We start from the raw sequence: 62,505 nt of genomic DNA on the forward strand, positions 1-62,505 counted from the left end.
ACCTAAGAGTGCCGTAAATAATACTTGCGCACAAGGCGCGGCTTGGCCACTGGTAGTTGAGGACAACTTAATATTCACTGAGCACGGATTAAGCGGGTCGGAGTCAGTGAGATAAATAGAGGCTGCGGCCTAAGGGCATTGACCCTGGTTATCATGTGTGAATTGATTATTAGTATGAAATGATGTACTTGGTATGCTGAATACTTGAATAACGTGAATGTTTGGAATGTTGAGTATATGATTATAATGCATGAGTTATCTGGTTGTTTGCTTGATGATTATGCTCTGTTGTTGTGTTTTCTTGCTAGGCCTTGGCTCATGGGTGCTACGTGGTGCAGGTAAAGGCAAAGCAATGTGGACCAATCCTGAGATGGAGAGCTTTGGGGCTGAATGTACATAGTCAGCCGATCGGCCGCCACGGCCGAGGAGTGGTACAGGACGAGAAAAGCCTAATTTTCTGTTTTGCCTTAGAGTGGCTAGTAGCTGTACTTTAATCCTGAAACTTTGTAAACTGTCTTTTAACTTTACTACTTTTGGGATCCCATGTAAAAATGTTTGATTATAAGAAATGAAGCTTTTGAGACCAAAATATTTTAACCATAGTTCAATTGTAGTTTCGGTAACACGTTCCTAACTAATTGACTTGAATAGCAAGTCTTGCACCTTTATAAACACATAGTGTAACGGTATTGGCTATCCAAGGCGTTACAATATAATTAGCATAATATTAACCACAATTAAGAGTGAATTGACATATGGTCAACGTTGTGATATGATTAGATAATAATGATACTTACTTATCTTATCAATAATCAATATCGGTCTAGTCCAATGTAACAAAATACATCCGATCTTATCTACTTGGTCAATGTCTTGGATAAAACGTCACACCCCGAATGTGTAAGTAGATCATATCGTAGATTACCAAATCAGTGAAAATCCAAAGCACTGACTCTAGGACTCTGTAACGCCCCAACTCCAGGGACCGTTACGGTGTGCCTTGTAAACAGTGCTAAACTCGCTAACCGAGTCATTTGGCCAAAATCGTGAACTAAGTATGATTAGCGGTTTAGGGATTAAAACTTTGGTTAAGATGTAACGTTTCACTAGAACGTTTAATATATACATTGGGATCCCGAAAATATAATTTTAGAGTTTATTACAGAAAATATTTACAACAGGCCGTTCTAAGCGGCAAAACAGGGTTCAACCCTAGTTCCACTTTAAACCTCGGCCGTGGCGGACGAGCAGCTGCATATGTACACATCATCACCTAAGCTCTCCAACTCAAGGATGGTCCAGCTTCCTCTTTCCTTTACCTGCACCACGTAGCACCCGTGAGCCGAAGCCCAGCAAGAAAACGCAATAAAGCATGATATAATATCAACAACGATCATAATAACCATTCAGGACTATCAGTCCAAGCAAATAGGTGACAATAGCCAAAAGTCACAATAATGAGCATCGCTCCTTCTAGGGCTCAACTGATAAGTGATCCTTTCATAAGTTTGATTAGGACAAGTGCAAGGTGAATGGTCACCAACATAACCTTCCTCCCGACTCTAGAGTCGTGCTATGGACAGCGTCCCTTGGCCATGTGACAAACAGTCACCGGGGTCATATACCTTGGCCATAAACATCTGGTCATAGACCAGGCAAGCGCTTATAAGTTCTTCGACCTTAGGGTCGGTCTAGCATTTATGCCACAGAGCCATTCAATGCGTGATTCTCGACTTAAGCTTGTTTAGGACAGGTGCAAGGTGATTAGTCACCAACATAACCTTCCTCACGACTCTAGAGTCGAAACTATGGACAACGTCCCTTAGCCATGTGACAAACGGTCACCGGGGTCATATACCTTGGCTATAGTCATCTGGTCGTAGACCAGGCAAGCGCTTATAAGTTCTTCGACCTTAGGGTCGGTCTGGAATTAATGCCATAGAGCCATTCAATGCATAATTCTCGACTCTAGAGTCGGTCCCTGACTAGTCAGTGTCTTTCACTAGTAAGACATGCCACCAGTCACATATCACATGTTCCACATCCATAAACGAGGCATTTAGCATGCTTACCAAACGGGTAGTAGTGCTATTAGGGCCATGCATAAACACAGAGGCTCAAGCTCTGAACAGTATCATACTCAGTATATAAAGCATGTCCCAAACACATGTTTCTCATGCATCATATGCAATAAATCCAGCAATCTAACATGCATCAATAACAGCCATGCATGTCACGTTTAATAACCAACCAACATGCATCAATAATAGTCATGCATGTCATACATAATAATCAACCGACATTCATCAATAATAACCACGCATGACGTACTCATTAATCAACCAACATGCATCATAATAACCATGCATGTCTCATAAACACAGGGTGCAGTTTTCTTACCTCCGGTTCGAGTAGGGGTTAAAACAAGAACGACCCTTGAGAACGATCGATCCTTAATCCTTTAGCGGTCACCTAGTCATAACCAAAACAATCTCCAATTAATGAAAATTACCAAAGATAGGGTCTTAACCTAAACCCCACTCTCGGGACCTCAAAACATGCCCATACGGTGAGTAGATTCGATCCCGGGCCTTAAGGATTGAAACCCCAAGCCAAAAGCCCTTAAAAACACCCAAAATAGGGTTAAGAGGAAACTGTAGCGCTCCCCTTCTAGCGCCCCAGCGCTCAAGGCAGACACACAAACCGCCCAACCTCCCTGCAGGTAGCGCTATAGCGCCCTACACTGGGCGCTGTAGCGCTACCTTCAGCCAGCCAAAACCCAGTTTTTCCTTCCTTCGATTTTACCATTTCTAACCCAAACCAAAAGCTTCCAAACGCCAAATTAACTCCCAAATGAACCCAAATACCATCTCCACATGTCCTAAGGACCACAACCCCAAGAACCCTAGCCAAAACCCCAACCAATTCCCAAGTTTCCAACCCAAAAACCAGCTGAAACTTAACTTATAAAACAGAGTAAAACCAAGAGTTCTAGTGGCTAGAAACTCACCTTAACCTTGGCAACACACCCTCTTCAATGGTGGAGCACAACCCTAGCTTGGCTAAGCTTGGTTCCTTGGCTCGATTCCTCAAACTAAGCTCGAAAATCCAAAGAGAAAAGAGTAAGAAAATCTATCGGGAGAGAAGAAGGAGAGACTCTGTTTTTCCCCTGAATTTCCACAGCCTTCCAACACTTAAAAGCTCATATAAATCCTTAGGGTCAAAAGACCATAATGCCCCTAAGCCAAATAAACCCCTTTAAAAGCTTCCAAGGGTAAAATCGTCATTTCCCGCCTATCTCGTTAATTATAATTAAAGCTCTCCAATTCCCGCTATTCTCAACATTCCCAAATACCAATAAATCATATCCCATTACCCTTTAATTCCCGGTAATGCTCTAATCATTAAATTCACCCCGAGACTCACCCCGAGCCCCGAACTTAAACCCGTTATGACTAGACCGAACACTTACATCTCATGATCGTCTCATGTCGATAGCTCGAACCAATCCACCTTATAGTGTGGCTATATTAATTAATCACAATCATGCACCCAAAATATACAATTACGCCCACAGTGGCCAAATTACCAAGATACCCTCACAATAATAAATTCTTCCATATGCATGCATCCACCATCATATAATAATATAATTCACGTAAACATGCATATAATCATTAAATACTATAACAAATCAATTATGGCCCTCCCGGCCTCCTAATCAAGGTCCTAAACCTTATTAGGAAATTTGGGGCATTACAACTATCCCCTCCTTGCAGAAATTTCGTCCTCGAAATTTACTCAACAACTCGGAATCGGAGTTCTACTCACTGGATGTATAAGTCGGTCCCTGACCTCAGTATTTCAATAGCCTTACCTTAACCCGAGGTATATTCTGTTCAACAGAACCTCAATACTTATGTCACAATCTGAACTGGCTATTCCTTACCGGAATACTTAGGAAATTTGGAAATTTGGGGCATTACAGACTCGTTGTTTTGAACATATTATTATAATTATACTTCAATCACTACAACAAAAAATGTCATTTGTGTCAGTTTATAACTGCCATAATTGAGTTTTTGCGTCAGTTTTATATATGATGCGGAATCCCATGACGCAAACTAGACTGACGTTTGCGTCAGTGGGACACTGTCACAAATGCTAATTTGGTGTTTGCGTCAGTGGCCCACTAACGCAAACGATCCCGTTAACAGCGTCAGTGGCCCACTGATGCAAACGACCCCGTTCAACGACGCCAGTGTATGTTATGACGCAATTGCCCCCGCATTTGTGGCAGTGCCTAACTGCCACAAATGCTAATTATTGGTCAACTGCGTTGACTGACGCATTTGACTGATATAATTGCCCATTTTTATAATAGTGAATGTGACCTAGTCACTATAATTGTAACTATTTATGTGTTCGTAATTTTATAAATATTTGTATTAGTCAAATAATCATGTGATAAAACAAGCAAGCAACACAATTTTCAAACTAAATAATTTATACTTTTTTTTTATTGACAATATAAAATTGTGTTACATGATTTTATAAGGACATAAAACCCAACACCCAACCTAGCCTAGCAAAATCCAATTTGCTCTTGATACTAAGAGGTGAGAAGTAATAACTCCACTTTGCAATATCTCAACCCCACTCATCGTGAAAGTAATGGACCATCAAAGAATTTAGCGAGACACTGTGCTCCAAAATCAAGTTATTTGGGTGGGTTGACATAATTCACAAACCGCCCAATATAATAATTGAACTCTTTGAATTTTAATCGAATTATTCATATTGTATTTTTTGTCGATTTTTTCGGTTTAGTTTAAACATTTTATTCGGGTGAGACAGTTTGCAAAAACTTTTGAAGAGCCCTATATTTAACATGACTCCCTCTTCTTTTTTATACCTTAGATCCCAATGATAAAACATGCTTGGATAATGTTAAAAATATACTAAATTGTATCAATTAACACCAAAATCGTACAATTACTTTTAGACCGCACTTAATTTGAGTCCCCCAATTTTTTTTATTTTATTTTTTTTGGATAAAGTTACTTTTTTTTTTCCTTAAAAAAAATAAAGTTACTTTATTTTTGTTTTACATAATAAAAAGGTTACCTCTTTGATAAAAAGGCGGGATGGTATCCGATATGGGACATTTTCCGACTCATTTTCCCGGAAATTGTACAGACGAAAGGCCAGCAGATGGGTAGCCACTGCCACACCAAGGTAACCAAAATCTCTCTCAAAATTTCCCACATTTTTGTTTCTTTGCCCATTATTGCAGACCCTATTTCACTTTGTCTATCAGGGTACAATTCTTCGATGGCGTTGCTATAATCTACCATGTATTTCCCCTGAAAAAGTATGACTTTTTAGGGTATGATGTTGTATTAAAGTTGTGCGTGTGAAGAAGTATTAGCTACTATGTTTTTCCCCTGAAAAAGTATGACTTTTTACCTGTGTTTTAGGCTAGTAATACTAGCAACAGAAGTGTTTGTTCATGTTTTTTTAGGGTTACAAAGTTTTAGTTGCATGCATACCCAGGTGAACAAAATTTAAAAAAAGAAGAGGCCTTAGATCACTTTTGGTTGCCATGACTAATGAGTGATCAAGTAACCAAGATAATGATATATAAACAAAAGATTTGTTTTTTTCGAATCAAGTGGAGTCATTTTTGTGTTTGGTGCTCATCAGGGTTGAAATATACTATTCTTTTTCCCTTTTGATTTGTCTTTTAGAATTTGAATATAAAATATAATAGTTAAGACTTAAGAGTGTAATTGCTTACTTTATGCCCTGAAACAGTTTTATCTAGTAATAGATTTATAGTAATGATGAAACTGAGTCTGATTTATTGGAAATCTAACACCTGTTGAACACAATAAGAAGCAAGAGAATTCCATTGACTCATATTTATTTTCCTTTTTATGGCCTAATTTGCTTTATGAGTACATACCAGTTTCTACAGGCCTCACAGTTGCTCTTTTTACTGTAATTTTTCCTTACTTCAATATAATAGTAATTAACAATGTTTCTTATATAAGCAAATCAATCTAATTTCTTTCACTTTTATCAGGAAAAATTATGTGAAATATGTGGTGGTAATAATCCTCGCTCTGAATATTTACTTCTAACTTGTTCTGAATGCAACACAACTTGTGAACATGTGTAAGATTCTCTCTTTCTCTCTCCCAGCCTGAGAACACGCATGTACCTTTCAAGTTTCCATAGCTAGAAGGCCTGACTTCCTTTGTTTATTCTAATTTTAATTATTGAATTATCTTTACTATTTTACATATAAAGTTATGGGATGTTTTTATCTTTCTGTGAGATAGATTAGATGTTTGTTATTGTTATTGCTATTCTTTTGTTTTTGACTTGTTGTGTATATGTTGTTCAAGTATCACTCTTGTATTGGATGTGATCATAGGACATCATAATATTTATTGACATAAATGTTTATATTGACAATAATGTATGTGGAAAGGACTACTTTGATAGTAAATCATAAATGATTTTTCCGTCTTTCCCTTTTCAGTTATTGCATGCAAAGAAAAGTAGAGCATGAAGTCAATGAAGATTGGGTCTGTGATTCATGCCTAACTGGCAGTGACTCGATGTTGACAGAATCTGGGAAGAAAGATGCTCCTGATTCATTCCAAGAAGATGAAGTTGTCACAAGAGCAATGAGTAATGAGCAATTCTCAGGGATCAGAGGGACAAGATTACCCGCCTTCAAAGAGCCGAAAGGTCAGAAATCTTTGTTTAACTTAATGTTGCACACTAATTTATCTCAAATGCCTACTAACTCTAAAGAGAATAGGGAGAGCTATTTGCATAGCATCTGCAATGCTATCTAGAAATTTTGATGTGGAAATTGATAATCATTCTTTTCTAGTTACCAGCTTACTTGGATGCATATTATTAAGTAAATTAACATCATAATAGGTAACATTTGATTATTAGCCCCAATTTTTAATTTACTTATTATCCCACTTTTCATTTTATTGCAACACTTGAATCATGCTCTTTGATTTTTCAGAAACACATTTTGCAATAAAATGATTTTGTTGCAGCTCTTATCCCGAGGCAGCTTATGCTCTCATTTTTCTCTTTCTGTTGATAATTCTTCTTGAGGGGTATAGTGTACATTGCTTGTTATGCACCTGTGCTTCAAGGTGTATTTTATCTTACTATCGGTGTATGGACAAAGATTTAGAAAGCCATTCGTTCACTACATATCAAGCACTTACTTTTTTTTTTATCCTTCGAAATGGATTTTATAAATACAAATCTATATTGGGTTTTTGTTCTGATCCAAATGCCTACATATCTTGTTCAGCAACTTCTGGGAAGTTGCATGCTCATCAGAAGCAATTTTTGGATGTTATTTCAGTTCCCAAAAATCATTGTTATATTTCTGAAAATAAGATATTGAATTCAACAAAAGTATCATCTTTATGTTCAAGACTGTTGACATTTCTGAAATTGAGCAACTAGTTGGATTATCAAGAACTTGAGATTAGTTACTTCCTTAACTCTATTCTTCAAGTCTCGTCTACTTACATGTATTGGCTGCAGGCGTTGATAATTCTGTTTACTGTAAAAGTCTTGTTCTATTTTTGTAAACGTAAAATTAAATGATTAGTGCCAATTCAATTGCTTTTCGGACTCTGGGTTCGTGCTTTTTTTTAGTCTCTGTTTTGAGCAGCGCCAGTAAAGAATTTGAATTTGATTTGCAGCTTCATTTACATGATCTTAATAAAAACCAACAATAATAATAATAAAAAACTCTACTTGTAGCTTAATATTTACTTCTATGCATACTGCTACTATTTCTTGCACATTATTTATGGAGAGCTTAATTTTTTCCCTCTAAAGAATTGCAAAGTGAGGAAACTTATTGTCTATTACATTATTGCAAGTTAGATCTATTTTAGTCTTGAAAGTTATTATAATTATTTTTATTTTTTTGCAGCACTTGAACAGTTCTTATCCATGTCACACATAAAAAAGAAAGCCAAAAATGATTAGGACATCTAGACCTATTGGTTCTTAAGGTGTTTTGTGGTTTGAATCAGTAACATAGGTGGCTAAATATGCAGTCTATGTTATATGTAGGTGGTAAAACTAAGGATGTTTCTCTACATGATCATTCAAATGTTCAAGAAGGAGACCATCCAAATTTTCCACCAACTTGGAAGTGGGTATCTTATCCCTTCAATTTATTTATTTATTCTTTTCTTACTTGAATTTTTTTGAATTTCCAATAAAAAAAATGGTGATGCTGTGAACTCATTAAGCTCAGACATTTATTTATGGATCTAGCATTCTTTAGTCTTGTGGTTGTAGTTTTGATAGTTTTATGTACAAGGTTGTAATGAAGTAATTGCTCAAATGAAGTAGGGATTGAAATGATAGTATTTATGTGAGAACAGGAAATTTCTAGGTAAAGCCTTTTGTTTTTCCATCTATAACAGTAAGGTACTTGGACATTGAACCGACTACTCATTTTTAAAAGCAGTACAAGACTGGAACCGACGTCTTGTGTAAGTTAATTTTTATATATATAAATTTGTGGTCATTATAGTTTTTGAAGAGTGTGAGTCTTTGGGTGTTTACTTCAGACGGTTTTGGTGTTTGTTTTTGCTTTTTGTTGTTTTTGTAACCACGGTATTCCTCGAGGGTTCTAATTTTTATTGAGAGAAGGTCAATGTTTTGACCTGTCTCTTTTTCAAAAAAAAAATTAATGCTTATACGTATAAAAACTTTATACTATTACATATTTATATAGTTTTCTTATAAAAGATCAATTGAATAAATTTTTTATTCTTAAAAAAATAATTATTCTAAAATAATTTAATTCATATTTATTAGTAATGTAATAACTTGGGTGGTGAACTCCAAACTTTTGACAAAGAATTCATATTTAGAAATAATTATTATTCAAATGATATGTTTTGTATGTCTTTATTTGTTTAAATTTTTTTTATAAATGACCAAATACTCATGTTTTGTATCTCTTTATATAAATATATGTTAATGATTTCTAATAATTATTATTTTGACAGGACCATGGACCAACCTGATGACCACCATACTGATGATGAGATCATTGAGGATGAGCAGGATGATGATATTCTTTCTGATGACTCAAATACACAGAAGAAGAAGAAGAATAGGCCGAGTAGAGGGGTAGTTCGATTGTCAAAAATACTTGCTGATAAGATCAAAGGAATTAAGAGACATTTGAAGTTCAACGAGAAAGGAAAATCTATTGGAACTCCAAATAGGGAGCTGCAATGTTATTTAGGAATGCAGGCGAAAACAATGGTGCCAATCACAATTGACCATTGGCGTCATGTTCCTGCTGTTACACTAGACGACTTATGGAAAGATGTAAATGTAAGATTCCCTAACTGAAGCTTCACTTTTAAAATTTACATGTCATTTGTATTTCTAATTAATTTTGTCAAACTTTGCAGCAAGCTTTCTACTTGAACGAGGGAATGAGGAAAGAAGTTTTGAGTTCGGTAAGCATTAAATGGAGACAACTCAAAGCAAACTTGAACAGAAAGTTCATAGCTCCATACATGGAGAAGCCAGAATTATTGGAAGCGAACCCCAATGCTCTCGAAAAACCTCCATCCAGATATTCGGGGATTACAGAGAAGGATTGGAAACAATTTGTTTCCAACAGAACAACTAAAGAATTCCAAGTAAGAGTCTCATATAGTAATTTTTTATTCATATTCTTATTATGGATTAATTCATTCATTTCAATTAAAATAGGAGTATAGGAAAAAACAACAAGCAAGGCGTGCTGGAGTAAAGTATCCCCATAGATCGTCACGTCACAGTTACAATGAGATAGAAGTTGATCTTGTAAGTGAGAAGTGATTAATATGTTAATAATTTGAAATGTTTTGGTGATTTCAAACTAACTTGTTTCTAATACAGCAAAGTAAATTGGGCACAAATGAGTCAATAGATCGTTCTATTCTTTGGAAGGAGGCAAGGAAAGATTCTACGGGAAATTATCGAACTGAACATGACAAGATAACAGGAGATGCCATTGTAAGTTGCAAATTTACCTAAAAACATTATTTTGTATTGTTTTCCAAGTTTTTATTTTTAACTGTTATTGAAATTAACACGTAGGATAATCTGCTCGAAAAAAGAAAAGCTGGTACACTTGTGGAGAATGGGACAAACGATATATTGACCCAAGTGTTGGGGTCTCCTGAGCACCCAGGTCGAGTCCGAGGTCAAAGTCAAGGGGTGAGACAAAGAGACTATTTCTTGAAGCCAACTGGGGGTTTGAGAGAAGTTCAACAACAACAATTTAAGTTTGAACAACATCATCAAATGTTCCTGCAAAATATTGATAAGTTGCACGAGTCTTTCAATGAAAAACTCAAGAGTCATAAAGTAGAACGACAGAAAGAAAGAGATGTGTTTTTGGCTAAGTTTGCTGAACTTTCAAGCCAAATTGCATCATTGAAAGAAAATTCATCAAGCCAGTCTCCAACGAGTATGCCCACTACTTCGCCAATATACGAGACACCTCCACCTATGGAGCGAGTAAAGGAGTTTTGCGTTCCTACTATGAATATTGAAACAACTAAGGTAATATAATCTTCAATTAATTGAATATTATCTTAAATAAAATAAGTATGTTAACTTTTTTTTTACTTTTTTTTTATATTAAAGCCGTGTAATAGAGCAAAGATGAATAAAATGAATATTTCTTCACCTATTGCTCCAATGACACAAGAGAAAACTCATCCTTCCAAACAACTTCCTAGTCAAGTTGAAGGAGTCTCAAGTAAGTGCAGTGCCCCAATGATCTTCAAAATTCCTAATGAGCTTCCAAAGTACTTGAGGATTCTCTTGAGAAGTGTAAAGTATATGGACCCAGGTCTCATATTCCAAATCCTGATGGATGCTGACATATTTGGTCATCCACACATTTTATGCATCTCACAAGAAGATGTAGTCCACTTTGGCTTAATGGAGAAGATTGGAGTAACATGTATTTCGTTTTATATTAGGTATGAAACACTTAAAATAATAAAAGTTCATGATCTTATTTCTAGTCTATTTTCAAATAATTTTTTACATATGAATATGATAGATGTTTATATTTTGAATGCAGAGTTCTATATTTGGAATTAGTGAACAAGGAGAAAAATCACTTATTCGGATTCATTCAGCCAAGTTTTTCGTCAAATGTTGGCGCCATTGAAGTGGAGCAAGGTCGTCTGATATCGACTCGCATGGCTAATTCGACACCTGGTCAAGTTTGGTTACTACCTTACCATTTGGTGTAAGTTTTCAATTAATTATAGTTTAGTTAACTTTGAGGTTATTATATAGTTATATTAACAACTTACTTTGTATTTCATGTAGTTATCATTGGACGTTAATAATAATTGATAAAGATCACCAAACTTGTTACTTCCTTAATACTCTTGGAAATCCTCCACCAGATAATCTCAAGTTACTTATGTCCATGTAATATCCTAACCTATATTATTCTTTAATTATTTGATTATGATTTTAAATCAATGTTTTTTAATTTTTTCTTTAAATCTATATAGTGTTTTTGACAAAAATGGTGGTGCTAAGTGGAGAACAATCAAGTGCCCTCATCAATCATCAATGGTGGAATGTGGCTTCTATGTTCTAAGGTTGATGAAAGACTTTGTTACAAATGGAGCACCATTTAGATGGCTAAATTCTCATGTAAGTATTTATAAAGGTTCTTAGGGATATTAAGCATATTTCAATGTTTTTTTAATTACACTAATTAGTGCAATTTGTTTTGTTTCTTTTAAGTGTGGTGAGAATAAGTCGTACACTTTAGAAGAGATCAATGAAGTCCGTGAAGATTGGGCACAAAATCTAATCGAATGGATGCCTTAGTGTAGTTTATGTTTAATATGAAATGGGATTATGAATATTTTGTACTTTATTACATTCTAGTATAGTTTATGTTTAATACTACTATGAAATAGGAATGTAAATAGAATTTTTGTGAATCTCCTCTGTATATCTGTCTGAATTAGTATAACTAGAAAATTTTGGAAAACACGCTTTTAACGAGGAAAATGAGGAAAAAGACCACTCGTGGGATATTTGTTTCCGAGCAATGCTGACCTATGCATGTCAAAATAGCCATATTTTGAGGAAGGAGGGTGGCTCGGTTGTGGTAGAGTATTGTGTTGGCGACTTTTTGGGCAATTTGGTTGGAGAAGAATAGTAGGATTTTCGAAGACGGTTCTTGTACAATGGATAGTCTTTGGGATAAATTAAGTTCTGGGTTGCACTTGGGTGTATAGAACGAGAGGTTTTGAGAGTGTTTCTTTCTTAGATCTTTGTAGGGAGTGGAGTAGTTTGTGGTTGTAATGATTTTTTGAAGAGTGAGTTGAGGGTTGTTTTTTTGAGCTTGATTGGTTTTTGTTTTTGTTACCACGGTATTCCTCCGCCATTAGTGAGGGTTCTCAATGTTATTGAGAGGAGGTCAATTTTTTATCTTTGTCTCTTTTTCAACAAAAAAATAGCCATATTTTGATAGCATTGTTAGGCAATTGACGTCTCATGCAAACGCACGAGACATCGATCTTGCATCAACTGACATCCCTGCATCAACTGACATCCCATGTAGGGATGGACCCAAACACATTCCGAAAAAGGCTTGGGTCAATATTTTTTACTTTTTTTTACATTAAGTTTAAAGAAAAAATTGTTTTGGTCTCTCCTAATTTTTTTCCTTCATTTTTTGGTCCTTTTAGGGTTTGGTTTTGTGCATTGTCCCATGCTGAGATGTGGGTCTTGCACCGACCAACTTCTTATATTTTTGCATGGGACATCAGTTGGGAATTGGCGTCTAACCCTGGGAATTGGCGTCTAACCCACATTGATTAGCCCACCAGTCAACGAAGATTTGTAGAATTTAGAAAAGAACCAAAAAATCATTACAATCAAGGTTAAAAAATCATGCCATATGTTATATGTTTTTTTATCCAATTTTTCTTTTCTCGTTTTATAAGCGAACGATGTCAAGTTTTAATATAGTAGCATAATAAAAAGGATCTTTGAACTATGGTTGTTGCAAAAAAATTTGCAACCTGCCCAAACCAATCCGAAAAAATTGACAAAAAATAACCCGAAAAACCTGACCTTCATTTCAAATCGCCCAATTATTATATTGGGTGAGTTGAAATTTTTGGCAACTCGCCCATTGTAACTCGACCTGCTCAATCAATAATTTGTTAATTTTTTTAATTTATTTAATTATTAATTATACATATATAAAACTAAATTCAAATTAACATTTTTTATATAAAAAAAACCCTATATTTTGAAGTAACAATTATTTTAGTTACAAATACAAATTAAAAATAGAGAAAATAATTTTTAAAAAAATAGTGAAAAATGATTTTTTTAGAAAAAATTTAAAAAAAAAAAAGTTTCGGCGGATTGGGCGAGTTAACTCGCACAAACCGATGGTCGGGTTGAACTTCAATTTTTTTTAATTAGGTAGGTTACGAGTTGAAAAGTACTAACTCGATTATAAGTTTGTGTTTGTCAAAAATCCAACCAACCCACCCAAAGCGACCAATGAACACTCCTACTTTGAACCCTCAAAAATTGAATTTTTAATATTATAAGTATTATAATTCTAAGCCTTTAATTTTAGTTAGAAAAGTAAAAATGAAAAATGATCAAAACATTTAATTAAAATTAAAGAATTCAAACAATTATATAAGAACAATTTCAAGTTTTAATAACTTAGAGTCCTGGTTTTCCCAATCTTTCAATAATAAATCTTAGTTTTTAAATATTTGCAATTAATTTTCCTCAATTGTAAGTCAAAAATCCTACATTTAAATCTATCCACTCTCTCAAGTGCAAGTGAAATTGTAAAAAAATATAACAATACAATATCTCTTTTCAATATCAATTATTGAACAAAAAATTATTAAGATCTATGAATCTTTTTTAAAGGTTTCATTGAAATTATAGAATTTCTTGATCTTACACTCTTCATGCAATTCTATGTCCATTTCAGTGTTATTTTTTCTTATTTCTCAAATCATTTTAATTGTGATTAAGCATTATCAACAAAAAAAAAAATATAAACAAATTGATAGTAAATCTCATGAAAAAACAAAAACTTCAATTCAGTTCAATCAACACTCTAAAAGTCTAGAGAAGTTTAATTCACCATAACAAAAATAAGATATGCAAAATATATGATAATAAAAATAAAAGAAAGAGAAGAAAAACTAGTTTCAAGATGAACAATTATTGTGTGACCTCCTACTCTCATGTGAGTCAAAAGCCCTAAAATTAGTATTATTAAAAGCATTAATGATGTCCAACACAACCTTATATATTGTTGGTGTAGTTTAGTATCATGTTCATATATTTTATTTAAAATTAAAATATATAATACTCAATATTAAATTATTAAAATATATAAGAATAAATAATTTTTAAAATGCAGTGATGGGAAGGGTGGACAGTCTTCCGTTTGGAAACCACCAGACCATATGCAATTCAAAATGCACTTGGATGTCGTGGTGTGTACTCAACGGGGTCTGATTGGTTTTGGGGCGGTGATACGAAATGATAGAGATGTGCTCACTCAATTATTCACTTATCAAGTGTGATCCAACCAGCCTCCTTTCATGGCGAAGTTGCTAGCGTGTCTTGAAGCATTGAAATGGTGCTATCGAGAGAGTCTCACTATCCACTCATTCGAAAGCAATTGTCTTAACGATTCTGTAAATGAAATTATTGTTGGGGATTTCTAACATTTTATGTATCTTTATCAAGTTAGTTTTTGCAACTTTGTTCTTCACAAGGCGAACAAAGTGGGTCATACAGTATTTATGATCATTTATACTTAATAAATATAATATTTTCTTCCAAACATCTTCTTACTACTTTTTCCAAGATAACGATATATGTCTCTTCTATATAATAAGTGTGTAGAAAACGAATATTATTGGTTTTAATGGTTTTATTTTTTATTTTTTTTGTTAACTTTAACGGAATATTCTTATATGTAACATAATATTATTATATTTAATGGTAGATTGTAAACATGACTTAAATTTAAATAAAATTAAATAAATGAATAATTAAACAAATTAAAATATGATATTTTTGAGATATTTTACTGTAACGCCCTAGTTACCCCAGAACAGTTACGGTGAACGGTGGACTGGGAATTTGACTTGCTACCCGAGTCCTTTGGTCAAAAACGTGCTCTAAGTGTAATTAACGGGTTAAGGTATAAAACTAATAAAAAGGAAATTGATATTTTCATTACAAACTGCTCTGCAGAGTTAATCAAAACATTTACAAGTTGTTCTCAGTACAAAATGGTCATTACTGTTTTAAATTTACAATCCCGCCGACCTAAGCGGCAAGAATAGGGTAAACCCCCTAGTTCCTCTGAGAACTCCTTGGCCGTGGTGGTCAAGCGGTCACATATGTACACATCACCACCTAAGCTCTCCACTCAAGGCTAGGTGAGCTTTTCTTTTCCTTTACCTGCACCACATAGCACCCATGAGCCAAAGCCCAGCAAGAAAACATAACACTGTACATAAGCATTATCAAATGATTATCATTATAATCACACTAAGCATAAAGCTTTCAAACAAATGAGTGAACATCACATGAGGTCCTGATAAACCATACTGAGTGACTGACAAGTAAGCCACTAATTCAAATGGAAGAGTGGCTGCTAGGTAAGCCACTAGCCTTCAACAGGTTCTGGTAAACCATACTGAGTGACTGACAAGCATGTCACTGTTTCAAGTGGGAGAGTGGCTGCTAGGTAAGCCACTAGCCTCCAAGCGCTTATTTCATTCATCGACCCTCGGGGTCGGTCTGGCATTAATGCTCTTTGAGTCATTCAATGCTGATAGTCGATTAGATCTAATCTTTATTGGCTTGCGTTAACACGCTAAGGCCGTCCTGACTAATGAGTCAGCTCAATGTGACCAGTGCCCAGTTCCACTGCCGAACCTGACTAATAAGTCACAGCTTCGCAGTTGATACTAGCACCTTTGCCAAATCTGACTAATGAGTCAGTACCACGCACAAGTGAGCAACATATGCTAAGCATTCTATATTCAATCCATGTCCATATTTATACAACCAAAATGCCTCATGAATATCCATGCATGTCATACTTGGGGTGCAGTTTTCTTACCTCTGGTTCGAGCTAGAACGATTTAAAGAACGACCCCTGAGAACGATCAACCTTTTGGTCCTTTAGCGGTCACCTGGTCATAACCAATTATGGGATTCCATCAATAAAATGAATAATAAAAGGTTCCCAAACCAAAACCTAACCTCCGAGACATCAAACACTACTCAACCGGGTAGTAGGTTCGACCCCGAGGCCTTAGGCTTGAATCCCCATACTAGAAACACTATTCTGGCCAAAAATGCCCTGATAGGCCGCGGCTCACCCTCCTGACAGAGGCGTTTCCACCTCTGAAGCCAACTTAGGCCGCGGCACACCCTAGCCAGGCCGCGGCTCATTACGCATTTCAGCCTAAAACCAGCAACGCACCAGCAAACTCCCCTGCGTTTTTCCCTTGGAACCAGCCCTTCAAACCAACCCAAAACATCAACCTAACACCCAATTTAACCTCTAAACTTCACCTATAACTCACCCCCATCAAAACCAAAGTAAAACATCAACCTAACTCCATTTAATTCCAACTATCCACCAAATGATTACAAGCTGAAAACTCAAAACTAAAATAAAGTATAACCAGAAAGTTAATGGATAAAACTTACCTCAAACCTGGAATTAAACCCTCTCTAATGGCTGAACCAAGTCCACAACCTCAGCCCCTTGATTTCCTAGCTTAATTCCACACTTTGAGCTCAAAAACTCCAAAGAAGAAAATGAGAGAAATGGACGTACGGGAAGGAGAAGTGTAGCTTTGTTTCTGTTATGTTTCTACAGCCATCTAAAACTTCACATATATCCAAGCCAAATGACCTAAATTCCCCTAGGTCATTTAAGGCTTCTAAAACCATTTCAAGGGTAAATTTGGTACTTTCCACCTATCCCGTTAATCATAATTAACGCTTCCCAATTCCCGCTAATCTCAATATTCTCAAACACCAATAATTCACATCCCGTTACCCTTTAGTGCCCGGTAACACTCTAATCATTAAAACACCCCGAGACTCACCCCGATCCCCGAGCTTAAGCCTGTTATGACCAAACCGATAATTAACATACCATGATCGTCTCATGCCGAATGGCTCGAACAAACCCACATCATAATGTGGTCTTAAAACATATCACCAACATGCATCCAAATAAACAATTTACCCTCAACGGGCCAAATTACCATCACACCCCTATAATTAGAAATATGGACTCACATGCATGCATTTCACATCATATTATAATATAATCAACATATACATGCATTTTATCAATTAATAACATAATTAAGCAAGTATGGCCCTCCCGGCCTACTATTCACACCGTTAAACACAACGGAGAATTCGGGGCATTACATTTACCATGATGATTATTTAAAAATAATCAAACCATATATTTTATAACTTAAATAAAATTTAATTAAACTTAAACTTAATATTATATTAAACATATTGTACGCTCTAAATATCCACAGGTTATTAGCGAGCTGGAAAAATGCATAATCCTATCAGCCACGTGAAAGCCACCTACCCGGAACTGCTGTTACAAATCTCTACCTCTTTAGCTCGAGGTAGCCAATGGTTCAGTAAGAATATTCAGGCATCGGGTCAGCAGCGTGGACACCACGAGTTGAGACTACATCAAGCTCGGGGTACGAGCTGGAGCTGACACCTCCGACCCTTTATAAAGTCAACCACGCAATGTAAACGTGCGCATATCAGACATCACGTGTCTACTCCATTCCTGAATTCTCGGACACGCAGCATAAACGTGCGTGTTCAGGCACCCCACGACTGGTTTGGGTCATGCGGCCCATTATCCCCATTACCTATTGATTAGACCACACTTCATTGTCAGGTTTTAGGAATTAATCATGAATGTCACAGAAGTGACATGATGGGTAAGAAGGTCACGGGATGACCTCCTTTGCCAACACTCAGGTGTCCTCTCCCTATAAATATGGAGACCCTGGGAGTTGCAAAGGGTGGACTTCTAATTTGTAAAGAAATAACGTGTAAGGAATATCAGAAATTTATCAATAATATTGACTGGTGGACTAAAAGGATTTTAACATTCGAACCACCTAAAAAAATATTCGAGTTATAATCTTCCTTTGAGATCATTCATATATTACAGTTCATCATTTAGCATTAATCTCTCTCCTTATTCATATAATTATCTGTTGCCGAAGAATCGCGTCAACACATACAATATATAATCTTTTATTGTCATTGCCAAATTAAAAAACTAGAACAAACGTAAACTTAAAAAAAAAAAAAAAAAAGAAGATATTTTAAAGATATTTTAAATAATTAAATCATATTTATTTAAAAATAATAAAGACCTACATATCATTTTTTATTAAGTGATTGAAGCTCTTTTTCTTCATCGAATTCACGAAAGGACACTGTGAGATACATTAGAAACTAAAAATAGTTAATGCATGTATATTACTGTCTACAATATGACTTTTTCTATTCTTATTTTATTTCTATTATTAATTTCTTTTTAAATACTATTTTATTGTCAGGTAGCCATGTAAATATATATATTTATGTCAACATTGTGTTTAGATGTCATATATGTAGAGATTATTGATATAAATATTTATATATACTATAGAATTATAACTCATTCTATTATATATATATATTTCTTTTAAAAAAACAGTGAACCAATTTTTATTAAAATTACAGACAGTGTTTACAACTTTAAAACTTAGCAAACGTGCATCGCAAGTTGCTTCTACCTAGTATATATGTCATGTAGCTATGTAAATATATATATTTAGGTCAATATTATGTTTAGATGTCATATATGTAAATATTATTAATATAAATATTTATATATACTATAAAACTGTAATTCATTTTATTATATATTGAAAAAAAAGTAAAACAATTTTCATTAAAATTATAGAAAATGTTTTGCCATAATTTTTTAATACATTTATGTCATACATTATAGTAAACATATTTGATTTATTTTAATGATATTGTTTATTTATTTAAAATTTATACGATAATTAAAAATAATAAATAAATATATTGTATTGCAAGTTATTTTTAACTAGTATATCTCTTCTATATAATAAGTGTGGTTTTAATGATTTTTTATTTTTTTAATGTTAATTTTAACGAATTTTTTTTATATTTAACCGAATATTCTTATATTTAATTGTAGTGCGTAAACTTTTAAATTTAAATAAAATAAAATAAATAATTAAAAAAAGATATTTTTATGATATTTTTCAATAATAATTATTTAAAAATAATAAATAATTAAATAAATTAAAATTTGATATTTTTGAAATATTTTTTAATAATAATTATTGAAAAATAATAAAATCATTATATATATATAAATATATATTTATATATATAACGACGAAGACAATTAAGAATTGGCAGACGAAAAGCCGCGAATCTAAAATGGGTAGCCACTGCCAAACCAAGGTGACCAAATTCTCTCTCAACATTTCCCGAACTTTTTTTTTTTTTTTTGGTTTCTGTCCATTTTTGCTGAGCGAGCCTCATAGCACTTCACTTTCTCTGTCATCTTGCAATGGTACGGTTCTTGCGATGTGTTCTTTCAGTCTCGTGAATTTTCAATTCCATCTTTTCTTCTCTTGTATCATTTTTGTAACAAGAACCAAAATTGCATTACATGAAAAGTTGTTTTTGTTTTTTCATTGCTATATATGTATGTATATCACTCCATTTGAAGGATTTGATTTGGTTTCTTAGATAGAAAAAGAAACTGATTATCGAATACCCATTTCTTGTATTTAAGTTTTATATACTCTTACATTTTGCCATGTTTTTCTCCTGAAAAGTTAATGACTTTTACATGTGGTTTAGGGCAGCACTATTATAATTTGTACATCCGTCATCGGTTATGAGAGTTCAGTTCTGCTTAAACCGACTTACCATATGTATGTTCATAAGTCGATTTATATAGAATTGACCTATCATGTATATCAAAACTAAGCATGGGAGGTCAATTGCGCGAGAACCGACCTACCTTGTGGACATGGTAGGTCGGTTCACATTGAGCCAACCTCCTATGCTTGAAGATGTCATGGGCCAACTGACCTACTGTGCATGGGAAGTCGGTTCCCAACTGACTTATGAATATTCGGAAGTCGGTTCTTAACTGACTTATCATGTAATTTTTGTAGTAGTGGAGTAACAGAAGTGTTTGTACATATTTTTTGGGTGAAAAAGTTTCGGTTGTAGGCATAATCTGGTGACCAAATATCTTCCCACTTCCCTACCACAATTTAAAAACAAAAAGAGGCCTTAGATTACTATTGGTTGCCATGATCAACGAGCGACTAAGCAATCAAGTGGGGCTCTTTTTCATGTTTGTTGTTCATCAGGGTTGTAATATAGTTTCTTTTTATTTATATTTTATAAAGTAATATAATTTCTATGATGTATGCTGGTATTTAATGCATCATATAACAGTTTAAGAGTGCAAGTTTTTACTGTTAGCTAGTAATAAATTTATAGTTATGATGAAACTTAGTTTGAGTCCCAGTTGGTGCTTTTATTGGAAATCTTGTACTGGTTGGATGCAATGGGATGTATTGGTAGGGACTCTATAAAAAGCAAGCAAGAAAATTGTCCTTGGCTCTATTCTTATTTACTTCCTTTTTTTTATGACTTAATTTGTACATACCAGTTTCTACAGGCTTCAGTCATCATATCTTATATAAATAATATGATTTCTTTCTTTCTCTTTTTCAGGAAAAAGTTTGTGAAATATGTGGTGGTGGTGGTAATAATCCTCGTTACAAACTTTTACTTGTAACTTGTTCTGTATGCAACATAACTTGCGAACATATGTAAGATTCTCTCTTTCCCTCTCTCTGTCTCTCTGCATGAGAATGCCTTTGTTTACTCTAATTTTGATTATTGAATTATCTTCATGATTTTAAATATCAAGTTAAGGGAAATTATCTTTATATGAGATGTATTAGATGTCTGTGGCTGTTATTGCTGTCCTTTTTGTTTATGACTTGTTGCTTTTATGTTGTTCAAGTATCGCATTTGCATTGGATGTGGTTATAATACAAGTTAGCATAACTGTTTCTATTAACTATAACTTATGGAAAGAACTACATTGATAATAATCAATCATAAATGATTCTTATATCTCTTTGTTTTCAGTTATTGCATGGGAAGAAAAGTAAAGCACGAGGTCCCTGAAGATTGGATCTGTGAATCATGCCAAAGTGTCAGTGACTCGGTTTTGATGGAATCTGGGAAGAAAGATGAAGCTGTCACAATAGCAATGAGCAAGGGGCAATTGTCAGTTTCACAGCTTCATTCCAAGAAGCAAAAGCCTGTAGAAACTGGTAAAGTTAAGTTCATTCCTCATGAAGAAATGATTAAGCTATCTTCAGAGACCTTCAATGAGTCAAAAGGTCAGAAACTAAACATTGCACGCTAATTTATCTCAAATGCCTACTAACTCTAGAGAGAATAGGCAGAGAGATGTGGATAGCATCGACATTGCTATAAAGTTTTGACTCTGTTGAAATTTATACTCATCCTTTTCATAATTACTAAAATGATGTAGCTTTATCTTCTTACAATTGAGAGTTTGAAAACTTATTCTTTCCAAGCTTAGTTAGTACAGATACATATACTTTAAAATGACATGTTGCAATAAAATGTCTGAGTTCTGAAGTTGTTCTAGATTAACATTTTACAAGTACAATGTGCTACATTTAGTTTTTTGTAGCTTCTTCTCTTGGTTTGCTATATCTATTGATAATCTTTTATTTTACATCAATAATATTTATTATTCCATTTTCCAAAAGTGAAAATCAAGTTGACAAAGGATAAGCTCAAAAGCATTTTCTTATCCTTCTTGAGGGGTATAATGTATGTTTATCGCTTGTTATGAACCTGTGCTTTAAGTGCATTTTATCTTACTATTGGTGATGTGGACAAAGATTTAGAAAGCAATTCGTTCGCACTTACTTTTTCTGATGTCCTTAAATACTTCAAAAATAACTTCAGTAGCTTCTGGAAAGTTGCATGCTCACCAGAAGAAATCTAGGGATGTTATTTTGGTTCCCAAAAATCATTGTGACATTTCTGAAAAGAAGATGGAGAATTCAACTAAAAAATCACCTTTATGCTCTAGACCTGTTGATCAAGGTAGGTAACTTCTGCTTAATAATTCTTAACAATTGTCTCATCATCGGTTCTGCATCTTTCTTTTCGTTTGTTAATCGAATAAAGAAAAATCCATTTTCTACATGTAAGTGATTACATCCCAGGTTGACATTTTTTTTTTTTTGCATAATATATTAAGGTGGTGTTCCTAGGATCATTTCAGAGAAAAAACATGCTGCCCCATGCACAAAAGAGCCTCTAACAAAAAGACAGCATGTATCTAGCAAAGTTGGAATTTCAAATAAAAAGATAGAGAAGAAACTAGTCAAAGAATCATGCACATTGTTGCCATCATCACTTGATGTTAGTGCAGGTAAAGTAATTAATTGGTATGAAACGTTCCTGCTTGATTATTTGATGTTGTGGTTTTTGTATAAACCTATTGGTTCTTAAGATGTTCTTCTGATTAAATTAGTACTATAGTTGCCTTTAGTAATTGTGCAGTCTATGTTTATGTAGGTGGTAAAACTAAGGATGTTCAAGGAGACCTGCCAAATTTCCCACTTAGTTTTACCTTGTATATCACATATTTTCCCGCTCCAGATGTAACTTGGAAGTGGGTAACTTATCCTTTCATTTTATTTCTTTAATTATTTTTTCTCTTACTTGAAAATTCTTGAATTTCTATTAATGATAAAAAATGGTGATGCTGTGAAATCATTCCTTGCTTGAAAAGAAAAATGCTCAGGCATTTATTTTTGGTGTAGCACTCCTTGCTGTAAGGAATACTCAATGCTTCTCTGTGGTTGTAGATTTGATAGTTTTTCATGAGGGCCTCTTTGCTGTCTTTGTTGTTCTCTGTTGGTAGTTTTATGTCTTATATCTACTATCTTAGTCTGAGGCTGTCTAGACTGTAATACAGTACAGGTGATTTCTTATCATCTCTTTTTAATACAATCTTGTTTGGTAGGGATTGAAATGATAGTATTTATGTGAGAATAGAAATAGAATGGAAAATAAATATCAATTCTTTTGTTTGGTTGAAATTTTGTTTGGAATGGCATGGACTAACATTACTTAAGATTTTATTTTTTAAAATGGTATATATGGTTGAAATTTTTGGAAAGCTAGATTATAAAAAAGTTGTCTTGGAAAGACAGAGGCTTTCTCCACCCATATAATTTAGGAAATCAATAATTTTCTTTCAACTCCCATACTAAATCCCTTGAACTGTTTTTTCTTTCTTCAGGGGAGGCTTCAGCATTCTAAATTGGATTCCATGTGAATTCTTCAGTAGGTTCCAGGCACAACTTCCTTGTAAAGTTCATCCTGAAGTTTATAAAATTTCGAGAAAGATGCCTCCAGTTCTTCAAGTTAAGATGCTTCCTCAGTGCCATTTCTTTGCTGATCTCTTCCAGGATGTTTGTCCAGATCTTTTAGATGTTGGAATGTACTTTTTCCCAGCTGATAACATTGAAAGGTCCATTTTAGCTTCTAATTTATTAGATTGATTAGTTTCTTAATTATGTTGTTGTTGTGTTGTGAGTCTTAACAATTGAAGACTTTTCTTTTGTTTGACTTATAGATCAAGACAGAGCTATGTGAAGCTGTTTGAACACATGCAAGTCAATGAATCAGTTATGATAAGTTATATTGATGGTGTTGAGCTGCTAATATTTACATCTACACAGCTTAATGCCGATTCACAGAGTAAGTTTTTTCTTTCTTTTTCTTTTGGCTGTCCATGGCATATGAGTTGAATCAAAATTCATGTTTTATGTATTTTTAAATTATTGTCAGTGTTACCCAACAGGGATGGTTCAAATAATAAGATATGTGGTTTGCTCTTATAAAGTTTGAGATTCGAGTCCTTTCTGGGCACCCCAAATATTGTAGGATTAGGCGGGTTCCTAGTTTTTTTTTTTGAAAAAGAGACAGAGGTCATAGTTAGAGACTGACCCCCTCCTAATAAAATCGAGAGCCCTCACTTATGACGGAGGAATACCGTGGTTACAAAACAAAAACAAAACCCAAACCCACAACAAGCACCCACCCCCAAAAGTTAAATCCAAAAATTGCCCCAATCTCTAATAAGATCGAAGAAGGCAACCCCCGCAAAACACTTGGTTCTATACACCCAAGTAGCAACCTAAAATTTTATTTTATCCCAAATAGTCTCAACTGAATTAAAGACATCTTCAAAAATTCTATTATTCCTTTCTAACCATAAGGCCAAAAAAGTGGCTAACTAGGCGGGTTCCTAGTTTTAAAAAAATAGTCACTCATATTGTCTTGGATTGCTATATATTCTTTTTTAATTCATAAATTTGATTATGGTACTATTACTCGCAGATACCCTATACCCGCTAAGGTAATAGCCATAGCCTTAACTTTTTTATTAGGGTAGGATCGTGGAATAGGCAACCTTTTTTCGAACCATAAATGTGGTCATAACTTGTTTCTTATTTTTTATTGAGTTGGAAATTGCTATGACTGTTTAGTTGCTTTCTATAACATGCCTAAATGGGAATACATACCTATGCAAGATTTCTCTTTGTTGTATTTTGCCAGATATTTTGTCCTCAGAATCAAAACAATTCTTATGGGGCATCTTTCGTAGCACCAATGATAAGCTTCTTCCTTCCAATGCACAAGAGAAGCTCCCCACATTGGTTAATTCTCCGGACGATGATGAGGACATGGAAATCGACGTTCCACTGATTCGTAAAGGGCGAAGATTTTCGTAGAATTCAGAGAAGAATAGCCTAGAAAACATTACAATCAGGTTTCATATCAGATATCATATCTGTTTCCTCTATGTAGATGATCACAGTAGAAGTTGGACAGTTGTAGTAGAAAAGTAGAGACTAGGCTAAACTCTAACTTAGATGTATATATATATATATATATATATATAGTAAGAAAAAGAAGCTCCATGGCTATGGTTTTTGATATTGTTGGGAATAGGATAGAAAATTTCATTTTGTATGAGAGATTGGTGGATGAGATTGATCATTGTAAAAAGGGGAAGGGTTTCATTTTAGCATTGTAAATTTGTCATTTTGGGTGTTTTATTATTCAATTATCTTAGACTTTCTCTAAGATCTTCAATGCAAGTAACTTGGACATTTTCAATGGACGATGATCTTAGATAAAGATGAATAAATAATATATTTGAGATAATATTTGTAATTATGCTCCGATTGTAATAGGTGCAAGTAAACATAAAATATGAAACTATAATTAATGTTCATTTAATATTTATTGGAAATGTAAAAAAATATTTTTTTAGTTAATTTTGATCTTTAAATAAATAAAAAAGAATTAAAAAGTCTAATTAATGCCAAACAATAAAAGATAGATAAAATATTTTATTTAATGGTAAAATTGTAAATAAAAAGTTATTTATTGTTGTTTTAAATTTTGACATATGTTATATCTTGTCCTAAATTTGACATAAATTTTACTTTTTAGCACATAATTGAAGAAATATTTTTTAAAAAGTGATGTTTTTAGAACAAAAAGTTACTAAATAATATATTTGGAAGTAAAAACTATGGTTGCTTTTGGTAAAATTTTTGTTTTTAAATTTTTTAAACACAATAATAAAAATATATTTTTGTTTTATGTTTTTTTATTTTTATAAAATAAAAATGTATTTGGTAACTATTTTTGTTTTTTGTTTTTAAAAAATAAAAATACTTTTGATAAAAAAAAGCTGACGAGGAATGTGAAGAAAAACGTTTTAAAAAAATTAAAAGTAAGAAAAAAATGTTTTCAAAATTATGCAAAAATTAATTAAAATTTTAAAAAATAAGAAATAGAAATAAACTTACCAAACATATTTTTAAATTTTGTTCTTACGTTTTTATTTAAATAAAAGGTAGGTAATCATTTGGTATCCTGTGTTTTTGCAAAGTATTACTTTGGTATTCTCTGTTTTCAATAATGCTCATATGGTACCCTGTATTTTAAAATCGTACATATTTGGAACCCTAAACTCAAATTTAATTAATAAAATTTTACCAATTTAATCAAACTGCTGTCAATTATGTAAGTTCCAAATTTAAATTTAATTACTTAATTATATATAACTGATGACAGTTTGATCATATTAACAAAATTTTATCTATCAAATCTGAGTCTAGGGTATCAAATATGTATAATTTTAAAATATAAGGTATCATATGAGCATTATTGAAAACAGAAGGTATCAAAATGATACTTTGCAAAAACATAGGGTACCAAATGAGTAAATTCCCTTAAATAAACATAAAACTGTTTATTTGTATGTTACTGAACAAGCCCTATATAAGTTTTTTTAGCAAAATACTATATAAGGTAATACATGCTAATACTAACTATGTTGCCAAGTAAATGGTGTTGGACACAATTATGATCTCATTGTTGTGAATCTCACCTCTACACATGACCAAGTCACACTATAAGAGGTTCAATTTATCATTTTTAGTAAGGAAATGAAACTCTAGCACTGCAAACCTTGGTACTTAGTTTGGATGTTCCCTCACTTAGTATAATTTAATTAATTTATTTTATTATTATTTTTAAAACAAAGAGTAAATAATACTAATAAAAAATTAATTCAAATTTTATTTAATATAATTTAATTAAAAATAAAATATTTATTTTTTAAAAAGGTGTAGTATAGGATTTTAAAAATTTTAATATTAGTTTAGAGAAAACTAAAGATAAAAATATTCTTTTAAAAAAGTTTAAAGAAATCAAGCAAATAGTTAATTTTGAAAGATTTTATCCCTAAAGAATAATGGGTGAAAATGACATATTTTTTAAAGTTATTTTGCACTTTGACTTAGTTTTGATAATTTTTTTGCAAAATGACATCAGTCTAAAATTTTGATTAGCTGTCTAAAATTTCGACCAGCTGTCTAAATTTTTTGACCAGTTGTTTAGAGTATTAGGTCAGAGTGCAAAATGACTTCAATAAATATGTCATTTTGCAAGACTTTTTATAAAACAATAAGATAATTATTAAAAGAAAAATTGGTGAAAATGACATCTTTTTTTTAAGTGATTTTGTACTCTGGTCTACTTTTGATGATTTTTTGCAAAATGACCTCTGTCTAAAATTCGACCAGTTGTCTAAATTTTTCGACCAGCTATCTAAACTTTTCGACCAGTTGTTTGAATTTTTCGACTACATGTCTAAATTTTCGACTAGCTGTCTAAATGATCAGAAATCATTTTGCAAAGAGTTATTAAAACTAGAGTAACGTGTAAACTGACTTAAAAAAATAGACCATTTTGTCAAAGAACCATATTAAAATATTCTTGAATAGAAGAACATTTTTTTTTACAAAATAGAAGAACAAATTTAAAATACAAGAAATAAAATAGTATTTAATATCTTACTAAAAAATAATATTTAATATTAATTGTGGAGAATTCTGGGCTTCACTTTAAGTCTTACCGGTAGGGCTCTCACTGTTCTCGATCCGTGAATAGTTTTCGGCGCAATTTTTTTTATGACCGTGTATATTATAACTATTTAGAGCATCCTGCAAATTTCAGAAAATTCCAAATAATTTACAATACCGAAAACTAAATTCAAACATGTTTGCACACGTGACTAATTTTTTTTATGCGTGTGGAAAATAACATGTTTGAACCTAGTTTTAGGTATTGTAAATTATTCGGAATTTTCTGAAAATTTGCAGATGCTCTAAATAGCTACAATATACACGGTCATAAAAAAAAAATCGCATCAAAAATTATTCACGGGTCGAGAAAGACTGATAGCTCCTCCAATAGGTTTTGTGAAGCCAATAATGTCTTTAATGGTATCCATATCCACTTGACTAATAATCCTTTAAATAATTTCAAACTATCAAATAATTGAACAAGCATCCGTTTCTCTTGACACTGCTTTTCATTGTATCATAGCTTAGCTTCAACACTTTACTCATCATTTTCCGACTGCTTTTCCCAGAAAACGAGATACTGAATTGGATTACGAAAACCGCCAAATGGGTAGCCACTGCCAGACCAAGGTGACACTGAATCTCTCTCTACATTTCCCACTTTTTTTTTAGTCTCTTAGACTTTTCGACTCCATGTAATAAGAATCAAAATTGCAAGAAATGTATAGGGTTTGGTTTCTTTCTTAGTTAAAAAGACACTGAATACTGAAATCCCATTTCTTGAAATAGACTTTTATATATTTGCTATGCTTTTCCCCTTAAAAGATGGGACCTTTTTACCTGTGTTTTAGGGTAGTAACAGAAGTGTTTGTACATGTTTTTGTCTGGAGCAAAAAGAGGCCTTAGATCACTATTGGTTGCCATGACTAATGAGTGACCTAGTAATCAAGATTAAGATGTTTAAAAAAGGTTTTTTTTTTTAATTTTTTTTAATTTTTATCGTCTTTTTTATGATATGATGAAACTAAGTTTGAGTCCCAGTTGGGTATTGGAAATCTAGTACTGGTTGGATACAGTGGAATATAGTGGTTATACTTGTGAACTCAATAAGAAGCAAGAGGATGTTCTTGGGTCCAATCCAATCTAATTTATTTCCTCTTTTATGACTTAATTTGCTTTATGAGTACATACCAGATTCTACAGGCTTCAGTGGGTCTCTTTTGACTGTAATATAATGGTAATTGAATTTCTTATATAAAAGAAAAAATAATAATAATATGATTTCTTCCTTTCTCTTTCCCAGGAAAAAGTTTGTGAAATATGCGGAGGTAGTAATGCTCGTTTTGGATTTTTACTTGTAACTTGTTCTAAATGCACTGGAACTTGTGAACATGTGTAAGATTCTCTCTCTCTCTCTCTTTCTCTCTTGGAGCATGAGAACATACATATAACCTTTCAGTTTTCACAGCTGAAATGTCTGAAATATAATAAAAGATGATTGGTTATGTTATGATCTGAAATACAGCTTATGATTTTGTGTAGTAAGTTGAGGGAAATCATCTTTCTCTGAGATAGATTAGATATCTGTGGTTGTTGTTGACTTATTGCATTGGATAAGTCATATTAATATAACTAATTTTTCCATCTTTCTGTTTTCAGTTATTGTATGGGAGGAAAACTAAAGCTTGAGGTCCCTCAAGATTGGGTCTGCGAATCATGCCTCACTGGCACGGACTCGATGCTGATGGAATCTGGGAAGAAAGATGCTCTTGTGACATCTTCATTCCAAGAAGATGAAGCTGTCACAAGAACAATGAGAAATGAGAAATTTTCATTTTTTCAGCTTAATTCTAAGAAGCAAAAACCTGTAAACGCTGGTAAAGTTAAGTTCATTCCTCATGCAGATGCCATTAAGCTATCTTCAGGGACCTCAGTAACAAGATTATTAACCTTCAAAGAGTCAAAAGGTCAGAAATCTTGTTTTCTTAACACCGCACACTAATTTATCTCAAATGCCTAATAATTCTAAAGAGAATAGGGAGAGAGATGTGCATAGCATTATTGCTGTAAAATTTTGATTTGTGTTGAAACTGATACTCATCCTTTTCTTCCTCTCTCTCTCTCTCTCTCTCTCTCTCTCTCTCTTTTGATACGAAACAGTTAGTAGTTACTCAATTGTTGAACTGGCCCAGCTGGGGTTTGAACCCCAGACCTCTTACTTACAGCAACACATCCAATGATATTCATCCTTTTCCAATTACTAAAATGATGTAACTGTACCTTCTTACACTTGACAGTTTGAAAACTTTATACTTTCTGAGCTTGGTTAGATACATATACTGCTTGTTATGCACCTTGTGCATCCTAAATTTCAGCACGGGTCTTTTATTCAGCTCGTGTACAACTGGCAAGTAAAGGCACGTAAGAGATGATCAATAAGCCCGTATATTCTCCACGAAAACAGCACGGTTCCCCAGGTTAGTAACACGAGCTGGGGTGTACAAAGCAATAAACACGAGCTTGTAATGATTATAAGGCATAGCATCCGTGACACGAGCTCACGGTGCATTTGGCTCAAGGCACGCTGGAGACTTGACGTATCCTTGGATCCCTAGAAACTCGGATACGTTATATAGACGTGCATGGTCAGACATGGCATGTCCGCGGATCCCTGAAAACCCGGACACACAATATAATTGTGCATGGTCAGGCATGGCATGTCCGAGTATTCTCGAGGATCCAGAATCAATTTTACTTAGTGATCAGACCATGCTTTAGGATAAGTTGTAATATTTATAATTAGTGTGATACAGGTAACACTAGGGGTGAAGTCACGTGATGATCCCAAGGCCTGTCCAAGTATTTTCTCTATAAATACTGAGATCTTGGATAGAGGAAGGGGGATAGTTTTCTATAATATAAAAACTTTGTCAAAAATGAGAGAAAAACAGTAATAATATAGATTCGTGGACTAGGTGGATTTTAACCACATAAAGAGACGAGTGTTCTTGAGAATTAGTTTTTTAATACGGTTTATTATTAAGCACTAATTCATCCCAGATATATTCTTAATTCACTGTTGGCGAAAAATCGTGTCAACACACCTGTACTTCAAGTGCATTTTGTCTTACTATCTGTGTTGTGGATGCAGATTTAGACAGCAATTGTTTCACTATATTTCAAGTACTTATCTTGCTTGATGTCCTTATAAATGGATTTTAAATTAACAAATCTGTATTGGGTTTTCTATCTGATCTCAGCTTTAGTACCTTCTGAGAAGTTGCATACTCACCAGAAGCAATCTATGGATGCTATTTCTGTTTCCAAAAATCACTCTGACATTTCTGAAAATAAGATAGAGAATTCAACAAAAAAATCACCTTTATGTTCAAGACCTGTTGATCCAGGTAGGTAACTTCTGTTTTATAATTCTTAATAATTGTATCATCAGTTCTGCATCTTTCTTTTCGTCTATATAAAAAAAGTTCCATTTTCTGCATGGAAATGATTACGGTTTCCCAACTTGACGTTTTTCTTCATAATATATTAAGGTGGCGTTCCTAGGATCATTTCAGAGAAAAAACCTGCTGACCCATGCACAAAAGAGCCTCTAACAGAAAGACAGTCAACGAATACCTTTATCCCACCTAGAAAAGTTGAAAGTTCGAATGAAAAGGAAGAGAACGAACTGGTCGAAAAATCATGCACATTGTTGCCATCATCACTTGATGTTAGTGCAGGTAAAGTAATTAATTGCCATCCATTAGAAAATCTGTTTTTTATTACTTTATTTCTTGGAAAATTCTTTTTCATGTCGCACATAATAAAAGAAAGCCAAAAAAATGAAGACATCTAGATTGTTTTTATTACATTGATAAACCAATTGATTCATAAAGTGTTTTGTGGTTTCTTTTGTTCTCTCTGTCTTTGTGTGTCTATGTAGGGATTTGCAGAGTAGCAGCCACTCATCTCAACTTTCGACCTAATGGATTGATTGATTCATCGTTTCTACCCCAAAATTCTCTATCTTTACACCTACCTGAATCATCTATCAGATTCTTTGTCATGGATAATGATCACTCAATTGCTACACTGATAGACTCTGCGACGTCAAAAATGCAACACCTTCAGAAAGCATTTGCTGAACTTGAAAGTCAATGGGTTGTATCCCTTGATTTAAAATGGAAAGAACTTGAACAACATTTTCTTGGGCTTGAAAAATCTTTAAAGAGGCGTTTTCATGAGTTGGAAGACCAAGAAAAGGAGTTTGAGAACAGAACAATGAAAGCCCAAGATTTGTTGAAGAAGAAGGAAGCAGATATAGTGGCCAAGGAGCAAGCTTCATTGGACAAGATTCAAGAGAAGAGAGGTGCTGCTGTATTGGCCATTGCTATTGCTCGAGATAAGCACGGGAAGGCATCATCTGATGATCCGGCTGTTGTGATGGATGAGACACCACAAGACATTACAATTTCTGATGGTAACTTAGAGGGAATGAAAAGTGTTGAAAATGAGCATGCAGGTGTGAAGTCTTATCCCCAGTTAGTGAAACTATGTAAAGAGATGGACTCAGAAGGGCTTCACAAATTTATATCAGACAACAGAAAAAATCTTGCTGCCATAAGGGATGAAATTCCATTTGCATTAAGAGCTGCAATCAATCCTGCATCTTTTGTGTTGGAATCTTTGGGAGCCTTTTATCGCGTGGAAGCTCTCGATATGGATGGAAAGAAGGATTCAAATCTCTTGGGTCGTCGCTGCACATGTATCATGTTGATGGAATGTCTGAGCACTTTGTTAACAAGCCTAGATTTGGTCTCTGCTTCTGAGGTAATCACAGAAGAGGTTAAGGAGCAAGCAAAAGAAATTGCTGATGAATGGAAGCCAAAGTTGGATGCCCTTGATCTGGATGCTAGCAATGGGAACTCATTTGAGGCTCATGCATTTCTGCAACTTCTGGTCACTTTTGGTATTGCCTCAGATTTTGATAAGGAGGAATTGTCCAGGCTAGTACCAATGGTTTCTCGCCGTCGCCAAATGGCTGTTCTGTGTCGTTCCCTTGGACTGTCCGAGAAAATGCCAGGTGTAATTGAAGTACTGGTTAATAGTGGAAGACAAATTGATGCTGTCAACTTGGCTTTTGCTTTTGAATTGACAGAGCAGTTCTCTCCTGTGGCTTTACTGAAATCTCACTTGAGGGAGGCAAGGAAAGCTGTTTCACCATCCAAACCAGGGAATACATCTCCTAATGTTCAGAATGAGGTGAATAAGCGAGAGTTGACTGCTCTTAAGGCCGTGGTGAAGTGCATAAAAGAGCATAAGCTTGAGGAACAGTACCCAGTGGATACACTGCAGAAGAGGGTTCTCCAGCTGGAGAAGGCCAAGAAAAGGGTGACTGAATCAGCAAACTCTCAACGAAAGAGACCTCGGGCTAACGGTGTTGGCATTGGGCCTCATGTTACTAACATTCCTCCTGAAAAGACTTTCTATCCTAGAGTTGCCGAAAACAGGTATCCGCCACAGTACATGTATGAACGACCCTATGTCTACCCCGGACCAAATGACAACCATTGTCCTCCTCTGCTCGGTTCTGCAGCTTACAGCCACTCCCCCGGACATGGCAACTACTTTGCAAACGGCTACCAGTACCAGAACACATATCTTCACTAGTTAGTAAAAATGGCCAAAAGGTGACTATCCTCGTTTTAACGGTTAGTCTTAACCCTGCAGATCGTTGATGTTCCAATGTATAAATGAACTTAGTACCTAAAGAAATGACCCAAAAGAACGAAAAAAATAACTTGTTAATTTGTTAGTTGATGTACCAGATGACATTTTGATCCTCTAATATATGCACTATTGTTTTTCTTAAATGTTTTGTGGTTTGAATTAGTAACATTATTACCTTTAGTTTATTTTGTATTTTTTATAATGGTATTGGTATATATGGGTGAATTTTTGGAAAGCAGTTCAGATTATAAAAAATATTGGGCTTGGAAAGGCAGACTTTCTAGTCACAAAAAAATAGGAAAGACAGGTGTATTTTTGGGGGAGTTTGGGAAGGAATGATATGGAATTGAGAAGATGGGAATAGTATTATACTTTTCCTCACAAGGAGGAGGTCTCAAGTTTGAATCTCCCCTCCATCAAAGTTAAAAGATACGGAATCGAAAAGAATCAATTTTCATTCCATTTTTTTTTTGTTTGGTTATAATTCAAGTATTGGAATGTCATTCCAATGAAATGACTTTTCTACTATTGACTATTCCTAACAAAAAAGAAGGAAAGACTATTCCAATGTACAATAATAATAAATGTATTAATTTTCTTTTTACTCATTAAGTTTTATTTCATTCCTATTCTTATTCTCTTTTCTTTGTTTTTATTACTCACAACCAAACAGTACTTAAACCCTTTGAACTGCATTTTTTCTTACTTCAGGGGAGGCTTCAGCATTCTTGATAGGAATCCATGTAAATTCCTCAGTGGGTTCCAGGCACAACTTCCTTGCAAATTCATCCTAAAGTTGCCTCCAGTTCTTCAAGTTAATTGAGATGCTTACTCAGTACCATTTCTTGGTTGACCTCTTCCAAGATGAGTGCCCAGATCTTTGAGATGTTGCATTGTACTTTTTTCCCAGCTGATAACACTGAAAGGTCCATTTTAGCTTCTAATTTGTTAGATTGATTACTTTCTGAATTATGTTGCTGTGTTGCAAGTCTTAACAATTGAAGACTTTACTTTTGTTTGACTGGCAGATCAAGACAGAACTATGTGAAGCTGTTTAAACAGATTGAGATCCATGAAAGAGTTATGATAAGTTATATTAATGATGTTGAGCTTCTAATATTCACATCTACACAGCTTAAATATCTATTCACAGAGTAAGTTTTTTGCTCTCTATAGTCTTCTAGCTTTATACAAATTCTTTTTATATGTGTTTCTAAAATATTGTCAGCGGTACCCAATAGGGGTAGCTCAAATGGTCAGTCATGTGATTTGCTCACTCAAGTTATTAAGTTCGAGTTCTTCTTGGGTGCTCTCGTAGCACTTGCTATTATTTCCTGGTCCCCAAAAATTGAAGTTTAGGTGGGATATTATTTTCAAGGAAAAAAAAAGTTCTGTCATACTGTCACTAGTACTATTTTGTATTGATATGTTTTTTATTCCTTAATTGATTATGGTTGGATGACTCACGAAAATCCTATACCCGTTAGGGTAATACCTGTACTCTATTTGCTTAAAATGATAGAATAATAGGGTAGAGTATGGGTAGAGTTTTTTCTAATAAAGTAGGGCCGTGACTCGTGAAATAGACATACTTTATTTGAACCCTACTTGTTGCCATTCCTAATACCAATGGCTTGATTCTCAATGAGTTGGAATTTCTTTTCAACACCTTTTGTTATCCCAGTAAAATACATTATAGTTACATGGGTGGTGTTTTGTTGTGATGTTTGAAAGATGAGAATGTTTATTTGCAAGATTTCCCTTGCATTTTGCCAGATATTTTGTCATCAGAATCAAAGCAACTCTTCTGGGGCATATTCCATAGCACCGATGGCGAACCTCTTCCTTCCAACACATAAGGGGAGCTTCCCACTTCGGTTAGTACTCTGGCCGACGAGGACATGGAAATCGACGGCCCACTGATTCGTAAATTGTGAAGATTCACAGAATTCAGAATAGATTAAAAGTGGGAAAATTTTACTATCAGGTTTCATATCAGATGTCATCTCTTCGTTTCAACAGGAACATGTTGTTTCTCCTCCTCCTCCTTGGTTTGCAAACAAAGTAAAATCCAAATCCATCTCTGTAGATTTTTCACAGTAGAGTAGAAATGGTACAGTTGTATATATCTTCTCTTCTTTATACAATAAATGCCCATTGGACAGGAAATTTCTTGTACTTTTTATAATCTAATCTGCTATAAAAAGGCAAAAATAAACTGATACTTGGCAATAGTCAAAAGAGAGCATATTCCAATCCATAATGATAAGTATCCAATCGTTTTACACACTCAAAATGCACACAATGATGTATTACGTATCTTAATCTATTCAATTTTTTTTTAGTGAAACTCAATATTTTTATGTATGGCTTAAGGTACACGACATATCATTGTGTCCATTTTGAGTGTATACAATGAATGTGTATCTATCATTATTCTATTACAATATGTTATATAATACAAAATAATGAATGGAATTTACTCATTTGGTACCCTGTATTTTTGAAAAGTATCGTTTTTGTATACTCTTTTTTCAATAATGTTTATATAATATTTGTATTTTAAAATTATACATATTTGGTACACTAGACTGAGATTCGATAAATAAAATTTTATCGATATGACCAAACTAACATAAGTTATATGTAATTAAGTAATTAAATTTGAATTTGAAACTCATAATTTAGAGCAGTTTGATTAATTTGGAATAATTTTATTAATTAAATTTGAGTTTATAGTGCCAAATATGTACTATTTCAAAATATAGGGTACTAAATATGTACAATTTCAAAATAAAATATATCAAATAAGTATTATTGTTAACACATGGTACCAAAATGATATTTTACAAAAAGATAGGGTAACAAATAGTTACCCAATAAACACAGCCATTATTTTTGTTCTTAATGGGGCATTTTAGTTTTTTAATATCAACCATCATCTTTTACTGAAGTTTAGACTAAAATAATTAAAAAAAAACTCATACAATATTACATAATGTTATTCAACACAAAATAATGTGTTACTTGGCAATGGATTATGTGGACACTTTAAGGTCTCTTTTAGCATTAATCTCAATAGAAATGTGTTGTCCAAAAATTGTTGTAATTGTTCTTGGATGAGAGGTTATCATCTTGGCTGGCATCTAGCTTCATTTTTTGTTTTCTTTTTAGTGCATTATTTTATGTACCATTAAAAAAAAATTAAGTGTTGAGTCTATATGTTTGATTAGTATAGTTTTTTTTTTTGGCATTGTTGATTTTGGTTTAGGTTGGTACTCTAATTTTGTGGAAGAGTCACATTTGGACTCACAAAATTCTAAATAGCAATCCTAAAATAAGAAAAAACTCAATTTGGAATTTATACATGATGAAATAAAATGAAAACAAAATACCATTATTTTGCTACATTTATAACTTCACCAATTTATCCAACTATTTCATATAAACTTAATAACTTTGTAACTCATTAAATATAAATCACACTTGGTCCTTTTTATTGCACTAAACAAAAAATAAACCCATTCTTATCCATATATTTTAGGGTGCGCACCCTCTCCTATATTTTCAGTAACTACAATATATATAATTATAAAAAATAAACTAATTTTTTATGAGTGTATATATTGTAGTTACTTAGAGCATTTTGCAAAATTTTAATTTTTTTTAAATAATTTAGAGTATCGAAAACAAAATTTAAACATACCATTTTTCACGTGCATAAAAAATAGTCATGCGTGTAACAAACTATTTTAATTAAGGGTGCACACGAGTCGAGTTTTCGGGTGCATTGGGTTCGGATTTTGCGGGTTTCGGGTGGAAGAAAGTAGTACCGAATCCGGTCCGAAATTTTTGGGTTTGGGGTGAGTTCGGGTTTCGGGTGGGATTGGTCCAAAATTGAGCATCGGTAAAAAAATTTCAAAAATACCATTTTTTGACACTTTTTTTTTTAATTTTTCACATTTTTTTAACTTTGTTGTTAGTTTGGTAATGTTGATTTTTTTTACAAATTGGGCCTTAGTAATTTTTTTGAAAATAATATTAATTTTTTCAATTTTTTTTAGTTATGTTCAAGCTACACCTGAAAATGACCCGAACCATATCGGGTTCGGATCGGATTTCACCCGAAGTCGATCAGTTTTGCAAAAAATGGGGTTTTCGGGTTATGGGTCGAGTGGGTTTGCGGTTTTTCGGGTCAAATGTTTACCCTTAATTTTAACATTATTTTTGATACTATAAATCATTTATAATTTTTTGAAAATTTACAGAATATTCTAAATAACTACAATGTACATGATGATTAAATAAAAATTAGGGTTATTACCGGCGAAAATACCCAATGTTTACATGTTGTTCCACTTATACACCCAATCTTTATTTTTCGCGGTGAATATACTCAAACCCACATGAACTGTGCCTCCGTCACTACTTTACCCCTAACAGCGTTAAAAACGCTTACGTGGCCAATTGCGTGTACAAAACCAGACACATGTGCTTTAAAATATTAACTGCAAATCAAAAAAAAAATTTCCAACGGCTTGAACAGGGAATGATTTCTTTATACCCACATTTCATGTAGAAAAGGCAAACCCACATTCAAAGTTTTTTCTGAAACTAATTTCTTGAGACTACAAAGATCACAGAGGACGACGACGAAGACTGAGGACGAAGAACCCCCTGCTTTTTACCATTTCGAATTGAGGAGGACGACGAAGACTGAGGACGAAGAACCCCCTGCTTTTTACCGTTTCGGATTGAGGACGACGACGAAGCAGGAGGAGGAACTGGAACAAAATGCCCATGCTTCGGACTGAGGACGAAGAACCCCCTGGATATGGTAAGCCCCTGACTGTGTTGTGCATGTACTTTTGTGGGATATTCTTTGTTTTGTTTGGGTAATGTGCTTTGTCGTATATCACATGAGTTTGTCCATTTTCCCACTAACTTTCTTTGTATTTTTTTATTATCTGATATGCTAGATCTGTGTGGGGGCCATTTTACTGTGGCAATGCACCATGGAGGAAGTTTCTTCACTCCATTTGGCAACAAAAGGTATCATGGAGGTAAAGTTTCTTTTTTTGACTGGAATCACACTGATTACTTCAGTAGATATGAGTTGGATTGGATGGTGCAATGCTTAGGGTATAAATTGCCTGTGGGTTTTTTGTGGAAGCCTAAGGAGAAGCATTTGAATTTGGCTGAAATGGTAATTGGTGATAAACAAGTTATTGAAATGGTTGAAGATATGATGAGGAGAAAGTATAGACAAGTGGATATTTTTGTGGTCCAACCAGAAAGAACTTTGGAGTTGGAATGGAGTAAGGAGAAAGATGCAATTCCTTATATCCCAGAACTTTCTAAGAAGACGATGTGCACTATAGAAGAGTTGCCTGATGATACAACTATCCCAGCAGATGTAGTGGTCAACCCATTATCAGATGATGAAGATCCTTGGTTTGATCACAATGAAATTAGATATGAGGATGGTCCTGAAGTTGTAGACATTGACTCTGTGAACTCTGAAGATGAGGACCCTTTTTTTGTTGTCAATATGCCAGAGGAATGGACATAATCTAGTTGTGTCATTGAAGACTTGCCTGATGATGCAGATGTAGTTGTCGATGTGGTTGTCAATCCAAAACTCAATTGTGCTGCAGAAGAGGCCCAAGTTGGAGAAGAGGTCGAATATGAGTATGAGTATAATGATTTTGGCCCAAGTCAAAATGATGAAGCTGATGTTGGTGAGAATATTCAGAGTGAAAGTGATGTTGGTGAAAGGGGTCTAGAGAGTCAGCATGATGAAGCTGCTGTTAATGAGAATGGGCAAAATGAAGGTGAAGCTGCTGTTAATGAGAATGGGCAAAATGAAGGTGAAGGTAATGAAGAGTCTGAATTTGTTATGGAGGAGGAGGAGTACATGCAGAATGAGGGTGAGGCTGAAGAGATGTTTGCTAATGCTAATCCTGCAACATGGTGGCATTCAGTTACAGACGGTTGTAGCCAAGCTGATCCAAATGATGATGAAGGTGCTTATGTTAGTGAGGAAGACCTACAAAGTTTGTCTAGTTCAGATGAGGATGGTAATGCCAGGAGGAGAAAAAGATTCAACAACCAATTCAATCATGCAACAAACATGGATAACTTCAGATTTAAATTAGGCATGCTTTTTGCTACCGTGGACCAATTCAGAACTGCATTGAAGGAGCATTTTATTAAGATTAACAGGGAGTATGTTTGGCTGGCCAATGACCAAAGTCGGGTAAGGGCAAAATGCAAGAGTGCAGGCTGCAATTGGGTCATTTATGCAAGAGTCCAACTGTCAGACAAGCGCTCATTCAGGGTAAATACATTGGTGGATAGGCACACGTGTGGATTGGTTTTCAACAACAAACATGCAACCTCCAATTGGCTTGCAAAGCATTATCTTGAACAGTTCAAAATAAACCCAAACTTAACTTACTCTGGTTTCATGCAGCTAACAACACGTACTCAGTTTTCAAGAACAACAAGGTCAACTTTCTACAGAGCAAAGAATTGTGCAAGAGTGATGTTAGAAGGAACTATAAGGGAACAATATGCCATACTGGAAGATTATTGCAAGCAACTGTTAGAGAGAAATCCTGGGAGCACATCAATATTGAAAACCAGAATGCAGGATGGAAAGAGGTTATTTGAAAGGGTGTATATATGTCTTAAAGCTTGTAAAGATGGATTCGTCAATGGTTGTAGGCCCCTTATCTGCTTGGATGGTTGTTTTTTAAAAGGATATTGCAAAGGAATGTTATTAGCTGCAATTGGCATTGATGCAACAAATGCCATGTTTCCAGTGGCTTATGCTGTAGTGGAGAAGGAGTACACAGGTAGCTGGACATGGTTTTTAAATTTATTGAAGGAGGATTTGAAGATTGATGAACCAGAGAGATTAACAATGATTTCAGATAGGCAAAAGGGCTTAGAAATAGCATTAAGTACTGTATTTCAAGGTTCGGAAGTGAGATTCTGTGTGAGACATATGTATGCCAATTTCAAGAAGCAATTCCCTGGACTCTTACTTAAGCAAATGATGTGGACCGCTGCAAGGGCAACAACTAAAGTGGAATGGAAAAATAGGATGAATGAAATTAAGCAAGAGAATTTCAAGGCGTATGAATGGCTGATGAAAAAAAACCCAGAAGAATGGACCAAGTCTCATTTCAGGGAGCATGTGAAATGTGACCTTCTTATTAATAACCTCTGTGAAAGTTTCAACAATGCCATTCTTGATGCCAGAGATAAATCTATTATCACTTTGCTAGAAAATATTAGGCATTGGATGATGAGTTTGTTCTGCAATAGAAGAATGAGTGTCTCTAAGTGGGTGCATCCTGTTTCCAAAAGAATTATGGACATCATTGAGAAAAACAAGAATGTTGCTAAGCATTGTTTCCCTATGCTTGCTGGAGGTGGTAAGTTCCAGGTAAATTTATTGCAAAGCATCAATGCTCAGTCATTTGTTGTGAACTTGGAAACGAAAACATGCACATGTAGGCTATTCCAATTGTCTGGCATACCATGTGGGCATGCTTTAGCTGCTATCTGGTTTTCAAACCTAGATCCAGTGGGATTCATAGATGACTACTACAAGAGGCAAGCATATGAAGAAACTTATGCGACACCAATTGAACCAATGCCTAGCCCAGATAAGTGGCCTGACACTGGTCTGAATCCGATACATCCTCCAACAGAGACAATTTTACCTGGAAGGCCTAAAAAGTCTAGAAACAAAGAGGCAGATGAACCACCACCTACTACTGCAACAAAGGCTAGGAGAGTTGGCCAAGTTAATCACTGCAGCAATTGTAAGCAAACAGGCCATTCACGAGTAACATGCAAGAATGCAACTATGGAGGTAATCTTGGTACACGGTATGCCAGACTTGTATTCATTTGCAGTTAAAATGAATGTGATTTGCTTAAGTATGATGAGTTATGTTTTTGGTTTAATTACAGCCTGCAAGGCAAAAAAAGAGAGGAAGACCACCATCTCAGAATCCTACTACTGAAACTATTAAAAGGAAGGAGCGAGCTAAGAGACAGAAGCAAAGGAATGGTGGTTCCACATCTCAGACCAACTAAGAAGCTGCTCTTTAATCTTAAACCCTTTTGATGTAGAAAACTTGTTTTCTTTTTGGTGTAGTCGCCATACAATATAGGCATTACCATACTTTTGACATGTACATATTCAGTCTGACTTTATCAATATTTTGGGACATCTTGGCCATTAGGAATACTTTTGACATGTAGACATTATGCTACTTAATATGTCATATGTTTGCTCTGTAAAGTTGAAAATATTAATCAATGACAAAATATCTGGTTTGGTGCATCATTCTATTATGCTTGAAAGCAACACTAAATAAATATATTTCTCTTACATTCAATGAAGCCATGATTTTTTTTCAGGGAAGGGTCGAACACTAAATAAAATACATCATTTTTATTATGCTTGAAAGCAACACTAAATACAATAAACAGGAAAGTCGAACATTACATAATTTTTGTCAGCCAATACACAATTAAAAAAAAAAAAAAAACAACATCATCTTCCTCACATTTCCCTTTACCAACCAGGAACTTGCTCGAACTCTTCCATCCAAACTCCCATTCATATAGCCACAATGTTGACATTGAAAAGGCTCCACACTAGGTTCAAAGCAAGACTCATATCTATCTTCATATTCATAATATCTGCCCAGATCACCATCAAACTCACGTACTCTTCTTAGCAAACTAGGTATCACCATCTTTGACCTTTCACACATAGGGGGGTCAATCCATTGGAAATAGTTACAACCCCCATTCCACTGTTCACAAATAGTTTTCTTGAATTAATTTATTTCCAAGCTAATAATATATAAAGGAAAAAGAAGACAAAAAATATAAACAGGCTCACTTTCATCCTATAGCAAGATTTGAACCGTCTCCCTGGATTATCATCGGTCCATGATGTCCTCTCCACTGTTTCTGCCCCACAATCACAATGCTTACGACAAGCTTGATATACACCTTGTGCCCTAGATCTCGACGACCTCATTTTGGCTCCACCTCGGTTTATTGATTCGCCCCAAGACACACTTGGGTCTTCCCCTTTCATCTCTTCTCTCTTCTTCTTCTTCTTCTTCTTCTTCTACAATGGAGATCTCTCGTGCATATGGTATTTAAGGATTTAAAGCTTTTTTTTTTTCAATCAATAATTAAAAACTTACCTGGGCTAAATGATGTGTCTGGTTTTGTACACGCAATTGGCCACGTAAGCGTTTTTAACGCTGTTAGGGGTAAAGTAGTGACGGAGACACAGTTCATGTGGGTTTGAGTATATTCACCGCGAAAAATAAAGATTGGGTGTATAAGTGGAACAACATGTAAACATTGGGTATTTTCGCCGGTAATAACCCTAAAAATTAAGTAAAAAATAATCAGGTACCGAGAATACGAGGGATTGTATCGGTACAACAGAAAAATAGGGTATACATTTCCAAATTTTCCTATATTTTATTTATGAAAAAATAGAAAAATAATAAATAAATAAATACTCTGATTATTTTCAATGAACAATTCATTGTCAAAAAATAATAAATAAATAAAATGGGTCCCACAAGTCAACAAAGTAGTAAACCGCCAAAAATAGCCGTTGGCGCCAATTTGGTGATTCATAACATATATATAACTTACAAGTAACGACTATAATCTCTCTCTCTCTCTCTCTCTCTCTCTCTCTCTATATATATATATATATGGATTGCGCCTATAAAGCTTCGTTCTACTCCGGTGGACGACCTCCGTGATCCCTCTCGCTCCTTCTCCGCCGTCCGATCTTCTCCATATACTCCGGGATTTACCTTTCATATCCAGGTTTCTATTCCAATTTTACAGTTACAGAAATGTAAACAATGTCTATATATATTTATATGAATAGGATTTGAGAGAGGAAACGTGATTTGGATGATTCTTAGGTCAGAAATGGGTGCGATTTCAAGGCAGGTTTTTCCTCTGTGTGAAAGTCTCTGCTTTTTTTGTCCTGAATTGGGCGCCAGATCCAGGCATCCCGTTAAACGATATAAGAAGTTGATCTCTGATATATTCCCTCGCTCTCAGGTCACTTTTACCTATCTTTATTCTTTTTATCAACAAAATTTGCAATTCATCAGTCATTGGTGAAAATAGCTTCGCAAGATGATATTTTTTATGATAATTCTTTGCAAAATAGCTTTTTTTTTTGGCTAATATGATATTGAAAATATTCAACAGGTTTAGGAATTCTAATTATATATCCATTTATATTCTTCAAGTTCATGTGAAATTAAAGATGATTATATCTGTCAAAAAATTTGGCAGGATGAAGAACCCAATGACCGTAAGATTGGGAAACTATGTGAATATGCATCGAAAAATCCTCTTCGTATCCCAAAGGTACTTAAAAAACAATGTAGAAGTGTTTATAGTTATATGGGTCATTGATAGATTTTAATTTATTTGATTAAATATTTTAACTCTCAGATCACAAGTTCTCTTGAGCAAAGGTGTTACAGGGATTTGAGAAATGAGCAATTTCATTCGGTAAAAGTGGTCCTGTGTATCTACAGGAAGTTGTTGTATTTTTGTAAGGAGCAAATGTGAGTTCTTTTGTTTATAGTAAATGTGAGTACATACACATAATATAATATTTTTCTCTTTCACCATTCACATAACTTTGAAGAAAAAAGGAATGAGTTGAGAAGTGGCATTAGTTTGGTTATGTATTAATAACTCCCTGCTTATAAAATATTAGTTACTTTGTGGCAGATCATTGTTCGCAAGTAGCTTGCTTGGTATTGTACATATTCTACTTGATCAAACACTACATGACGAACTGCGTATTCTAGGATGCCACACACTTTTTGAATTTGTGAATAATCAGGTGGGAGTTCTCATTATGCTCTTTGTTCATTTCTGAAAGTTTATATATTTTCCCATGAATTTAAGCCTGTTGTACATATTGTTTTTGGGTTGTGCAGAGGGATGGTACTTATATGTTCAACTTAGATGGCATGATTCCTAAACTTTGTCTTTTAGCTCAAGAAGTGGGGAAGGATGAGAGGGAGCAATGTTTACGTTCGGCTGGGCTTCAGACCCTTTCGGCTATGGTATTTGTTAGAATTTTTACTCAAAGTACAACGTAGGATAGGATATGCATGTTGCTATAAGAGGTGACTATTTGTCATCTTAGAATTCTAATATCCTTTTTCTGTTTGTAAATTCAATTTTGTTTCTTAGACTTGAGACTTGACAGATATATCTATTGTAACTCAAGTACATCTTTAATTGCAGCTTTGGTTCATGGGTGAATTCTCTCATATTTCAGCAGAATTTGACAATGTAAGTGAACTTGAGTTTGTTCTTTCTAAACATTCTTATGCATATTTATTTACAATGTCATTTTGAATAGTTGACTCTCGTTTGACAACCTCAAATGTTTTTTGTTCACTGATCTGGATTAAATGCATCAAATCTTTGTACTGGAAGATCTGTTAGAAAAATATGGAACCGAAAAGAAGAACCCTTTGATGGACTGTATATAATTACTGAAACATTTCAATTCAAATCATTCCAGTTTCCTTCATCTTTACTATATATACTTTTCTCTTCAAATGATAATATTCATGTTGTCACAGAGCTTATTGCCTTTCTTAACTATTGTATAGCTGATTTTCCATACTTGCATCTTCTTTTATGATTCTGATTAATCCTTTTTTTTTTCATGAAAAATAAAGGTCGTTTCAGTAGTCCTGGAGAATTTTGGTGATCTTCAAAAGAAATCAGATTCTTTAACCAATGATAACAAAGGTTTCAACAATGAATGTTCAGAAGAGGATTCTCATTCATCGGTTGCCATGACAAGGATTTCTTCGTGGAGGATGATAGTGAGTGACAAAGGCGGACTTAATGTGTCTATGTAATTCCACTGATCACAACATGTAGTATGTAGTTATGCAACCCCCCTGCTTGAGATTGCGTATGACCTAATATCTATGTGTCCTTATGTTTTAATAATAGGGAGGATGCCAAGAATCCCATATTTTGGTCAAGGGTATGTCTGCATAACATTGCAAAGTTAGCCAAGGAAGCTACAACTGTACGGCGAGTCTTGGAGTCTTTATTCCGCTACTTTGACAATGCCAATCTCTGGTCTCCTTCTAGTGGACTTGCCCTTTCGGTGTTGCTGGATATGCAGTTAATAACTGAAAGTTTAGGTATCTAATTTCTTGAAATTATCAGAGTGATTGCCTTGGAAGCTTAATTTGGTAGTACTGCTTGGCATTCTTATGAACTGCAAATACTATTGTCTTTTGATCAATTTTCAGGGCACAACACACATTTTTTGTTGTCCATCTTGATTAAGCATCTTGATCACAAGAATGTTCTTAAAGATCCAAAAATTCAGTTGGACATTGTTGATGTTGCCACCTACCTTGCTCAGCAAACAGATATTAAACCCTCTGTGGCCATAATTACTGCATTAAGTGACATGATGAGGCATCTAAGGAAAAGTATACACTGTTCACTTGATGATTCTAACTTGGGTGCTGAAGTTATTCAATGGAACCAAAAATATCGAGCAGCAGTTGATGAGTGCCTTGTGCAGTTGATACATAAGGTGCACTGACCTTATAATCTTTCATGTCTTTTCAAGATTAAATAACAAAAGAAAAGATAAAATGTTGCTTGAAATCAATCAGTCAAAACTGCATTAGGATGACCATTGTTATATTGGCAGGTTGGAGATGTAGGTCCAGTTCTTGACAAGATGGCAGTGATGTTAGAAAACATGTCTAGCATTGTTGTTATGGCAAGGACCTTGGTTTCTGCTGTTTACCGAACATCACAGATTGCCGCATCTATCCCAAATCTTTCATATGAAAACAAGGCATGACTAACTAACTATATAAAACCTTTTTACCTTTAGTTGTGTATTACATGGATTTGCAAAGTTCTTACTTTTTCTCCCAAAATTTTGTAGACCTTTCCTGAGGCACTATTTCATCAATTACTAGTTGCCATGGTCTATTCGGACCCTGAGACCAGGGTTGGTGCACACCGCATATTCGCAGTTGTTCTTGTCCCATCTTCTGTTTGCCCTCGTTCTTGTCCTGCAACAGCCTGCTCCAAAAAGAAAAATGATATTCAGAGGACACTCTCAAGAACTGTGTCTGTGTTTTCTTCTTCTGCAGCACTTCTAAAGAAATTGAAGAAGGATCAATGTGGCTTGCAGCAGGAGAACATGTCTCAAGAGAGTAGTAAAAGCAAAATTTTCGGTGAGGATGGGACAAAGATCCATAAGTCAAGGAATCCGTCAACTAGAACCACTGGTGAAAATGAAGAAGCGAAAACCAATCCTTCTTTTCTCAGCAGATTAAAATCATCTTACAGCAAATCTTATAGCATAAAAAGGCACCCGGCAACAACTACAATTGACATTTCAGGAAAAGATACGGTATAGAACTATGTGTCTATGAATGAAGAATTCTTTGATACTTTCATCATTGTCTTTCTGATAATTTTCTTTCATGATATGTCTGCAGACAATGTCCCTGAAATTGAGCAGTCGCCAGATCACTCTCTTGCTTTCAACAATCTGGGTGCAATCTATCTCTCCTATAAATACACCTGAAAGCTATGAAGCAATCGCTCATACATTCAGTCTGGTCCTGCTATATGCCCGGTCAAAGGTATATCTTTCATTCCTCTATGATGAGTTTTGGCTGTCAAAGACTCAATATTTGAAAGTCTATATATAACAGAATTGGAACTCAGATCAGTAAATCTATTTATTTATATTTTTTAAAGTTGAAAATTTTGACTGTTGTTGGGGAAATTAGAAAGTAGTATTCAACAGACAAATCATGCATAGTGGCAGAGTAGGACCTGTATACTCTAATCTGCACACACATACACAATCTTGTTATTTGTATGAACAAAAGTAATGTAGCTCTCTCTCTCTCTCTTGTTTATGTAATTGTTATCTTGTAATTGAGAAGACCATATAGTTCAATAACTAAATATATAGTCATAAAAGTAGTCCTCATTTTCTTTTTTACTTTATCTTCTTCTAGTTAATGAGTTATTTGCTTAAAATCCATGCAATGCAGAATTCCAGCTATGAGACCTTAATTCGAAGTTTCCAGCTGGCATTATCCTTAAGGAGCATATCTCTTGCAGAAGGAGGTAGGCCCATAAATAACATACTATAATATATATATATATTTGCCTTAAGATTTAGCAACAAAGAAGTACATAGCAATGCTTTCAGGTTCTCCTGATAAGGGTTCTTATGTTTTCAGGTCCACTGCAACCATCACGCTGCAGATCCCTTTTCACCTTGGCAACATCTATGATCATCTTCTCATCAAAAATTTACAACATCATCCCTCTTGTCCCTTTTGCAAGAACTGCACTTACCGAAAAAACAGTATGCACAACAATTGTTTCTGCAATTCATTTCAGTGCTGAACCATTATGTTTTTGTATTTTAACTTCTCATGTGTAATTATTGGGGCACTTCTTGAGTCAGGAAATTTACCAATTTATTACTCTGTAGAAAACATATATTATTTATTTTTTGATATCAGCAAAATTAGAGTATTGCTATAAGCGAAGGGTGTAAAATGAATTTAAAACCTCATGTGGTGTTGGACATCTTATAGTGTCTTATAGCAATACTTGCAAAAATACTACTCCATGAACGTTGGAAGTTACCTACTAATCTTGCTATTGTATTCATATTGAATCAGATTGATCCATTTCTAAAGTTGGTAGATGATTGCAAGTTACAAGCTCTTCATGCAGAATCTGACCGAGCTTACGGATCAAAGTCTGACGATGAGTGTGCTTTAAGCTCACTTTCAGCGATCGACATTACAGGAAGTCAATCAAAGGAATCACTTGCTACCATGATATTAAAAGCTTTGGAAAAGTCATCAGATGTAACCATTACATTGTACCCTGAACAATTGCTACTTATTATAATATGGACATGATAAAACTTTTATCTTTCTGATATGCAGGAGTCATCTGCAATAAGGCAGCAGTTACTCAATGATTTTTTGCCTGACGATGTATGCCCGCTGGGAGCTCAGTTATTCATGGAGACACCAGGACAAATCTACCAACGTGGATTAAAAGATAACATTGTTAGTTACTCTTACAGATTTTTAAGTCTATTGTATTTCATCACTATTGCTATAGCCACACGTACAGAACGGTTTAGTCTTGCAGGTTGAGCCTCCCTTGTTCACAGCTGAGGAAGATGTTTTACCCAACGTGTTTGGAAATCAAACTGACTCTGAAACCAAACAGGCCTCTGAAAATCGTACCCTTTTAAGCGTCGATGAGCTTTTGGATTCAGTGAGTAAAATTTATGTACTGAATGTTAGAGTAAATACTAGTTTTTTAGAAAGCTAGTTTGGTGGGAAAATGACTAAACTAACTTCCATAATCATGCTTTAATACATGACAAATTAGGAAGAAGACCCTTAGAGATGAAAGAAGAAACTAAGTCTAATTTATGGCAAAATTATAGTTAATAGAAAAAGACTAAACTAGCCAGAATATGATATCTAGGTTGTATAATATTTCTAGCTTAATTAGACAATTGCTAGGAACAAGTTATTGTATGAAATTTGGAGACTTTCTTAAGAAATTTCAATATTAAAAATAGACTTTTAGAAACTATCTAGTAGCAAAAGAACGCATTTCTTCAATTTGGACAATTTTATTTGAAGCTGATTTTCACATGCAGGTGTTGGAGACAAGACACCAAGTGGGGAGAGTGTCGGTCTCAACACCGAACGACATGCCCTACAAGGAAATGGCAGGCCAATGCGAGGCCCTTCAAATGGGAAAACAGAAGAAGATCTCCACTTTCATGACTGCTCAACAGAGGCAAGAGAGTTCAATCAGTATTTCTTACGCTCACAACAAGGGAATGGAAGCATCTTCTTCACCTTGTTCCACAATCCAATCGGGTTTCCCTATGGTACTTCTTCCTCCACTTGATAAATCTCTTTGAGTCCATACACTAATTTGAAATTCTAATTAGTCTAACTTACTATTAACCGAAAATTGCAGGGTGGGAATCCATTCCTTGTCTCAAACTTGAGTGAACTATCACACTACACATCGGTTCACACCAGTCCAACGCCATGTTCAACCGTCTACCATCACAACTTTTTTCAGCTTCCAGCATCAAGCCCGTACGATAACTTTTTAAAGGCCGCTGGTTGTTAAAGCTCTGGTAATGGAACCTCTCTTTATTCTTGACTTTATGCACCAGCTTTAACCACCATTGCAGCACCATCACTCAATTCTTCTGATGCTTTCATTTGATCTGTATATGTAGGTTTACCTCTTCTCATGTTCACTTCTGGTTTTTGTGAAGTTATTTTTCTTTTTTTGTTTTTGTTTTGTATTGGGGTGTGAATCCCTTCAATTTTCTACTCCTACATATCTGTAGCGGGAAACAACGGTAGAGCTGAACTGTATTAACGGCTTGTTTGTTATAGCTTGATTCATACGGCGCGTCGTTTTTGTTCCTAAATGACATTACAGATTTCTCTCGCTTCATGAAAACGACATTCTAATTCTTCCCCACTTTACTAAAACGACGTGTCATTTTGCACCTTTTCTTGCCAAAAATTAATAAATGTAATAGCAATCCTAAAATATCTTACATTTTTTTGACTCAATATATATCTTTGTTATATACGACGCGTCGTTTTTATCTCTAAACGACATTATAGTTATAGTTCTTCTTCCTCACTTTACTAAAACGAAATGTCATTTTGTACTTGTCTTGCCAAAAATTAATAAATGTAAGGGATATTTGCTGCATAAGGATTCAATGTTTGGGGAAAATACGCTCTATGAACCCAATTTTTTTTAGTGGGTAAAATACCCAAAGTCAATAACTGTAATTCTGTTCAGTTCTAATACTTAGGGTTCTGTTAGGGATACAGCTAATGCTCAGATTAAACTATATTTTAATTTATTTTTAAATTAAAAAATATATTTTGAAAAAAAGATTATTTTTTAATTAAATTTAATAAAATTATATAAAAATATATTTTTAATAAAAATATTAAATCTGGTTTTAACTTTAAAAAAAATTAAAAATTAAAAATCTTAAAAGTTAATTTTAATTTTTAATTAAAATTAAAAATTAATCTGAGCTTTACACGTATTCCTAACGTAACTCTAACACGTGTTTCTAACGTAACTCTAAGTAACAGGATCGAGCAGAATTACAATTTTCCTGACTATGGGTACTTTATTCACTAAATAAAAGATTGTATCCATGCTGTGTATTTTCCCTAAACATTGGGTAGTTATGATGCAACTATCCCTAAATGTAATTGCAATTCTAAAATATCTTACATTTTTTTCAGATATTTTCTTTGGGAAGAAGAAAAAGAAAAAGCAAGAGTCATCATCAATATTTAACAAATGGATTAAAACTATATTATTGAATACTAATCTGTAAATTCCAATACATTTATACAACAACTATTAAAACCAAACCCAAATATTCAGATCCAATATACAAAGATCTCTTCACAACCCACTTTCCAATTTTCCACGATCACAGACATTAGAATGAAAGTCCCAGAAAGTATAAGAATGAAAATCTACCATAGTTGTTTGGGCATGGACATAATCCAAGCAAAGTAAGCACAAACAAGCTTCTGTGAAATATAAACATAAACAGCAAACGACAAGCTCATCAAAGTCAAGTCTTTCCAATCACCCTTTTGCTTTGGGCTCAAATTCTCTCTCAAACACTTTCCCAACTTCTCAAAACCACCCAGTGACACATCAAACGACATCGTTTTCTTCTCTTCCTTTGGATCTTCACCCTTGGTTGTTGCTCTTGTACCGTTGATTGGTTCACGGCTATGGAGGCAACGCACCAAAACGACACCTCTTTGGCTGCAGCCTCTTTCTGGGAGTTGTCGTTTGATGGGACTTTTGGTGTAGAAAGAAGTCCCAGATGAAACAGCAGCAACCATAGTTATAAATGTTTTTGAAGTTTTGATCAGACTAGTCGAGTTGTGGTTTTTGTTTGACCTTATTTATTATCATCATAAATGAAAAAGGAGAAAGTTATGGCCATTGGTATTGTATATAAGAGTGATTTGGATAAGGCTTTGTTGTTTGGTTATTTTGTCCAAAGAAACAGCTGGCCTATTTTTAAAAGGGTTAATATTTGTCCTATTATCTATTTTGATTTTGTATTTTGATAAATTACTTTTTGGACTCTATATTTTGTAAAATAGTTAAAATAGAACTCTAAATTTAATTTTGATGAATAAAAAATTGAATATAACAACACAGATTTTAAGCATAATGATTTTATTTTTGTTCTGAATTGTTAGTTTGGTAAATGATTAGTGATTTTAGTTGAGAAAATATTGACCAAAATCGGGTTTAGGTTTCTATTTTAACTATTTTATAAAATATAGAGTCCAAAATATAATTTATTAAAACACATGATCTAAATAGATAATGAAACAAAACAAAGAGTTCACAAAAAATAATAAACCCTTTTTAAATTTTGGCTTATTAGATGTCCCTTTTATTAGTTGCTTGAATTTTGAGCTAAGAAAATGACTAGTAATTTGCTAAGATTATGATGAAGATTGCTTTTGTTGACTAAAGAATGTTATGATGAGAATATTTAGAATCATTCCATTGAAATTTTAGCCGACATTTTTTTCTATTTTTTATTTTCCTCTATTTTTGTTTTCTAATCATATCTTTTATATACCTCAATACAAGTCATACATACACAAAAATATAGAAGTGAGCATCGGTCGGTTATGGCGGTTTTTTCATAACATAAAATTCAGAATTCAGTTTTCGGTCTGGATTGGTGCAATCCAAAAACCGACCGACCAAACTAGTTAAAAGAAAAAACCAACCGTTTTGGACTGCAATTTAGTTGGTTAAACTGATCAAACCGAATTTCTTATTTTAAAATTTTTTTTTTTGAAAGTTTTAGTTAAAAAATTAAAATTTTTGGATTGTTGGAATCCATTTTTGTGCATTTTTAAAACATAAATATATAACATAATTTCATATTATTTTTATTTAATAATTATATAATATTATATTATTATATATTATATTATTCGGTCAGTTTCGATTTCGCAGATCGATCCAGACAAAATTTTCAAACCAACCAAACAGTGGCGGTTTGCGCTGTTAGTAATTTTTTCAGTATTCAAAAGATCAGTGTATACAATTTTTTTTTGATTTTTCGAATTTTATACTCAGCCCTACAAAAACAAAAACATGTATAAATCTTATAACATTATAATTAGAAAAGATAACATTAGACAAGACTTTTCACCAATCATTAGCAGTAAATAGAAAATGTTAGAAATCAGCAACACTTGGAACTCACCAGAGTCACAAATTACAATACAACAACTTACCAGTGTTCCACAAGAAACTTAACTACAGCAAAGTCTTAACGAAATCCAAAAATAATCATTCAAACAACGTTATAAATCTAGTTTTATATATACACAAAGGAAAACAAACAAGCGGTTCTCTCAATCAAAGTCAACATCCTCATCACTTGATGATGAGGCATCAAAATCAGAATCCTCCTCAGTAGCCTTCTCACTTTCAGAGTCACTCAGCACATATCTCATCTGCTTACGGTTAGCCCTCATAGGTCTAGCTTTGACGACTTCAGCAACCTCAGAAGTAGTAGTAGAAGTAGAAGAAGAAGAAGATGATGGCTTCTCTCCACTCTCATTTTCCTCCTCCTCCTCCTCCTCCTCACCATTTTCTTTCCCAATAGTCCTTCCCAACAAAGAACCACTCTTCTTGTTAAATGGGGATTCCCTCATTTTCCTCACTTTCTTCTCTGGGGAAATCCCTGAGCTCTCAGCAGGCTTCAACATATCAGTCAAAAACCTTTGCCCCAGCAACTGAGCCGCCTGTTTGCTGGCTGCTGCACCACCTCTCCTCTTTGCTGCTGCTGCTCCGGTAGGAGCCTTGGCTGCAGCCTTTGGTTTTGCTGCAGCTCCTTTCTTTCCTCCCTTCTTATTACCACCAGAGGAGCCTGCACCAGTTTCCATTTCAAAGTCGTCGTCGTCGTCGTCGTCATCTTCATCTACCTCATCATCAAGATCAGCATCTGGAAGAGTTTTCTTCTTTGCAGCAGCCCTCTTGGTAGGAGCTTTCTTCGGGGCTGGAGCAGCCTGGGGCACTTCTGCATTCGTGGCAGAGACAACAAAATACCAAGTTAAGCCAAAACTTCTAGCACATTAAAATCTGCAAACACTAAGCAAAAGTTTAAGCAGAACATGCACCTGCTGGTTTATCAGGAGATGAGTCAAGATTGTAGGCAGCAAGTCGATCTTTCAACTCAAGTACTTCATCATCGTCGTCATCACTGACTACCACCGCCTGAGAAAAACAGTAACATTATTAGTTTTGTAGAGAAAACAATAAATATTAACGCTGTTTTGAGAACATGAGAACCCGGGCATACCTTCTTAGCAGCAGCAGCCTTCTTTGGGGCTGCTCTGCCTTTCGGTTTAGCTTTCTCTGGAGGTTTCTCTGAAAAAGCACAAGGACATCAGATTAGTATAATTGAAATATGAATGTCCAACACTTTTTGAAGATAGATTCCTTTGTAACTAACTTGTCCAGCTTACCAATATCCATTGCGGAATTAAATGTTTCGGTGATTTGGTCAACAGCTTCAGCATTGTTGGCTTTCTTGGTATTCTTGCGTGGGGCTTTCGGTGCTTGTCTGGAAACTTTAACAGGCGCTGCCCCCTTCTTTATTTGGCCTTTTGCTTTCTTTTTCAACTCCTCTGCTAGTGCATCACTTTTTTCAAGCTCCTGAAACACGTATAAAAAATCAGTCAGTTCAATACTATATGATGGGAAAGAAGTTAGGCTAATTTTAAAATCCTTACAGTCAGCTCGTTCTCAAGATTGTCAAGATCTTTAGCCCACAATGACTTCGGAGTTGCTTTTCGCAGTTCATCAACCTGGTTGTTAAGCTTATCCTGTTCAGATAACAATCCTTGGACCTTCTCAAGTGTCAGTGTTCCAATTGCCATAGACAGCAGATACTCGTAATCACCAATCCGAACTTCAGTAGCAGCAGCCTCAGCATCATCATCATTATTATCTTCTGTTTCATCGATTGCCCCAGCTACCTCTGGCTCAACGGCTTTAGTTTTCTTAGGGAAAGGAGTAAAACCTTTCTGTTGCAACTCAACGAACAGATCCGCTCTCTTTCTATTGCTCACAACAATCTCCCCTTTCACAACACCAAGAATAAACCGAACCTTGTTCTCCAATTTCAAAAGATCCAACTCTAGATTATCCAGTAGAACTTTCTGCATGCATCAAAAAAATGTTTATGTAAATGGCTGGAAAAAAATTGCAGGACCAGTTAAATACTGATTAAACTCACCTTTCTCTTCTCATATAATCGTAGTCTAATGTGGAAAAATTCTTCAAGGACTGCACAAGAGACATGACATAAAAGAGTAAGCATACCAACACTAAAAGGTCGCTAGTATTAACATAACAAACATCTTCAAATGCATGCTTACTTTGCTCAGGAGTATCATATTTCTTTATTAAGCCATTTTCATCAAACAGGTGCATGTTACTTGTGTTTAATGCAGTGGTCAGTTTAAATTTCTTCAACAGACCATCTTGCTTAGCGGCCATCAAGTTCTCTTCGGGCAACTGAACCAGGATATCCACAGTACTGTGATCACTGTGCTGTGTAAAACCCTGAAAGCAGACACAACGTTAATCAGAAACTAAAGCTCTTTTTAAGACATTTAAATAGATAAGCCTGTAAAGTCAAGAATTTGGCCAACTTACATCAATAAATGGATCTTTGGCTTTATCATTTCCTCGAGTAATAGATTCCAAAAACTCCTTGTAATCTTGAGTCCACCTACGAACTGGAAGCTCAGTAATTCTGATCGTCGTCTCATTAATTTCCTCTATTATCCCACTGTTGTTGTAGCTTGCATCCTTAGAAGACTTCTCTATAGTTCCCTTGAATCCTCGGTACCATGGAGCCATTGGTACCATTTCCTCATCATTTAGCAAGTTCCTTACGTTTGCAACTATATCTCTTGGGTTATAATTAGGAATGTAAGAACTCCAACCTGTTCCAATACCCTCACTGCCATTAACAAGAACCGTTGGAATGACTGGCACGTACCAAGTTGGCTCAATGGATTGACCATCCTCATCCAAGTAGTCAAGAAGGATGTCATCATCCTTTGGGAAAAGTGACCTTGTGATAGGAGATAAGCGGGTATAGATATAACGAGCACTAGCATGGTCCTTTCCTCCCTGGTAGTAAAGAAACGGTATAGGAGTAAATAACTACACACAAATGAAAACTTGATGAGAATTATAGAAATGGGCAGAGCTCATTTACCAGGTTACGTGTGCCAAACTGACCATTTGGCTGTAAAAGATTGATGTTGTTACTACCCACATAATCCTGTGCCATTCCAATGATGGTACCGGCAAGACTCGCCTCACCATGGTGATAGGCTGAATGTTCAGATACATAACCAGAAAACTGAGCAACCTTTGCTTCTTTTACAAAGTTCCTCTTGAAAGAACAAAAGAGGATCTTCCTTTGACCAGGCTTTAGGCCATCAACCATTGAAGGAATGGACCTTTGTAGATCAGCCAAAGAAAACAATATAAGTTCCTTGTGAACAAAGTCGCTGTATTTAATGAGCTTTTCCTTTTGGTCCAGGTGAGTACCAGGCTGAAAACCAACAAAAAAGGATTAGGAATTTACTCACCATCTATTTCCAAAGAAAATTATACAAGTTCCTTTTCATACCTCAAATCTACGGAGCCAACACTTTCTCTCCTCTATCTTTTTCTTACTAAATGCAAGCTCAATTGCCTCACCATCTTTCTCATCCACCCACATGAAATCTTTTTTGTGCATGTCCAGATTTTGAAAGTAATCCCTTCCTTCCTTTGATGTGCTGGTTCCCAACCCCTGGAAAACATAATAAAGAAAGATGAGTTCATGAAAAACTAGAAAATCCCATAATTCTAGCAGCTGCCTTACTTATAAGTTGAAAAACACAAACCTTATAGTACTTTATGGTCCACCCACTTGCATTTCCCCTCAAACTTTCCTTCCAGGCCTCATACTCGGGCATGGTATAAAATGCTAATTCGTTTCCACTTTTGTTAGTTGCCTGTAAAAACCAATGGAAGACAAGTTAGAAACGGGTATTCTCCATAGTTGAACTCGAACACAAAAACTTAACGAACGAAGACACCAACCTTCACAATAGGAGTAATAAACTCCACCAAGAAGGATGGAATTTTCAAAAGTGATGGCCAGAAAGAATGAATGAAATTAATCAACAGACCCTTGATATGTGAACCATCGTGATCCTGTACGAACATAAAAGATCAGCAAAAAAAAAAAAAATTGCACTGTTTCTATTAAACAATCTAATGAAAAGGCATCAAACCTGATCAGTCATTATCATCAGATGACCGTATCTCAGAGACTTCACGCTTGTGTATTCCTTATCTTGCTGCAACCCAAGAATTCTCTTGATGTTCTTGATTTCTTCATTGTCCCTCACCTGGGTAGCGCTAGCTTCCCTTACATTGAGTAGTTTACCCCTCAATGGGAAAACACCATAATGGTCTCGACCAACGACAGAGAGTCCAGCCATCTATTTGTACTCAAATGTGTTAAAATGAAATTTAATGCATGTTCAGATTATGAATGAACTAATTGTTGGAATCATTCAACTTACTGCTAGAGCTTTGGCCGAATCTCCTTCAGTCAAAATCAAGGTACATTTTTCAGAGTTCCTTCCTCCGGCTTCATTAGCATCCTCCAGCTTATTAATATTGTGAACCCTTTCTGTCTTAGCTCCATCTGTTTTCTTAAGATCCTTGTTCTGCTTGAAGTTGGCCCAGGAAAGAAGACTATCCACAATGCCAGACTTTGCCACTGCAAGTTTAAAAGGTAAAACATAAACAAAGATATAGAAAGTAATGATAAGAGTGCATCTACATAAACAAGCAAGGAGCTTCCCGAACCTTTCTTTAAGAAATCTGGTGGGAGTTCACATTTAGACCCAAAACTGCTTGGACGAATGGTAAGAGTTTCTTTAGTTTGAGAATCAAAAGCAGGATTGTCAATAAGAGCATTGACAAAAACCCATAAATAATTCTTCACATTGTGGGCTTTCAAGTTAGCATTCTTGTTCTTCTTATTTACAAGATTCATGACATGATTAGTGATCTGACTTGTGACGTGATCTACATGAGTTCCACCCTTAATTGTGGCAATCGAATTTACAAAGCTAACCTGGTTTAACAAGAGAAAACAATCAGAATAAAACACCCTTAAAAGTGCAGAACAGCATCAAAGTACTCTCATTTACATAAAATTTCAAATACCTGTTGAAATTGCCCATCACTAAGGCTCACACAAACCTCCCACCTGTCATTCACTTTCTCTGTGATCCTGCAGAGAAATGGTCAAAAGAGTACGTTAGCAAAAAGGATAACAAATGAAGAAAAAAAAAACCTTAACTAGTATCAGTGTGAAAAAAAAAAAGAACCTCGGAATAGTAGCATCTGATTTGCGGGCAGAGCGCAAATAAAGATCAACATAATCTAAGAATGATTTCACAGGAACTCGTTTTCCATTAAGTTCCACTTTCACATTATTCCCAAGGCATCCAGCCATATCAAAAACTCTCTTTTTCATCAGCGCAACAACATCATCTTCTAAATGTGTCATGTTAAACTTAGCCAAATCTGGCTTAAAAGTCACCTTGGTCCAGTTGTCACTCTCCTTGCACTTTGTGATCACTGGATCAGTTTTCTTCCCCATGTTATTGGAGAAAACCTTCAAACAATCAACAGAAAATCCAATCAAATCAATATGTATGCTGAACCCAATTTCAAATTAACCACAGTAGGGAGCTTGTCTTAAATCAAAATCAAGAAATGAAATTTATAAACAAATTAGTCCCAATTTATGGAAAACCTTCAAATCTTCAACACACAAACCCATGTCTGCCAAACTATGCTGACAAAAATTTCAAATTAACTAAAAAAGAGAGCTTGTCCGAAACCCAAATCAAATAATGATCTTTAACTTAAAAAGAGAGCTTGTCCGAAACCCTAATCAATAAATCACATGAATAAACAAATTATTTCCAAATTAGGGAAAACCTTCAAATATTCAACACCAAACCCAGTCCACTCAACAAGTATACTAAGCTCAAAATTCAAATTAACTAAAAAGATAACTTGTCCGACAACCTAATCAAGAAATGAACTTCTATACCTGCTTGTACTTCTTCAGACGCTTTCCATCAGCGGTCTCGATGATAAACTCAGTTGAGAAGATATTAGTGAGCTTAGCACCATACCCATTTCGTCCACCAGTAGTTTTCTTGACATTATCATCATAGTTACTACTCGTCAGCAGATGCCCAAAGATCAGTTCAGGAACATAGACCTGCTCCTCCTGGTGAATCTCCACAGGGACTCCATCACCGTTATTGTAGACACTAATACAGTTCTTTTCGACGTCGATCACAACCTTGAGGCTATCCATGGACTGATCCCTTTGCTTGTTATCGGCAGCATTAACGAGAATCTCATCAAAGATCTTGTACAGACCAGGGACGTAGCTAACGGAACGGTTGACCATCTCCTCGTTCTCGTAGACCCAAAGGTTTTGGGCGTGTTTCTCGATCGACCCAATGTAGGTATCCGGTCGGAGGAGGATGTGCTCAAGTTGAGACTTCTTCTGGTACATTTCTTCGATCGTCTTTCCACCGGCGCCGGCGGCGGTTGGTGGCGGAGCCATGTTGGCATTGTTACTCGACTGAAGAGGGCGTTTCTTCTCGACAACCATGGTTAGGGATTTGGGTTGAAAGCTTGTCTTCCTGAAAGATTCGTTCTTGAGATAGAGAACGAGGGTTCAGACAGAGATAGGAGGAAAGAGAGTGGGATATATAAATAGTCGGAGTTAACGGTCGAGTGGAGATTTGAATTTGAATTTTGAAGTTCGGGCGGGATTTTTGAATCTTTTGGGCCTACTTTTAAGATCCAATATGGAGCTGGGCCGGCCCAATTTAGATATTAATGTTAGGCCCAATGTGGAATTTCGGCTAGCCCTAAGAAGTGGCATTTAGGAAAGTACCCTTTTGGTTGATTAGTTAGTTAAATATCAATCTTTTTTTAAAAATAAATAAATAGTAAAATAATTTAAATTTAATTTTGAAACCAGAATTTATAGTTTTTATTATAAAATAATACACCCTGACATTTTTTTTATCATAGTGAGTCTTACTAATTGATTGAAAAACAAGTGCATATTTTGTGTGCATATTCGAAATTTTACAAACTAAAATAGTTATTTTCTTAACAAATTTCACTGGATATTACATATCACTAGCTAAATTATTATTATTAGGGATTTTTTTTAAAATATGGATTTTATACCATCATATTAAAGTATGAGAAACACAATTAGTAACTAACTAAAATATGAAAATGCCATATTTTTTATCATAATTATGTTTTCTTTGATTTTAAAGGTAATTTTATTTTATTATTTTCAATTTTTTATTTTCTCCTTTATTTTTTAATTATTTTTTCTTTCTTTTTTTCCTTATTTAATTTTTCTTCCACTTTTTCCTTTTTTTTTTCTACCAATTTTTTCTTTCCTCTTTTTTTTTTAATTTGCATTTTTCTATTCTTCTTCTTTTTATTCTTCTCATTTTTATTCATTTATCTATTTTTTTTCTTTCATTTGTATTGTTTTTTTTTCATATTTTTTTCAGTTTTTTTTTTTCATTTTTTCCTTCTATTTTTTATTCATTTTTGTATTTATTATTTTCTCCATCTATTTTTATTTTTTATTTTTCATACATATGAGCTTTTTTTCTACAATTTTTTTCATTCATATTTGTTTTCTTTCCATTTTTCCATTATTTTTCTTGTTATTATTTTCATTTTTATTCATTTATCTGTTTTTTCTCCTTCATCATTTCTTTGTTTTGTATTTTTCATATTTTTTTCCTAAGTTTTTTTCCTTCTTTTTTCTTCATTTTTTGTAGTTATTCTTTTCTCATTCCATTTTCTTTTTCTCCCATTTTCTCACACATATTTTAACATCACATAATTTTTTACTATTTTTTATTTATTATTGTTATTTTTTTATAGTTTTTTCCACTATGTGTAAAAAAAATTAAATCAATTTTTTCAGCTTTTTCTTTTTACTGTAACCCTTATAGGAACTCCAAAATTTGAAAAGAAAACTAATAAAAATATGAAAACGTGAATGGGTAACTAGTTACTCTAATTGGAACATTCAAATCTAGAAAAAAAAAATTATATGAAGAAGATGGGAGAGAAGGGAAATGGGGTGGATGTGATTTTTTTTCCTATCTTAAGATATGTGGTAACTGGTTATCTTCCCGTTCTTTGTGTGTATATTTCTGGGGGTAATTAGGTACCTTCACGCTCTTTGTGTGTATATTTTTTAGGGTAACTGATTACCTTCACATTCTGATGTGTGTGTATATTTTTTGGTTTCTTTATGGTAATTGGTTACCCCTCCAGTACATGTTATTTAACCTAGCTCTAGGATTTTTTTACATAAATGTCAAATATCAATCAAGTAACTGGTTACCTTACACATGATTTGAAAAAGGAAACATACAATCTAAAAAAAAAAGAAAAAAATGTTTATAATAAATAAAAAATCATTTTAAACACAATTCATATTACAAAAAATATATATATATTTTTTGCAAAACAACCAAAGAAAAATTTAATATAAAATTAGTAATATAAAAAAACAATAAGCTAAAAAAATAATAATCAAATTACAAACATACCCTTCAAAATTAATAAAACTTGATTAAGAGTAAAACTATGACATAAACCAACTTTTATACAAAAATATGGGAAAATAAACCCATAAAAGTGAAAATTCTTTAAAAAAGTCATATATTAACATTTTTTTTAAAAAAATTGATATTTTTGCCCACTCAATTAAAAATCTCATATAAAATGTAATTTCCTATTATTATTATTATCACTTAAAAAAATTGTACACATTCTATTATTATTATTATTATTTGAAAGGGAGTAATTTAAAAAAAAAAAAAAAAAAAGCAGTCTATTACACTTGTATTCACCAAAAAGTGCTTTATATTTCCACTTTACACTGCCTTCTAATTATTTAATTCTTTCAATATATATAATTTTTAATAAATTTATACAAACGTCCTACCTAATTATTAACCAATAAACTTATATTTAACAGACTCTTAACCATATATTGTACACAATATATTATCAAATAATTCAGCAATATATATATTTATATATATCTTCTATATATAAAGTGTTTAGATAAGTGAAATTCTTACTTTTTAAATGTTTTTTTTGTTAACTTTAATAGATTATTACAAATATTTAATAGAATATACATTTAAAAGTTATTAAAAATAAATATTTATTAATCATATTAATATAAATTCAAAGATTATAAAATATCATTATTATAATAATATTTAATACAAAACTTAATATTTAATAATATATAATACATAATCTTAAATTTTATTAAAATTTTTATCATTTATATTTATAAAGAAAATATGTTTTTTTTATTTAATGTAACTTAACTAAATTTATATTGATATTAAATAACATCAGTCTATTAACTTGTATTCACCAAAAAGTGCTTTATATTTCATCTTTACACTTCCTTTTGAATTATTTAATTATTTCAAAATATATAATTTTTAATAAAATTATACAAATGATCTACCTAATTATTAACCAATAAACTTATATTTCTTAACAGACACTTAACCATAGTGTACACAATATATTATCATATAATTCAGTAAATT

General features: G+C 34.1%; 6 protein-coding genes across 13 annotated transcripts; 4 read left to right on the forward strand and 2 right to left on the reverse strand.

Annotated features, from left to right (window-relative positions):
* The first annotated feature begins 5,098 nt into the window (after positions 1-5,098).
* On the forward strand, positions 5,099-12,546 carry LOC133829664 (uncharacterized). Of its 3 annotated transcripts, none has more exons than XM_062259417.1 (14): positions 5,099-5,238; positions 6,089-6,180; positions 6,551-6,762; positions 8,134-8,215; positions 9,084-9,417; positions 9,498-9,731; positions 9,805-9,897; positions 9,973-10,089; positions 10,174-10,641; positions 10,726-11,066; positions 11,171-11,341; positions 11,425-11,529; positions 11,616-11,760; positions 11,854-12,546. In XM_062259417.1, the coding sequence occupies exons 1-14, from the start codon at positions 5,215-5,217 to the stop codon at positions 11,938-11,940; spliced, it is 2,505 nt and encodes an 834-aa protein (XP_062115401.1). In that variant the 5' UTR covers positions 5,099-5,214; the 3' UTR covers positions 11,941-12,546. The 3 variants fall into 3 exon arrangements, with proteins under 3 accessions (XP_062115401.1, XP_062115402.1, XP_062115403.1); XM_062259418.1 differs by having other exon boundaries at positions 5,124-5,238; positions 6,089-6,113; XM_062259419.1 differs by lacking the exons at positions 5,099-5,238; positions 6,089-6,180; positions 6,551-6,762; positions 8,134-8,215 and adding an exon at positions 8,479-8,561.
* A 7,089-nt stretch (positions 12,547-19,635) lies between these two features.
* On the forward strand, positions 19,636-25,542 carry LOC133829665 (PHD finger-containing protein 6-like). Of its 4 annotated transcripts, none has more exons than XM_062259420.1 (9): positions 19,636-19,683; positions 20,980-21,077; positions 21,403-21,659; positions 22,261-22,401; positions 22,559-22,732; positions 22,879-22,975; positions 23,609-23,839; positions 23,945-24,069; positions 24,931-25,542. In XM_062259420.1, the coding sequence occupies exons 1-9, from the start codon at positions 19,660-19,662 to the stop codon at positions 25,104-25,106; spliced, it is 1,323 nt and encodes a 440-aa protein (XP_062115404.1). In that variant the 5' UTR covers positions 19,636-19,659; the 3' UTR covers positions 25,107-25,542. The 4 variants fall into 4 exon arrangements, with proteins under 4 accessions (XP_062115404.1, XP_062115407.1, XP_062115405.1 ...); XM_062259423.1 differs by having other exon boundaries at positions 22,583-22,732; XM_062259421.1 differs by having other exon boundaries at positions 22,264-22,401.
* Positions 25,543-28,233: 2,691 nt separating this feature from the next.
* LOC133829667 (FRIGIDA-like protein 3) lies at positions 28,234-35,722 on the forward strand. Of its 3 annotated transcripts, none has more exons than XR_009891848.1 (9): positions 28,234-28,388; positions 29,062-29,153; positions 29,418-29,725; positions 31,019-31,165; positions 31,310-31,498; positions 31,702-33,469; positions 34,200-34,414; positions 34,517-34,642; positions 35,265-35,722. XR_009891848.1 is itself a non-coding variant. In XM_062259424.1 (6 exons), exons 1-6 carry the CDS (start codon positions 28,365-28,367, stop codon positions 33,426-33,428), a joined length of 2,487 nt encoding a protein of 828 aa, XP_062115408.1. In that variant the 5' UTR covers positions 28,234-28,364; the 3' UTR covers positions 33,429-33,631. The 3 variants fall into 3 exon arrangements, 1 of the variants encoding a protein (XP_062115408.1); XR_009891847.1 differs by having other exon boundaries at positions 31,702-33,448; XM_062259424.1 differs by lacking the exons at positions 34,200-34,414; positions 34,517-34,642; positions 35,265-35,722 and having other exon boundaries at positions 31,702-33,631.
* Positions 35,723-43,232: 7,510 nt separating this feature from the next.
* Positions 43,233-50,233, forward strand: LOC133828774 (protein SEMI-ROLLED LEAF 2-like). Its single transcript, XM_062258878.1, has 20 exons — positions 43,233-43,378; positions 43,480-43,621; positions 43,862-43,936; positions 44,024-44,139; positions 44,309-44,423; positions 44,521-44,649; positions 44,834-44,881; positions 45,277-45,458; positions 45,560-45,756; positions 45,868-46,160; positions 46,281-46,430; positions 46,524-46,997; positions 47,086-47,232; positions 47,653-47,728; positions 47,845-47,972; positions 48,295-48,486; positions 48,568-48,693; positions 48,779-48,907; positions 49,302-49,538; positions 49,631-50,233. Exons 2-20 carry the CDS (start codon positions 43,487-43,489, stop codon positions 49,787-49,789), a joined length of 3,108 nt encoding a protein of 1,035 aa, XP_062114862.1. The 5' UTR covers positions 43,233-43,378; positions 43,480-43,486; the 3' UTR covers positions 49,790-50,233.
* Positions 50,234-50,996: 763 nt separating this feature from the next.
* On the reverse strand, positions 50,997-51,655 carry LOC133829668 (uncharacterized). The gene has a single exon (XM_062259426.1). It carries the CDS (start codon positions 51,565-51,567, stop codon positions 51,187-51,189), a length of 381 nt encoding a protein of 126 aa, XP_062115410.1. The 5' UTR covers positions 51,568-51,655; the 3' UTR covers positions 50,997-51,186.
* Positions 51,656-52,903: 1,248 nt separating this feature from the next.
* On the reverse strand, positions 52,904-59,560 carry LOC133829669 (DNA topoisomerase 2). Its single transcript, XM_062259427.1, has 18 exons — positions 58,914-59,560; positions 58,180-58,469; positions 58,016-58,082; positions 57,653-57,923; positions 57,364-57,563; positions 57,070-57,279; positions 56,876-56,989; positions 56,677-56,787; positions 56,418-56,582; positions 55,998-56,339; positions 55,427-55,909; positions 55,147-55,333; positions 55,005-55,054; positions 54,499-54,927; positions 54,232-54,421; positions 54,066-54,133; positions 53,884-53,980; positions 52,904-53,783 (listed from the first exon to the last, which is right to left on the reverse strand). Exons 1-18 carry the CDS (start codon positions 59,487-59,489, stop codon positions 53,116-53,118), a joined length of 4,518 nt encoding a protein of 1,505 aa, XP_062115411.1. The 5' UTR covers positions 59,490-59,560; the 3' UTR covers positions 52,904-53,115.
* Positions 59,561-62,505: the final 2,945 nt, after the last annotated feature.

The sequence above is a fragment of the Humulus lupulus genome, chromosome 4 (genome assembly GCF_963169125.1).
Source record: "Humulus lupulus chromosome 4, drHumLupu1.1, whole genome shotgun sequence".
NCBI lineage: Eukaryota > Viridiplantae > Streptophyta > Magnoliopsida > Rosales > Cannabaceae > Humulus > Humulus lupulus.

Coding starts and splice junctions, on each gene's coding strand:
- LOC133829664 (XM_062259417.1), top strand. CDS start 5,215: ATGGGTAGCCACTGCCACACCAAG. Junction 5,239..6,088: donor GTAGCCACTGCCACACCAAG/GTAACCAAAATC, acceptor CACTTTTATCAG/GAAAAATTATGTGAAATATG. Junction 11,342..11,424: donor TTACTACCTTACCATTTGGT/GTAAGTTTTCAA, acceptor TATTTCATGTAG/TTATCATTGGACGTTAATAA.
- LOC133829665 (XM_062259420.1), top strand. CDS start 19,660: ATGGGTAGCCACTGCCAAACCAAG. Junction 21,078..21,402: donor AACATAACTTGCGAACATAT/GTAAGATTCTCT, acceptor CTTTGTTTTCAG/TTATTGCATGGGAAGAAAAG. Junction 22,733..22,878: donor ATCACTTGATGTTAGTGCAG/GTAAAGTAATTA, acceptor ATGTTTATGTAG/GTGGTAAAACTAAGGATGTT.
- LOC133829667 (XM_062259424.1), top strand. CDS start 28,365: ATGGGTAGCCACTGCCAGACCAAG. Junction 29,154..29,417: donor ACTGGAACTTGTGAACATGT/GTAAGATTCTCT, acceptor TTCTGTTTTCAG/TTATTGTATGGGAGGAAAAC. Junction 29,726..31,018: donor AACCTTCAAAGAGTCAAAAG/GTCAGAAATCTT, acceptor ATCTGATCTCAG/CTTTAGTACCTTCTGAGAAG.
- LOC133828774 (XM_062258878.1), top strand. CDS start 43,487: ATGGGTGCGATTTCAAGGCAGGTTTTTCCTCTGTGTGAAAGTCTCTGC. Junction 44,882..45,276: donor TTTCAGCAGAATTTGACAAT/GTAAGTGAACTT, acceptor TGAAAAATAAAG/GTCGTTTCAGTAGTCCTGGA. Junction 47,973..48,294: donor CTGCACTTACCGAAAAAACA/GTATGCACAACA, acceptor ATATTGAATCAG/ATTGATCCATTTCTAAAGTT.
- LOC133829668 (XM_062259426.1), bottom strand. CDS start 51,567: ATGGTTGCTGCTGTTTCATCTGGGACTTCTTTCTACACCAAAAGTCCC.
- LOC133829669 (XM_062259427.1), bottom strand. CDS start 59,489: ATGGTTGTCGAGAAGAAACGCCCTCTTCAGTCGAGTAACAATGCCAAC. Junction 57,564..57,652: donor ACCAGATTTCTTAAAGAAAG/GTTCGGGAAGCT, acceptor TTAAACTTGCAG/TGGCAAAGTCTGGCATTGTG. Junction 56,340..56,417: donor GTTGGCTCCGTAGATTTGAG/GTATGAAAAGGA, acceptor GTTGGTTTTCAG/CCTGGTACTCACCTGGACCA.